The sequence below is a fragment of the Salvelinus namaycush genome, chromosome 3 (assembly GCF_016432855.1).
Source record: "Salvelinus namaycush isolate Seneca chromosome 3, SaNama_1.0, whole genome shotgun sequence".
Lineage (NCBI taxonomy): Eukaryota > Metazoa > Chordata > Actinopteri > Salmoniformes > Salmonidae > Salvelinus > Salvelinus namaycush.
Genome location: NC_052309.1, coordinates 51108882 through 51179508, shown reverse-complemented (window position 1 = coordinate 51179508; position 70627 = coordinate 51108882). Strand labels below are relative to the sequence as shown.

Genomic DNA, 70627 nt, shown 5'->3' with positions numbered 1-70627 from the left:
GAAAACTTGACATTGACAAGTGACTTGCTGGTGGACAATTTAATGTGTTCAAATAAATGTTTTACACGTTTCTTTGCTTACAGTTCTATATGTACTGTTTAAGACTTTTTATTTTATTTGTGACAATTATGTTCCTCTCACTCAAAATTATTCTTGCAAGCTCTCAAGTTCAATTTGCACTCTCGACTGGCCTGTCCAATGCTCGCTCGACCACATTACTTCTGTCTCTACTCAGGGTTTGCTCATGCAATAGAGCCCCACATTGGAGGTGTCATAATACCCACAAAACATAGAGGTCAAGCAGGGAAATGGTTCCAATCATTTTCCCACCATATATTTTTCACATAGGGGATTTTAGAAACACTTAAAATAAGGGCTGTGTTTCATGTACTGTAGGCTTACCCAGGTGTGATGTTTTGATAACCATGCAAATCTATCTCACACAATGTGAATTTTATAAATATATTTGCCTCTATTTACTCTCAAATTCGAAAATGCTAATTAGCAGCAAAGTAAACATCATGCGAGACTACAAATCCCTGCAGGCTCCTGCACATCATCTCTAGCTAACACATTTGCTAACAGGTATTGTGTCAATTTAAAACTTGCACAAGACAGTTCCCAGAATTGTTTATTTAAAGAAATGTTGCCAATTTATTCATTACTAGATTTAGCTAACATTAGATAGTTAATCCAGAGGGATTCTTAACTTTGCCTCGATTCTGGCATTTGTAGTTCTTTATGATAGCTACATTGTCACAGACCGGCCGTTGCCTGGAATGTATTGAATGAAACTCAGGATCACGTTGTATCATGCGAAAAGTAAAGGGAGATTTAATGTATATTCTTACATCCCTCAGGCTGAAAATAACAAATAAATCATAGTACAGATGGCAATACAGAAGGGCTCTCCCAGGCACAGAACCGAGTAGACTTGAAGCCCCACCCCATAGCGCCAAAATAAATACACTTCCCCCCTGTCACAGATGCAAATCTGTGATCAGAGATAGAGGGAACAAAAAGAGAACAAAATGATAATACAACAAAATGGCATCACATACTCTCATTCACACAACTACTTAAGATTAAGAATAACAGATCAGGGTGTAATGAGGAAAATATCATAACTGTAAATTGATGAAATATGGATTCTGATACTGACCAGTATATCAAAAGATAAATACAAACACATACACACTTCCACTCTCTCATACTTCGCCCTCCCATCTAGACAGAGATACAGTAGTAGGAACCCTGTGAAGGCCCCCCTTCGAACATATTAGCAGCTAATTAGCATTTCATTTTGGGGGGGGTAAATACAGGCGAATATATTGATAAAAGTTCCCTTGTCCTAGAGAGTTTTACATGGTTATCAAAATGTCATGCCAGGGTAAGCGTACTCGAAACACAGCCCTTCTTTTAAGTGTTTCTAAAATCCCCCCTGGGATAAATGAATGGTGGAAAAACGATTGGAACCATTTCCCTGCTTGACCACTAGATTAATGGGTACTAAACTCAGCAAAAAAATAAACATCCCTTTTTAGGACTCTATCTTTGAAAGATAATTCGTAAAAATCAAAATAACTTCACAGATCTTCATTATAAAGGGTTTAAACACTGTTTCCCATGCTTGTTCAATGAACCATAAACAATTAATGAACATGCAACTGTGGAACGGTCGTTAACCTTTCACGAACCTCAACCCCGTATCCGGGATCACCCCCCACCCCCCCCACACTGATTAGCATCGCTAGCATAGCGTCACAATTAAATAGTAGCATCTAAATATCATTAAATCACAAGTCCAAGACACCAAATGAAAGATACAGATCTTGTGAATAAAGCCACCATTTCAGATTTTTTAAATGTTTTATAGGGAAGACAAAATATGTAAATCTATTAGCTAACCACGTTAGCAAAAGACACCACTTTTCTAACTCCATCAGTTTCTTACTCCATCAGGTGCTATCACCAATTCGGCCAAATAAAGATATTGATAGCCACTAACCAAGAAAAAACCTCATCAGATGACAGTCTGATAACATATTTATTGTATAGGATAGGTTTTGTTAGAAAAATGTGCATATTTCAGGTAGAAATCATAGTTTACAATTGCACCCACCATCACAACTCGACTAGAATAAATACAGAGAGCAACGTGTATTACCTAATTACTAATCATAAAACATTTCTTAAAAATACACAGCTCACAGCAATGGAAAGACACAGATCTTGTGAATTCAGACAATATTTCAGATGTTCTAAGTGTTTTACAGCGAAAACACAATAAATCGTTATATTAGCATACCACATGTGCAAACGTTACCCGAGCATTGATTCAAGCCAAAGAGAGCGATAACGTAATCATCGCCAAAATATATTAATTTTTTCACTAACCTTCTCAGAATTCTTCCGATGACACTCCTGTAACATCATATTACAACATACATATAGAGTTTGTTCGAAAATGTGCATATTTAGCCACAAAAAACCGTGGTTATACAATGACAATACTAGCAAAACTAGCCTGAAAATGTCGGGCGCCATTTTGGACAGTGATCTGGCGTAATGAATAACTAATCGTAAACTTTACTAAAAAATATAGGGTGGACAGCAATCGAAAGACAAATTAGTTCTTAATGCAATCGCTGAATTACATTTCTAAAATTATCCTTACTGTGCAATACAGGGTTCGCCAAGCGAAGCTATACCCAAAAAAATGGCGGAATATGCGTTTAAATTTTTTTGACAGAACAACGATTTATCATCTTAAATATTTCTTACTATGAGGTGATCTTCCATCAGAATCTTGGGCAATGTATCCTTTCTTGGGTCTAATCTTCTTTTGGTCGAAAGATGTCCTCTTGTCCGTCGAAATGCCCACTAACGTTCGACCGGTACTGGAAACGTGCCCGGCGCTTCAAAGTGCATCACAAAGAAATGCCTCAAAATCGCACTAAACGGATATAAATTGCTATAAAACGGTTTAAATTAACTACCTTATGATGTTTTTAACACCTATAACGAGTAAAAACATGACCGGCGATATATAAGTGGCTAAACCAAAGCTTGGAAAGAGAGCCAGTCCGACGTCCTTCGTGCGTCAGGCGCAGCAGGAAAAGAAAGCCACTTCCGCCTTGTGCTCTTTTATACAGGCCCTGATTGCGCAATCGACTCCATTCAAATTGTCACCTCTTACTGACATCTAGAGGAAGGCGTGGGCAGTGTTTGTATCCTCATAGGATTCACAGGGACTTTAAAACTGACCTGGGACCAGTGGCCAAGATTTCTGAAATCTCACTCCATATCAGGAAAAGTGCTGTAGAATGAGTTCTGTTCCACTCAGAGACATAATTCAAACGGCTATAGAAACTAGAGAGTGTTTTCTATCCAATAATAACAATAATATGCATATTGTACGAGCAAGAATTGAGTACTAGGCAGTTTAATCTGTAGAGCAAATTATGCTAATGCGAAACAGCACCCCCTATAGTAGCAAGAAGTTTTAAGACACTAACAGCTTACAGATGGTAGGCACCGTTACAAAATTTTAGGACACTAAAGAGGCCTTTCTACTGACTCTGAAAAACACCAAAAGAAAGATGCCCAGGGAGGCTGGACTGAGGGCTTCTAGGCCTGTTGTAAGGCAGATCCTCACCAGACATCACCGGCAACAACATCACCTATGGGGACAAACCCACCATTGCTGGACCAGACAGGACTGGCAAAAAGTGCTCTTCACTGACGAGTCGTGGTTTTGTCTCACCAGGGGTGATGGTCGGATTCGCAGTTATCGTCGAAGGAATGACCGTTACACCGAGGCCTGTACTCTGGAGCGGGATTGATTTGGAGGTGGAGGGTCCATCATGGTCTGGGGCGGTGTGCCACAGCATCCTCGGACTGAGCTTGTTGTCATTGCAGGCAATCCCAACACTGTGCGTTACAGGGAAGACATCCTCCTCCCTCATGTGATACCCTTACTGCAGGCTCATCCTGACATGACCCTCCAGCATGACAATGCCACCAGCCATACTGCTCGTTCTGTGTGTGATTTCCTGCAAGTTTCTTACGTTCTTTAGTGGCCGGGGTGCCTGGAACTTCATCGTCTGCCATGGTGGATGAGTCTGGATCTTTCTCTTCTGCCATGGTGGATGTGTCTGGATCTTCCTGTTCTGACATGGTGGATGAGCTACATTTTTTCTAACGGAATTTGGCAGCTGAAGTTCCTTGTTCTGTCACTGGGTTTCCAGTATGGCCGGCTGAAAGACAAAAATAAGTTACTTTTACTAGCTAGCTAGGTTGATTACTAAAATGTTAACATCGATATTTAAATACCATACCATACCATTGGACTCTTTTTGGTGTTTGCTAAAGCTGACTGTCTGCTTTTCGTTTTACAGAGAAACGTTCCTGGCTAACAACTAATTACCTAGCTAACTTTAGCAAGTAGATTCCACTCAACTCAAGGTATAGTTTACCTATTCAAATTTCCCAAATTATTTGGTTATTAAGCTGCTGGGTTTCCCAAGTCGTTCGGCGCTTTCTTACTCAAGCCGGCTAGCTTGCTAAACAGCAACTCTGCAATGCATCACAAACAGAAGGCTCGTAATAGCCAATCACAACACTGGACTGGGCAATGACATGAATGTATTCGTTGGTCCATCACTCCGGTGAAAGTGACTAATCTAAGGTTTTTATACAAGCACCCGCCTTTAAGCCCCCCATCAGCCTGAAATCCAAACCATAAGGTTCCAAGACTTCAGAGAGAACAAATTGAGAAATTGAGAGCGAAAACTTGACATTGACAAGTGACTTGCTGGTGGACAATTTAATGTGTTCAAATAAATGTTTTACACGTTTCTTTGCTTACAGTTCTATATGTACTGTTTAAGACTTTTTATTTTATTTGTGACAATTATGTTCCTCTCACTCAAAATTATTCTTGCAAGCTCTCAAGTTCAATTTGCACTCTCGACTGGCCTGTCCAATGCTCGCTCGACCACATTACTTCTGTCTCTACTCAGGGTTTGCTCATGCAATAGAGCCCCACATTGGAGGTGTCATAATACCCACAAAACATAGAGGTCAAGCAGGGAAATGGTTCCAATCATTTTCCCACCATATATTTTTCACATAGGGGATTTTAGAAACACTTAAAATAAGGGCTGTGTTTCATGTACTGTAGGCTTACCCAGGTGTGATGTTTTGATAACCATGCAAATCTATCTCACACAATGTGAATTTTATAAATATATTTGCCTCTATTTACTCTCAAATTCGAAAATGCTAATTAGCAGCAAAGTAAACATCATGCGAGACTACAAATCCCTGCAGGCTCCTGCACATCATCTCTAGCTAACACATTTGCTAACAGGTATTGTGTCAATTTAAAACTTGCACAAGACAGTTCCCAGAATTGTTTATTTAAAGAAATGTTGCCAATTTATTCATTACTAGATTTAGCTAACATTAGATAGTTAATCCAGAGGGATTCTTAACTTTGCCTCGATTCTGGCATTTGTAGTTCTTTATGATAGCTACATTGTCACAGACCGGCCGTTGCCTGGAATGTATTGAATGAAACTCAGGATCACGTTGTATCATGCGAAAAGTAAAGGGAGATTTAATGTATATTCTTACATCCCTCAGGCTGAAAATAACAAATAAATCATAGTACAGATGGCAATACAGAAGGGCTCTCCCAGGCACAGAACCGAGTAGACTTGAAGCCCCACCCCATAGCGCCAAAATAAATACACTTCCCCCCTGTCACAGATGCAAATCTGTGATCAGAGATAGAGGGAACAAAAAGAGAACAAAATGATAATACAACAAAATGGCATCACATACTCTCATTCACACAACTACTTAAGATTAAGAATAACAGATCAGGGTGTAATGAGGAAAATATCATAACTGTAAATTGATGAAATATGGATTCTGATACTGACCAGTATATCAAAAGATAAATACAAACACATACACACTTCCACTCTCTCATACTTCGCCCTCCCATCTAGACAGAGATACAGTAGTAGGAACCCTGTGAAGGCCCCCCTTCGAACATATTAGCAGCTAATTAGCATTTCATTTTGGGGGGGGTAAATACAGGCGAATATATTGATAAAAGTTCCCTTGTCCTAGAGAGTTTTACATGGTTATCAAAATGTCATGCCAGGGTAAGCGTACTCGAAACACAGCCCTTCTTTTAAGTGTTTCTAAAATCCCCCCTGGGATAAATGAATGGTGGAAAAATGATTGGAACCATTTCCCTGCTTGACCACTAGATTAATGGGTACTAAACTCAGCAAAAAAATAAACATCCCTTTTTAGGACTCTATCTTTGAAAGATAATTCGTAAAAATCAAAATAACTTCACAGATCTTCATTATAAAGGGTTTAAACACTGTTTCCCATGCTTGTTCAATGAACCATAAACAATTAATGAACATGCAACTGTGGAACGGTCGTTAACCTTTCACGAACCTCAACCCCGTATCCGGGATCACCCCCCACCCCCCCCACACTGATTAGCATCGCTAGCATAGCGTCACAATTAAATAGTAGCATCTAAATATCATTAAATCACAAGTCCAAGACACCAAATGAAAGATACAGATCTTGTGAATAAAGCCACCATTTCAGATTTTTTAAATGTTTTATAGGGAAGACAAAATATGTAAATCTATTAGCTAACCACGTTAGCAAAAGACACCACTTTTCTAACTCCATCAGTTTCTTACTCCATCAGGTGCTATCACCAATTCGGCCAAATAAAGATATTGATAGCCACTAACCAAGAAAAAACCTCATCAGATGACAGTCTGATAACATATTTATTGTATAGGATAGGTTTTGTTAGAAAAATGTGCATATTTCAGGTAGAAATCATAGTTTACAATTGCACCCACCATCACAACTCGACTAGAATAAATACAGAGAGCAACGTGTATTACCTAATTACTAATCATAAAACATTTCTTAAAAATACACAGCTCACAGCAATGGAAAGACACAGATCTTGTGAATTCAGACAATATTTCAGATGTTCTAAGTGTTTTACAGCGAAAACACAATAAATCGTTATATTAGCATACCACATGTGCAAACGTTACCCGAGCATTGATTCAAGCCAAAGAGAGCGATAACGTAATCATCGCCAAAATATATTAATTTTTTCACTAACCTTCTCAGAATTCTTCCGATGACACTCCTGTAACATCATATTACAACATACATATAGAGTTTGTTCGAAAATGTGCATATTTAGCCACAAAAAAACGTGGTTATACAATGACAATACTAGCAAAACTAGCCTGAAAATGTCGGGCGCCATTTTGGACAGTGATCTGGCGTAATGAATAACTAATCGTAAACTTTACTAAAAAATATAGGGTGGACAGCAATCGAAAGACAAATTAGTTCTTAATGCAATCGCTGAATTACATTTCTAAAATTATCCTTACTGTGCAATACAGGGTTCGCCAAGCGAAGCTATACCCAAAAAAATGGCGGAATATGCGTTTAAATTTTTTTGACAGAACAACGATTTATCATCTTAAATATTTCTTACTATGAGGTGATCTTCCATCAGAATCTTGGGCAATGTATCCTTTCTTGGGTCTAATCTTCTTTTGGTCGAAAGATGTCCTCTTGTCCGTCGAAATGCCCACTAACGTTCGACCGGTACTGGAAACGTGCCCGGCGCTTCAAAGTGCATCACAAAGAAATGCCTCAAAATCGCACTAAACGGATATAAATTGCTATAAAACGGTTTAAATTAACTACCTTATGATGTTTTTAACACCTATAACGAGTAAAAACATGACCGGCGATATATAAGTGGCTAAACCAAAGCTTGGAAAGAGAGCCAGTCCGACGTCCTTCGTGCGTCAGGCGCAGCAGGAAAAGAAAGCCACTTCCGCCTTGTGCTCTTTTATACAGGCCCTGATTGCGCAATCGACTCCATTCAAATTGTCACCTCTTACTGACATCTAGAGGAAGGCGTGGGCAGTGTTTGTATCCTCATAGGATTCACAGGGACTTTAAAACTGACCTGGGACCAGTGGCCAAGATTTCTGAAATCTCACTCCATATCAGGAAAAGTGCTGTAGAATGAGTTCTGTTCCACTCAGAGACATAATTCAAACGGCTATAGAAACTAGAGAGTGTTTTCTATCCAATAATAACAATAATATGCATATTGTACGAGCAAGAATTGAGTACTAGGCAGTTTAATCTGTAGAGCAAATTATGCTAATGCGAAACAGCACCCCCTATAGTAGCAAGAAGTTTTAAGACACTAACAGCTTACAGATGGTAGGCACCGTTACAAAATTTTAGGACACTAAAGAGGCCTTTCTACTGACTCTGAAAAACACCAAAAGAAAGATGCCCAGGGAGGCTGGACTGAGGGCTTCTAGGCCTGTTGTAAGGCAGATCCTCACCAGACATCACCGGCAACAACATCACCTATGGGGACAAACCCACCATTGCTGGACCAGACAGGACTGGCAAAAAGTGCTCTTCACTGACGAGTCGTGGTTTTGTCTCACCAGGGGTGATGGTCGGATTCGCAGTTATCGTCGAAGGAATGACCGTTACACCGAGGCCTGTACTCTGGAGCGGGATTGATTTGGAGGTGGAGGGTCCATCATGGTCTGGGGCGGTGTGCCACAGCATCCTCGGACTGAGCTTGTTGTCATTGCAGGCAATCCCAACACTGTGCGTTACAGGGAAGACATCCTCCTCCCTCATGTGATACCCTTACTGCAGGCTCATCCTGACATGACCCTCCAGCATGACAATGCCACCAGCCATACTGCTCGTTCTGTGTGTGATTTCCTGCAAGTTTCTTACGTTCTTTAGTGGCCGGGGTGCCTGGAACTTCATCGTCTGCCATGGTGGATGAGTCTGGATCTTTCTCTTCTGCCATGGTGGATGTGTCTGGATCTTCCTGTTCTGACATGGTGGATGAGCTACATTTTTTCTAACGGAATTTGGCAGCTGAAGTTCCTTGTTCTGTCACTGGGTTTCCAGTATGGCCGGCTGAAAGACAAAAATAAGTTACTTTTACTAGCTAGCTAGGTTGATTACTAAAATGTTAACATCGATATTTAAATACCATAACCCACAGACTTGACTATAGTAATGGTAAAATAGACAGACCAAAGCACAATCTGCACATCTAAAATCCTACTATGTGGATGGGACATTTCTGCTGGAATGGAGGAATTATCTGGAATGCTCAACTAGATGATCAGGACAGTCTAGGGTACTATTTGCCCAAAGAGGAAGTATTGTGATGAGCTATAAGGCTGTACTTATGATTCTAATTCTCAAGAGGAAAGTTAAAACCCTCAGCTGTGAGGTCACTGAAAAGGAGTGACATGCAAGGATGGAACATAATGATTTTGGGCACTTGCCAGCAGACCTCAAATTCTACCAGCCCAGGTAACATTCAGGTCCTAAATCTGTGGCATGCGATGTTTGCAAATGCTAAATTTCACTGCTGTGTCAGGCTAGTTTGGCAAATTTTCTACTAGCCATTTCACTGCTGTGTCAGGCTAGTTTGGCATATTTTTTACTAGTAATTTCAAATCAAATCAAAAATCTAATTTTATTGGTCACATACACATGGTTAAAAATCAAATCAAATTTTATTTGTCACATACACATGGTTAGCAGATGTTATGCGAGTGTAGCGAAATGCTTGTGCTTCTAGTTCCGACCATGCAGTAATATCTAACAAGTAATCTAACAATTTCACAACTACCTTATACACACAAGTGCAAAGGAATGAATAAGAATATGTACATAAAAATATACATGGATGAGCGATGGCCGAACGGCATAGGCAAGATGCAGTAGATGGTATAGAGTACAGTATATACATTTGAGATGAGTAGTGTAGGGTATGTAGACATTATATAAAGTGGCATAGTTTAAAGTGACTAGTGATACATTTATTACATCCGATTTTTAATCATTAAAGTGGCTAGAGATTGAGTCAGTATGTTGGCAGCAGCCACTCAATGTTAGTGATGGCTGTTTAACAGTCTGATGGCCTTGAGATAAAAGCTGTTTTTCAGTCTCTCGGTCCAGGCTTTGATGCACCTGTACTGACCTCGCCTTCTGTATGATAGCGGGGTGAACGGGCAGTGGCTCGGGTGGTTGTTGTCCTTGATGATCTTTTTGGCCTTCCTGTGACATCTGGTGGTGTAGGTGTCCTGGAGAGCAAGTAGTTTGCCCCCGATTATGCGTTGTGCAGACCTCACTACCCTCTGGAGAGCCTTACGGTTGTGGGCGGAGCAGTTGCCGTACCAGGCGGTGATACAGCCCAACAGGATGCTCTCGATTGTGCATCTGTAAAAGTTTGTGAGTGTTTTTGGTGACAAGCCGAATTTCTTCAGCCTCCTGAGGTTGAAGAGGCGCTGCTGCGCCTTCTTCACCACGCTGTCTGTGTGGGTGGACCATTTCAGTTTGTCCGTGATGTGTATGCCGAGGAACTTAAAACATTCCACCTTCTCCACTACTGTCCCGTCGATGTGGATAGGGGGGTGCACCCTCTGCTGTTTCCTGAAGTCCACGATCATCTCCTTTGATGTTGAGTGTGATGTTATTTTCCTGTCGCCACACTCCAAGGGCGTGGCCACCTCCACCTCCTCCCTGTAGGCCATCTCGTCGTTGTTGGTAATCAAGCCTACCACTGTAGTGTCATCTGCAAACTTGATGATTGAGTTGGAGGCGTGCATGGCCACGCAGTTATGGGTGAACAGGGAGTACAGGAGAGGGCTGAGAACACACCCTTGTGGGGCCCCAGTGTTGAGGATCAGTGGGGTGGAGATGTTGTTTCCTACCCTCACCCCCTGGGGGCGGCCCGTCAGGAAGTCTAGGACCCAGTTGCACAGGGCGGGATCGAGACTTAATGATGAGTTTGGAGGGTACTATAGTGTTAAATGCTGAGCTGTAGTCGATGAACAGCATTCTTACATAGGTATTCGTCTTGTCCAGGTGGGGTTAGGGCAGTGTGCAGTGTGATTGCGATTGCGTCGTCTGTGGACCTTTTGGGACGGTAAGCAAATTGGAGTGGGTCTAGGGTGTCAGGTAGGGTGGAGGTGATATGATCCTTGACTAGTCTCTCAAAGCACTTCATGATGACGGAGGTGAGTGCTACGGGGCGATAGCCATTTAGCTCAGTTACCTTAGCTTTCTTGGGAACTGGAACAAGGGTGGCCCTCTTGAAGCATGTGGGAATAGCAGACTGGGATAAGGATTGATTGAATAGGTCCGTAAACACACCAGCCAGCTGGTCTGCGCATGCTCTGAGGACGCGGCTAGGGATGTCGTCTGGGCCGGCAGCCTTGCGAGGGTTAACACGTTTAAATGCTTTACTCACGTAGGCTTCGGTGAAGGAGAGTCCGCAGGTTTTGGTAGCGGGCCGTGTTGTTGGCACTGTATTGACCTCAAAGCGACCAAAGAGGTTAGCAGATGTTAGTGCGAGTGTAGCGAAATGCTTGTGCTTCTAGTTTCGACCATGCAGTAATATCTAACAAGTAATCTAACAATTTTACAACAACTACCTTTTACACACAAGTGTAAAGGAATGAATAAGAATATGTACATGTAAATATATGGATGAGCGATGGCCAAACGGCATAGGCAAGATGCAGTAGATGGTATGCTGTGTCAGGCTAGTTTGGCACCTTGTCTACTAGCCCATTTTGAAAAGTACTTGCCTCAGGCTAGCTTAATTTCCATCCCTACTGACATTTCTAACTGACTTCACAGGTAATTTGATTAGCCATGTACAACAGATGCACTCATGGAACAAAACAATTTCTGTTTTGTATGGGGAAAACATTGAGCCAATAAGTCCTTTGTGGGCTAGCTAGCCAACTTTAGCTAATGTAGTTAACTAGCCAACCAATGTGGCTAACTAGCTAGCCCACCAGGCAATATTTAGATAGCTAGCTAGTTAACAGTAGCTCACCGTTCGTGTAGTCAGACTTTTCTAAGTGGTGACATGTTAGCTAACCAACTATCCTTGTCATGGTGCCGGCCTTATGTTAGCTAGCAAGTCTGACTGCACAAACGGTGAGTTAATGTTAATTAGCTAACGTTAGCTAAATATCCCTTCGCTGATGGGCTAATGCTAGCTAGCATGTCACCACATGAAAAAGTATGACTACACAAACCATGAGCTAACGTTAACTAGCTGGCTAGCTCACTAAAGATGTCAATAAAAAAAGTTCACAACAGTCATTATGCTAGTCTATGCTGGTGTTCTTTTTACTTGTAAGGAAGGTAACGTGTGTTGTAAACATAGCTACAGTCGGTGGTTATCTAACAAATTATTTTTTGAAGATATGCTTGAAATGGGCATGGTTGATTTGACTCAGCAACCAAAAACACATTGAACCTACTTTGTAGTATACCCCTCTGGCCAGTGGCCACAACCTAGGTCAGGGTTCCCAAACTGACGACCTGCGGGTGTTTGTTTTTGTCCCCCCAAGTTTTCTGAGCAAAAAAAAGTATAATTGTCGGACATAAGACTATAAAAACACCAGGAAATCAGCTCCAAGTTATTTTTATTTAAGACATCTGTTCCCAAGTATTCCCATACAGAATATTATGAATAAGCATGGAGTGGGGCCTTCTGAAAATCTGGTGAAGGAAAATATGATGGACAAGAAAAAAAGGTGAAACATTGAATATGTTTTGAGTGAATATGGAATGGAGGATCGCACAGAACTTTTGGAAAATCTTGAGGAGGAAATGGAACATGACGAGAGTGAGGATGAATTAAATGTGGTGGCAGGTGCAGTGATGACTGCTGAGAAGAAGTTGAGTGTAGAGGGAAGAAGTGAGGTGAGGAAGTTGGGCGTTAAGTGCAAAAACAGGGATACGATCTCCAGTAGTTCAGTGATGGAACTTGTTGAGAGTGAGGGTGAAGTACCTGCAGCGAGGCCAAGGATGATAAGGATGATTTTGCTCCCGTGGGAGTGAGATTTGTAGAGAGAATGATTCCTTGCCTTTTGGTTCATCCATATGTGGTGTAAGGTTAGGTGGAGGAGAGGTTGGGGACTGTTGAGTTGGTGAAGGTAACTCAGAGTGGACTTGTGATGATTTATTGTGTTTCCTCCTCCCAGAGGGAGCAGGCGCTACGGATTGCGAGATTAGGTACAATAATTGTGATATGCTTTTCTCTCCGGTGCAGGGTGATAACGGGGGTGGCATTAAGTGTTGAGGAGGAGCAGTTGAAATTGAAGATTCAGTGTTTGTAACACCCGCTGTTTGGTGAGACGTAGATCCGGTGGGGAAATGGAAAAGACATTATCTGTCATGCTGAGTAGTCACCAGATAAGGTTAAGGTAGTCAGTTATCCTGTGAGAGCTTATGTTACGAAAATATTGCAGCAGTGTGTAGAAGGGAGATGCCTAGATGTGAGAAGTGTGCAGGAGGGCATTTGACAAAGGAATGTGTGGTATCGGTGGAGAAAGTTGTGTGTGTTCGTTTTGGGGGTGACCATGGGGCTGGAGATTGCAGGTGTCCGGTGAGAGAGAGGCAGATTGAGGTTGCCAGTGTTAGAGTAGTACAGGATTCCTGTGAGTAGGCAGAGATCAAGAGAGACTGATGGGAAGTATACATTATGTGTTTCAGTTAAGTGGGATTTTTAGCATTCATAGACATGGTTGTGAATTGTGCTGCAGAAATGGATGGATCGAAAGTCACAGAAAATAGAGGTTGTGGTGGCAGCGGCCGATAATTATTTTTTATTTAACCTTTATTTAACTAGGCAAGTCAGTTTAGAACAAATTCTTATTTACAATGATGGCCTACCAAAAGGCAAAAGGCCTCCTGCGGGGATGGGGGCTGGGATTAAAAATCAAAATACATAAAATATAGGACAAACAGGAATTACTTGGAATTGCAAGGATTTACTGCAGAACAGCTGTAAGGGGTGTTGAGTGGTAGTGATATGCCCTCTCAGACCGTTGGTCTGGAGTAGGACTAGATAGAGTTAAATATTGGAATGGGTGGTGTGGTTTTTAAGAGAGAGGGCAATTTTCCTTTTTTTATTAGTTATTATTGTATCAAAGAATATAATGTAGGTAGGCTTTGAATGGCCTCACGCACCTAAAAGTTGGATGCGATCCGCCAATCAAATCTCAAAGACGAAGATATCAAGTATTTTTTTCTTCCTAGGCCACAACACATCTGACCCACATAGTTTGTGCCTGCCCTCTACTGGACAAAAAAAGTAATAACACCGGTAGTTGCGTTTGATGAGCGGATGCTGCGACGTCAAGGTTTTGGTCAGCGCGGCAAGTCTAGTAAGAACTTTCGCTGCTAAAAAAATAAGGTAATTTTTTCGACATGCTTTATTGTCTCAAGAGGCCTTCGTACACTCTTCTCATTGCAAGTGTTGGTCTTTCTTTAAATAGTGAAAAGTAATTCGCTGTTGGTCTCTAAGCTAACGTTATCTTTCGAAGTTTGCTTGCTAGCTAGCTACCAGTAACGTTAGCTTGTCAGACATTATCTGGTCATTGCTGTTGATAAATCACACATGTCCAAATCGATACGGTGCGTTTGCAATGTTTCCAAATGAATAGCTAGCTTCTAGGTTGCAATATACAGTGTACAAAACATTAAGAACACCTCCCTAGTATTGAGTTTGCCCTCACAGAAAAGCCTCAATTTGTTGGGGCGTGGACTCTACAAGGTGTCGAAAGCGTTCCACAGGGATACTGGCCTATGTTGACTCCAATGCTTCCCACGGTTGTGTCAAGTTGGCTGCATGTCTTTTGGGTGGTGGACCATTCTTAATACACACTGAAAACTGTTGAGCGTGAGAAACCCAGCAGCGTTGCATTTCTTGACACAAGCCGGAGTGCATGGCAGCTACTACCATAAGCCATTCAAAGGTACTTAGATATTTTGTCTTGCCCGTTCAACGTTGAATGAAACACATGCGCAATCCATGTCTCAATTGTATCAAGGTTTAACTTTTTGGCCAACCCGACCAAATTCACATAGAAATGTGAGTTCTAGATATGTTGTTTTTTATTGAAGGTAAGTCTAAGAAACGGTAGGTGTGTTCTGTTAGCTATTTCCGTTCTTCCCGTTAAGTTTCGTTTCAGTTTTGTACACCAACCTTTAACAGCAGAAAATACAATATTTTAGGTTATGGAAAATATATTTCACAGCTGTTTGGATTGTACAATGATAATCTACACTATACAAAACAAGTTGTATTTGTCACATGCGCTGAATACAACCTTAGAGTGAAATGCTTACTTACAAGACATTAACCAACAATGCAGTTAACACTTATTTTTCTTAAGTGAAAAATAGTGCCTTTGGAAAGTATTCAGACCCCTTGACTTTTTCCACATTATTAGTTTACAGCCTTATTTTAAAATTGATTAAATTGTTTTTTTCATCAATCTACACACAATACCCTGTAATGACAAATCAAAAACAGGTTTTTACAAATGTATTAAAATTATTCAGGCCCTTTACTCAGTAATTTGTTGAAGCACCTTTGGCAGTGATTACAGCCTTGGGTGTTCTTGGGTAGGAGACTACAAGCTTGGCACACTTGTATTTGGGGAGTTTCTTGCATTCTTCTCTGCAGATCCTCTCAAGCTCTGTCAGGTTGGATGGGGAACGTGGCTGCACAGCTATTTTCAGGTCTCCAAAGAGATGCTCGATCGGGTTCAAGTCAGGGCTCTGGCTGGGTCACTCAAGGACATTCAGAGACTTGTCCTGAAGCCACTCCTGTGTTGTCTTGGCTGTGTGCTTAGGGTCTTGTCCTGTTGGAAGGTGAACCTTCGCCCCAGTCTGAGGTCCTGAGCAGGTTTTCATCAAGGATCTCTCTGTACTTTGCTCCGTTCATCTTTGCCTCGATCCTGACTAGTCTCCCAGTCACTGCTGTGAAAAACATCCCCACAGCATGATGCTGCCACCACCATGTGTCCCCATAGGGATGGTGCTAGGTTTCCTCCAGACATGACGGTTGGCATTCAGGCCAAAGATGATCACGTTTCTCATGGTCTGAGCGTCTTTAGGTGCCTTTTGGCAAACTCCAAACTCCAACTCCAATGTCCCTTTTACTGAGGAGTGTCTTCCGTTGGGCCACTACTATAAAGGCTTGATTGGTGGAGCGCTGTAGAGATGGTTGTCCTTCTGGAAGGTTCTCTCATCTCCACAGAGGTACTCTGGAGCTCTGTCAGAGTGACCATCGGGTTCTTGGTCACCTCCCTGACCAAGGCCCTTCTCCCCCGATTGCTCAGTTAGGCTGGGCGGCCAGCTCTAGAAAGTGTCTTGGGGGTTCCAAACTTCAACCATTTAAGAATGGAGACCTTCAATGCTGCAGACATTTTTTTGGTATCCTTCCCCAGATCTGTGCCTCGACACAATCCTGTCTCGGAGCGCTACGGACAAGTCCTTCAACCTCATGGCATTGTTTTTGCTCTGACATGCACTGTAAACTGTGGGACCTTATACAGACAGGTGTGTGCCTTTCCAAATCATGTCCAATCTTTTGACTTTACCATAATTGGACTCCAATGAAGGATGATCAATGGAAACACCATGCACCTGAGCTCAATTTTGTCTCATAGCAAAGGGTCTGAATACTTCTGTAAATAAGGTATTTCTGTTTTTTTTAATACATTTTCAACAATGTCTGAACCTGTTTTTACTGTCATTATGGGGTATTGTGTGTAGATTGCTGAGTATTTTTTAATTGCATCACTTTTTTATAAGTTATTTTTTCATCCAAGCACTGTACATGCTTGTTTTGTCACATTGAAATTAGACACTAGAATTTTAGGAAATGGCGGAGCGATTTCTGCATAGCGCATCTTTCACCTGTCTCCTCTCCTTCATCTACACTGATTTGAAGTGGACATCAATAAGGGGTCATAGCTTTCTCCTGGTCAGTCTGTCATGGAAAGAGCAGGTGTTCTTAATGTTTTGTACACTGTGTAGAGCTAAACGCATTACATCACAGGATAGGTTAGATAGCGAACGTTAAACAAAGATCTGACCCAAACTGTCAGTGGGGTCACACGAGACTAGGGGGTGTTTTCACGAGCCAGTTACATGCATGTTTGCCCATTCAGTAATTACATTACTTTTGCTATTAGAAGTTGGCATCTGCTGAGAATGCTAATTTAAGCTTTTGTTCCCCAGCTGAACCCAATAAAGGTGCAAAGATGTCAAGAATTGAGAAGATGAGCATCCTCGGTGTGAGGAGCTTTGGAGTGGAAGACAAAGACAAACAAGTCATATCATTCTTTAATCCCTTGACTGTGTTAGTGGGACCCAATGGTGCTGGTAAAACGGTAGGTTGCATGATATTTATACCACTTGTATGCTGCCCTGCAAAAAAAAAATTGCATCACATTCATTGACATTACCATAGAAAGGGATCATGAGGCGATAAATGCAAACCGTTATCACACTTCTTGATGGGACAGTGGGTGCGAGATGCATAGTATTGCATGATTTTGACCTAGCCTGCTTCCATTGGTCGGTGTACATTGCAGACAGTTAGCTATGCTGGTACATTCAAGGACTTATTTTAATCCACTTTTTTCCCTCTGGCCGCAGACTATCATTGAGTGTCTGAAGTATGTAACAGCTGGTGAATTTCCCCCAGGAAGCAAAGGGAATACATTTGTTCATGATCCTAAGGTGAGGACCTCTGTCTGTCTTGGTTGGCTTTGCAAGTGAGTTTGTTCATACATCAATGCAAAGCAGAGAAATATGAATGTTTGTCAACATTATTCATAACAAAGGCCTGGAGTTTTTTTCTCGTCAGCGAAAACCCAGGACTCGTTTTCATAGCATCCTCCTTGACATACACAGTTCCTAGGCCCTGGTTGTCATGCATAAGAGGTACCTAATATTGTCTTTGGTGTGTTAGGATGCTCATGAGACTGACGTGCGAGCTCAGATCCGACTGCAGTTCACCGATCTAAATGGAGAGAAGGTGGCAGTTCAAAGGTCCATGCAGGCAACACAGAAGGGCAAGAAGACTGAGTTCAGAAGTCTGGAGGGGGTCATCACCAGGATCAAGTGAGTTTAAGTGTCACTCTACCTTAACCACAGAATATGTTCAAGAGAAGTGGCAGGCACTATATTGTACACAGGACCGGCCCACCCATTAGGCAGGTGCCTAGGGTGGAAAGTTGACGAGGGGGACGTTTTCCGAGCTAAGCTGATCGACACACCTCCAACAACACAACGCGTCACATAATTCTCTCCGAAAACATATACACATTATATGGATTAGGGATATACATTTCGGTCAATTTTGCCGCCGACAAATTGACCCTCATTAACCCGTCAAACAAACGGTTTTTAAAAATCCTTGCCGTGAAATGACGTGACCAACAGAACATACTATCAGAGATCTGTATATAATGACGAGATGCTTATATTTCCGCCCTAGCAATGCAAGTCGTCCCAAGGCGGTAAGGCAGGCGACAAGCTTAGGCCCAAAATAAACCCATAGAAACGCATTGGGCTTATTTCGGACTCTTGTTTCGCCGCCGCCTCTGATACTATGCATGCATACAAGGACCGGACATTTTTTGTTAAGAGCTTAATGGAAATGCAACAATAGCAAACAATAGCAAGCCTTTCGTCTTACAGTCAAAAGGCTATAGCATATTATTGAACATGCAACTACTGTAATGAAGCAGCTACTAAAATGCAATTAGTGGAAAACACAGTTCTAAACAGCGTACCTAATGTGAGCAGTTCCATATGTGACAGAGATGAACATCTCTGTTAGAAACTTAGTGGGGTAATCCAATAGCAACAACTATGACGGATTTCTAATATGACTAGGATTGTGCTTTTGGCTTCTGGACAACGGAATAAAGTTGATTTGAAAACCAATAGAACAGGAGAGAATTGCTGGTTAATGGCATGAGGAAGTCTTTCTAAAATAATTTCCTCGTTTCTATGGATGGATTTGGCAAGGCTACTTTGAGACAAGGTAAGACACTCCTCATTATTTGAAGTAAAGTAAAACGTTCAGGTTTCAAACAATTCTACTGCCTCAAGCTCCCATTGCAAAGTGGTGGGGCACGTGCTGATTGTCAGCGGTAAACAGGCTATTGCCTATGCACCCAAATGGGTGGCATGCTTTAATTACGAGTTAAGATATAGAAATAGCTCCTTTTTAATCATAGCCAGCAAAGTTAACACGCGATTGCATTTAGAATTGTTATTTGTTGCGCAATAACTGGGCTTACAAAAGCAGGTTTCATTCCAGTACATGCTTTTTGAGGAGCTACTGTCGCACTGTCTGACAGGTGATAGGATATTCCGCTCCTCAAACTAGGCTCTGTGCGCGTGTGATAAATAAGATGCATGACAACAAATACACACGCCTCAAATAAATGCAGCACAATTATGCCAATTAACCTATAGACCGATAAGCATGACCGGTCAAATTTATTTCCGGTATTAACATCCATATTATGGGTTATTTAGGTGAGCTTCTTTGCCGCCCCATGATAAGCTGTGCCCGCTGAAGTCAGGGTCTCAAAATTATTTTATATTGTCCATGCCCAGAGCGCCTCTCCAGTGTGCTGTTGGAGAGTCCTCTAACATAAATCTTTATAAAAACAAACAAAAAACAACATTTTAGGCATTTAGTAGATGCTCTTATCCAGAGTGACTTAGAGGAGCAATTAGGGTTAAGTGCCTTTCTCAAGGGCACATCAACACATATTTCACCTAGTCGGCTCAGGTATTCGAATCGGCAACCCGTAGGTTATTGGCCCAACACTCTTAACCGCTAGGGTACCTGCCGCACCTAAACTATGCTTGTTCTCTATTTTTACATTTACATTTTTGTCATTTAGCAGACACTCTTATCCAGAGTGACTTACACTAGTGAGTTCATACATTTTCTTACTTTTTTCGTACTGGTCCCCCATAGGAATCGAGCCCACAACCCTGGCATTGCAAGAGCCATGCTTTACCAACTGAGACACACAGGACTCTATGTCTAAAATCATGTAGCCTACAGGCTACTACTCTTTACTATGTGGTTTTTCTGTAGCCTACAGACTGGAGACCGTATTTATGACAATGTTATGAGACAGACATTTATTTTTGTATTTTCTTTACATCACGCATATTAGGGATGTAATGATTCACCGCTACACATCAGTCCCGGTTCAGATGTGTAAGATAGGAGTGCATTGGTCCGCGGGACCCCAAACCGATCCAAATGATGCAATCCAAATGCAACATGCATTGGTCAGAAAATCTATTAAAATGTTACGAATCGCCCATTCACCAATTTTTATTGGGGCTGAAATTAATTTATTTCTTCCTTCCGAAAATACAGCTGTTCTCTCCATCAGTGTTGAACTTATCACATAATTATGTTGACAGTCATTGATCTACAAGTCATTTTTCATGCTGAAAATCCCAGGCAATATTAGTAGCCTAGTCAAACAGCTGCGAACAGCGCGCTTCGATTTGTGACCATCGAGAGCGTCACCTTCGGCATTCAAATGTTTGTAAAATGGCTTGCGCAAAGTTATGCTTTATTAGTTGAGCGTGACAACCAATATATAGTTGAAGTCGGAAGTTTAGATTGACTTAGGTTGGAGTCATTAAAACTCGTTTTTCAACCCTCAACAAATTTATTGTTAACAAACTATAGTTTTGGCAAGTCAGTTGTGTCATGCATAAAGTAGATGTCCTAAGTAATTTTTCCAACAATTGTTTACAGACAGATTATTTCACTTATAATTCACTGTATCACAATTCCAGTGGGTCAGAAGTTTACATACACTAAGTTGATTGTGCCTTTTAAACAGCTTGGATAATTCCAGGAAATGATGTCATGGCTTTAGAAGCTTCTGATAGGCTTATTGATATCATTTGAGTCATTTGGAGGTGTACATGTGGATGTATTTCAAGGCCTACCTTCAAACTCAGTGCGTCTTTGCTTGACATCATGGGAAAATCAAAAGAAATCAGCCAAGACCTCAGAATAAAAGATTGTAGACCTCTACAAGTCTGGTTCATCCTTTGGAGCAATTTCCAAACTCCTGAAGGTACCACGTTCATCTGTACAAACAATAGTATGCAAGTATAAACACCATTGGACCAGGCAGCTGTCATACTGCTCAGGAAGGAGACGCGTTCTGTCTCCTACACCATCCCAACTGTGAAGCACAGGGGTGGCACCATCATGTTGTGGGGGTGCTTTGCTGCAGGAGGGACTGGTGCACTTCACAAAATAGATAGCATCATGAGGAAAGAAAATGATGTGGATATATTGAAGCAACATCTCAAGACATCAGTCGGGAAGTTAAAGCTTGGTCGCAAATGGGTCTTCCAAATGGACAATGAGCATACCCAAGCATACTTCCAAATGGCTAAAGGACAAGAAAGTCAAGTTATTGGAGTGGCCATCACAAAGCCCTGACCTCAATCCTGTAGAAAATTTGTGGGCAGAACTGAAAAAGTGTGTGCGAGCAAGGAGGCCTACAAACCTGACTCAGTTACACCAACTCTGTCAGGAGGAATGGGCCAAAATTCACCCAATTTATTGTGGGAAGCTTGTGGAAGGCTACCCAAAACATTTAAACCAATTAAACAATTAAGGCAATGCTACCAAATACTAATTGAGTATATGTTAACTTCTGACCCACTGGGAATGTGATGAAAGAAATAAAAGCTGAAGTAAATGATTCTCTCTACTATTATTCTGACATTTCACATTCTTAAAATAAAGTGGTGATCCTAACAGACCTAAGACAGGGTATTTTTACTGGGATTAAATGTAAGGAATTGTGAAACTGCGTTTAAATGTATTTGGCTAAGGTGTATGTAAACTTCCGACTTCAACTGTATGTCTGCTGCATGAAGCAAAGTAGAATATTTAATGTAGCCAAAGATTATAAGGTCCTGACCAACACTTTGGTTCCTACCCTGTCACAATAACGCCTCTGTAGTGATCCTATTAGTATTCTAATTCTATGAACACCTCTTGGCTTTATAATTCGTTGTCATGTCAAACAAAACTGTATTCAAAGTGCCCACGATTACATTCTAGCTATATAGTTAGAATAATCATTATTTCCATGATTCCAACAATTTCCCCCAGGTGTTTTGATCAATATCACAAGTCAAATCACAATGGTAATATATAGTTGTTTTTTTTGCTCATATCATGCAGCCCTACGTGTTGATGTCAGGGCTCTGTCCAGTCAAGTTCTTCCACACCGATCTCGAAAACCATTTCTGTATGAACCTTGCTTTGTGCACGGGGGCATCGTCATGCTGAAACAGGAATGGGCATTTCCCAAACTGTTGCCACAGAGTAGGAAGCACAGAATCATCTAGAATGTCATTGTATGCTGTAGTATTAAGATTTCCGTTCACTGGAACTAAGGGGCCTAGCTCGAACCATGAAAAACAGCCTCAGACCATTATTCCTCCTCCACCCAACTTTACAGTTGGCACTATGCATTCGGGCAAGTAGTGTTCCCCTGGCATCCGCCAAATCCAGATTTGTCCGTCGGACTGCCAGATGGTGAATTGTTCATCACTCCAGAGAGCGTGTTTCCACTGCTCCAATGGTGGCGAGCTTTACACCAATCCAGCCGACACTTAGCATTGTGCATGGGGATTTGCATGCTTGTTTGCAGCTGCTCGGCCATGGAAACCCATTAAAAAAATATCTAAAGATACTGAAGCAGCAAACTTTGTGGAAATTAATATTTGTCATTCTCAACTTTTTTTACAGGCCACGACTGTACATGATTTCATAGTTTTGATGTCTTCACTATTATTCTACAATATAAAGATAAACCCTTGAATGAGTAGGTGTGTCCAAACTTTTGACTGGTGCTGTATAGTGATGCACCGATATGACATTTTTGGTCGATGCCGATATCCAATATTTTCCTTGCAAAATAAAACCAATACCGATATTTACAATGTTAGTTGCCTTTTTAAGCATTCTAGAACAGTTAAATAGTTAACACACACATGGACGCAGCGGTCTAAGGCACTGCGTCTGTGTAAGAGGTGTCACTACAGTCCCTAGTTTGAATCCAGGCTGTATCACATCCGGCTGTGATTGGTAGTCCCATAGTGCGGCGCACAATTGGCCCAGCATCGTCCGGGCCGTCATTGTAAATATGAATTTGATCTTAACTGACTTGCCTAGTTAAATAAAGGTTACACAAACACCACACTGACCAAAAAAGTTATTTTGTTGGCATTGACATGTCCCCATTACCAGAAACATAATCAAAACCTATTTATTTCACTTACTTGCTGTTACGTTGTTCATTTGTTCAGTCGTTTCATTCTCAACCAGGATTTCTATGGAATGCCGTTTGGGTCGTTGTGTGTCAAAAAAGATACACAAAACTTGTTTCAGTAGCTATAGTTAGCTAGCTAACTATATCGCTAGTTGTCATCTAAAATAACCCTAATTTATAAGACAGTTATTTGATTAATGGTAGTCGGACCATCTTGCAAACTGCAAATTCCACTATTGTGCCTAATCCTTATTGTGGCTAGCTTCACAACTCAACCTGGTGCGGTCAAGCCTCACTAGCCAGATGAAGCTAGTTGGCTGCTTATAACGTTAGCTCAATTTCAATAGGCGAACAACAAGTGGCAAACTAGCTAATACTTAATCACAAGGATTCCTAAATCATTGCTAAGAATAATAAAAATGACTGCAGGTTCTACTGGTCATTGTTTTCAGGCTGTTTTGTATTGGTGCTAGCTAGGTACCAAGCTAAAGCAAGCTACCCCAGAAGTTGCGGTCGAACAAATTATGCTTTACTACCAACGTTGTATTGTAAACGCATCGTTCGTGGCCGGTGTTTGCTTGTTTGCAGACTTTTCTGTACAGCTTTGACAGTGCTACTGTATCTTTTTTGACACGCAAAGACCCAAATGGCGTTCCATAGCATGTATGTCGATATGCACGTCAGCTTTGAAATCGGTTTTGCACATCGGGGCGTTATACTAGACTAGATTCCGATATGTTCACTGATATATCGTGCATCCCTAGTACCGTATATACACTACCGTTCAAAAGTTTGGGGTCACTTAGAAATGTCCTTTTTTTTGAAAGAGAAGCACACTGGTGTACTTGTCTTTTGCTCAGTTGTGCACTGGGGCCTCCCACTCCTCTTTCTATTCTGGTTAGAGCCAGTTTGCGCTGTTCTGTGAAGGGAGTAGTACACAGTGTTGTACGAGATCTTCAGTTTCTTGGCAATTTCTCGCATGGAATAGCCTTCATTTCTCAGAACAAGAATAGACTGACGAAGTTCTTTGTTTCTGGACATTTTGAGCCTGTAATCAATCCCACAAATGCCGATGCACCAGATACTCAACTAGTCTAAAGAAGGCCAGTTTTATTGCTTCTTTAATCAGCACAACAGTTTTCAGCTAAGCTAACATAATTGCAAAAGTGTTTTCTAATGATCAATTAGCCTTTTAAAATGATCAACTTGAATTAGCTAAAACAATGTGCCATTGGAACACAGGAGTGATGGTTGCTGATAATGGGCCTCTGTACGCGTATCTAGATATCCCGTTAAAATCAGCCGTTTCCAGCTACAATCGTCATTTAGAACATTAACAATCTCTACACTGTATTTCTGATCAATATGATGTTATTTTAATGGACAAAAAAATTTGCTTTTCTTTTAAAAACAAGGACATTTCTAAGTGACCCCAAACTTTTGAACGTGTGTGTGTGTGTGTGTGTGTGTGTTTTTGACTGCACTGGATATTTTTTAAACTTTGATGCTTTCCCAGGCATGGAGAGAAGGTGAGCCTGAGCTCCAAATGTGCAGAGCTGGACAGAGAGATGATCTCAGCGCTGGGTGTGTCCAAAGCTGTCCTCGACCATGTCATCTTTTGTCACCAAGAGGAGTCCAACTGGCCCCTGGGAGAAGGGAAGCCCCTCAAGAACAAATTTGATGCTATCTTCTCAGCTACAAGGTACTCTTAGAGTAGTGTTGTTCAGAGTCACACTTCTGCCCATTTTATTGGAACTTAGCTGTCTTTTCTGTGGTTAGTATTGCTTTACTCACAACAGCATGTTGTGTTAGCTACTGCTACTCTCTGTTCATCATATATGCATAGCCACTTTAACCATATGTACATACTATCTCAATCAGCCTGACTAACCGGTGTCTGTATGTAGCCTCGCTACATTTTATAGCCTCGCTAATGTATATAGCCTGTCTTTTTACTGTTTTATTTCTTTACTTACCTATTGTTCACCTAATACCTTTTTTGCACTATTGGTTAGAGCCTGTAAGTAAGCATTTCACTGTAAGGTCTACCTACACCTGTTGTTATTCGGTGCACGTGACAAACTTTGATTTTATTTCACATGGGAATTTAATTTGAAATTCTTATTCAATTCTTGAATTGGAATTAGACAGTTGAATTGTTTTGTAAAAATATGAATATTTGTAAATGAATTGAATTCGAATTCAATATTATAAAAAATTTACTCCACAGTTTGTTTCCACTTGTACGTCTATATTTCCAGTATAGCAAAGCTGTTTGAAGCGTGACATGATCAGCCTGAAAGCCTAAGGGAATTATATTGGAACTGGTGGAATTGTTGGGGATCATATTGAATTGGGAATGTCATTTATGGAATTGAGAGGAATTTGAATTAAATGGAATTTATAGCGAGAGGTAATTTAATTAGATTAGAATTTGTGGAATTGACCCCAACCCTGATGGATATAAAGGATTTAGCTGTGAACCAACAATTTCCCCTCCCTCCCCTTGTCAGGTACATCAAGGTGCTGGAGACGCTGAGGCAGCTGAGGCTCAAGCAGTCTAACGAGGTGAGAGAGTGCCAGGTGGAGCTGAAGTTCCTGAAGCTGAACAAGGAGAAAGCCCTCGAGATCAGGGAGCTGCTTGCCAGCAAGGAGACCCAGATGGCCTCCTCCAAAGATGCCGTACAGAAGATAGAGGGCCAGATCGAACCCCTGGAGGTGTGACCTCATTCCATAGAGAATTCGTTCTAGACAACATGATTGGTTTACATCTGCTTATGTTAGTGTTTTATAGAGTGTTATTTAGAAGCCAATTTAGATGCTAAACAAATTGTTTTTGTCCTGTCTAAAAAATAGCCTACTTAGAGTAACTCAATTTAAATGTAGGCATGCAATGGAAAAAGTCTAGATTTATACCGCTTATTATGCATTTCTACCTGGTTTATTTCAGAACCGACTGGTTGACATTGATGAGAATCTGGGAAAAGTGATGAAGCTCGACAACGACATCAAGGCTTTAGACAGCCGGAAGAAGCAGATGGAGGAAGACAACCAGGAACTGGAGGAGAAAATGGAGCAGGTGTGACAGACGCATTTCACCAGAACATAGTGTAGAGCACTATTCCATTGTCATCAATGGAGAACACCTTTATAAGTGTGTTTGTGAGCCCAACACCTGCTAACAAAGAACCAATAGTCCATTCTGAGAAGAGCTTAATTAGCATATAGGAAATGCACTATAATCTCAGCGCTATTAGATAACGAATTGGACTCTGCAGCTTTACATTTACAGATGACAAGTCAGTACAGTACAGATCTTTATTCAGACAATATCTTGTAATATTTTGGAACTATCTCCCTTTCATGCATCCATCTTTCCTTCATCCTTAATGGTTGTGTCCCTGTCATGTCCAAGACCTGTTCCAATCCATCTGTGTGGCCTGTGTAACTAAAGCCCTGTTGTGTGGCTGCGTGGCCGAACTCAGGTGTTCCAGGGCTCAGATGAGCAGCTGCAGGAGATGTACCAAAATCACCAGAGGACAGTGAAGGAGAAGGAGAGGAGGTTCACAGAGTGCCAGAGGGAGATGGAACGAGCCGGGAGAGAGTGCCAGAGACTCAACCGCCTCCAGTCCGACCTTCTAGTTGAACAAGGTGTGACATTGGAGTGACTACACTATATAACCATGAAGAGTTCTATGTTGGGTGCATATAAGTCATGTTATATTTCAGTTTTCAGTGTTTATTTGCTTTATCGATGCGCTAGACCAGGGGTCTCCAACCTTTTCTAGTATGTGAGCTATTTAAAAAAAGAAAAAAATACTTATTGTGAGCTTTCAAATCGGCACATTCTTCTTTTCTTTACCCTGCAACTCTTTCCCGGGTCCTTGGTGTGTAAGACATGTATTTGTTTCTGTTGTATTCTCAATATTACAATTATTCATAGAGAAACAACACAAATGGAAGGTGGAAGAGTCCATTTCAATGCTTAAAGAGAAATTCCACCCTAAATGCATCATACCAGCTGTATTTTGAAAGTTATTCATCTTGAGAACTTGATTTCTGACATGCAAAACATTTTTAATATGACATGATTTTTGGGGGAAGTCTACCACCCACAAGATGGAAAGGAAGACCCAGAGTTACCTATGCTGCAGAGGATACGTTTGTTAGAGTTAACTTCACCTCAGATTGCAGCCCAAATAAATGCTTCACAGAGTTCAAGAAACAGATACATCTCAACATCAACTGTTCAGAGGAGACTGCGTGAATCGAATGCATGGTTGAATTGCTGCAAAGAAACCACTACTAAAGGACACCAATAAGAAGAGACTTGCTTGGGCCAAGAAACAGGAGCAATGGACATTAGATCAGTGGAAATCTATCCTTTGATCTGGGGTCCAAATTGGAGATTTTTGGTTCCAACCGCCGTGTCTTTGTGAGATGCAGAGTAGGTGAACGGATCTCCGCTTGTGTAGTTCCCACTGAACCATGGAGGATGAAGTGTTATGGTGTGTGGATGGTGACACTAGCAATGATTTATTTAGAATTCAAAGCGCACTTAATCAGCATGGCTACCGCAGCATTCTGCATCCCATCTGGTTTGTGCTTAGTGGGACTATCATTTGTTATTCAACAGGACAATGACCCAAAACACACCTCCAGGCTTTGTAAGGGCGATTTGACCGAGGAGAGTGATGGAGTGCTGCATCAGATGACCTGGCCTCTACGATCACCCGACCTCAACCCAATTGAGATGGTTTAGGATGAGTTGGACCGCAGAGTGAAGGAAAAGCAGCCAACAAGTTCTCAGCATATGTGGGAACTGTTGAAAAGCATTCCTCATGAAAAACGCCAAGTGTGTAAAGCTGTTAAGGCAAAGGGTGGCTGCTTTGAAGCGCAAATATATTTGGATTTGTTTAACACATTTGGTTACTACATGATTTCATATGTGTTATTTCATAGTTTTAGTGTGTGTGTGAGAGAGGCGCGAGCACCAAACAGGCAGACAGATGGGCAATATTGCTGGAAATTAATTGGCAGATATTGATACATACATTTTCATACTGGTCCCCCTTGGGAATCGAACCCACAACCCTGGTGTTGCAAGCGCCATGCTCTACCAAGTGAGCCACACGGGACTGCAGTTGCCAGAAGCTTTGTTTATCACAGTTTGCATGCAACACGTGAAAAAATGCATGTACTTTCAGAACGGATTGGCAAGCAACTCATAGGTGGGCTGCGATCTACCTGTTGGAGACCCCTGCACTAAACCAGGTTTTCCCAAACTCTGACCTGGGGCCTCTCCTGGGTGCATGTTTTTGCCCTCGCGCTACACAGCTTTTTCGAATAACCGACTCATCAAGCTTTGGTTATTTGAATCAGCTGTGCAGTGCTAGTGCAAAAACCAAAATGTGCAGCCAGGGGGGCCCCCCAAGACCCGAGTTTGGGAAACCCTGCACGAGACGGATGTGTATTGGTTGGTCTACACACGCAACCAATAAACCTAACAGATCATGTTGAATATCATTAGTGGTGCTACTCTGATATGTTGTGTTTCTCTCCTCCGTTAAGGTCGTCTCCAGCTGGAGGCTGATCGCCATGCCCAGAACATGAAGGCTCGTGACTCCCAGGTGAGAGTCCTGGCAGCCTATCTGGAGATGGAAGGCTACGACCGGTCCCCCTTCAATGACAGACAGCTGCAGAGCTTCAACCGCCAGGTCAAAGAGAGACTCGACCAGGAGACTGAGGCCGCCAACCAGGTCATGGTAAGAGAAAGTCCCGTCCCCACAAAGTTTGGAAAGATGCAGCTTTGTTCCATTGATCATGTTTAACGGTCAGGAAACGGGACCCTAAACTGACTCCTGGCCCTATTCATGTTGTGTAACTTTGTTCTTCCAAGCCATTCATCTGTATTCCAAACTGTGTTCCAGAGGGATATACAAGAGAAGGAGGCCATGAAGCAGCAGAGCATCGATGAGATACGAGACAAAAAGACTGGTCTGGAGAGGACCATGGAGCTGAAGAAAGACCTGCAGGTTAAGAAGCAGCAGGAGCTGAGGAACGTCAAGTCTGACCTGCATAGACTGGAGGGCTCCTCCTCCCGGCTGCAGGAACTGGAGACCGAGCTCACCAAAGCGGTAGGCGCACAACACATTGTCTGCGATTTTATCTGTGAATGTGTTGTTTATCCTCTAGATAAAGTTCCGGAGTGTTCACTAGATGTGGTTTACGCCTGGGTTTAAATGAGTGTCCCCGTAGATTTTTTTCTTAGACAACCGAAGGAACATCCAGAGCTGCAAACTACATGTTATAGTAGTAAATAGTAGTAGTTGGGGAAACTGAAGTGCATGATATTCCTGTGTGTATATCTGTGGCGTCTCTCTGCAGGAGCGTGAGCTGGAGAGCGCGGTGCAGAGCTCCAATGTGGATGGGCTGAAGGCCGAGGTGCTGGAGCTCCAGAAGGACAAAACTGAGCTGGACAGCACACAGCGCCGGCTGGACCGTGAAATGGAGACCCTTAACACACACACCACCACACGCACACAGATGGACATGCTCAAGAAGGATAAGGTAGTGTCAGCTCAGAACAAGAATTAAAGATACCGGCATATGCTAAATGACATTGACAATCTTTTAAGCTGTATAATCTACACAATTGAGATGTGAGAAATGTGGTGAGCCCTGTGCAGATCAGCATTGTTGATTTTAACTATATATATATATATATATATTCAGTATAAACACAACTACCTGAGTATACAAGATGTACGCTTCGTTGTTTAGTTTGTGGCCCAAACCTGACCCATGACAAGGAACAAGAGGTCACTCTCAACCTGGCCAATGGTAACATGAGCCTGTGGGACTCTAATTCCCTCAGACAGATAAAGAAGATCAGGTGAGGAAGATCAAGTCGAGGCACAATGAGGATCTGGTGTCCCTGCTGGGTCACTTCCCTAAGAAGAGGGAGCTGGAGGACTGGATCCACGCCAAGTCCAAAGAGATCAACTCCACCAGGGAGAAACTGGCCAAGCTCAAGTGAGTGCTTCTGTCAAACACGGCCAAATGAATACAGTATCTGCTCTGTGTTCGTGTTGTTACAGTAAGAAGTTGCTGAGGTCTATGTGATTCTGTGCTGGCAGTAAGGAGCTGGCGTCGGGGGAGCAGAATAAGAGCCACATCACAGCAGAGATCAGGAGGAAGGAGCAGCAGCTGGCCAGCTATGAGGAGAAGATGTTCAACGTGTGTGGCAGTCAGGACTTCCAGCAGGACCTGGGCAAGCTGCAGGACGAGCTGGAGAAGACCTCCAAGCAGAGAGGTAACTAACAGGCCCACGAGTTGGATATGAGGTTTAATTTATACCGGGGGTATTGTAGCTTTTTGTGATTAAATGTATCCCCGTACTGTGAGGTGTTTGTTGCCGGCCATGGATATATATACACAGTACCAGTCAAAAGTTTGTGTACACCTACTCATTCAAAGATTTTTCTTTGTTTTCTATTTTCTACATTGTAGAATAATAGTGAAGACATCAAAACTATGAAATAAAACATGGGATCATGTAGTAACCAAGAAAGTTAAACAAATCAAAATATATTTTATTTTAGTAGCCACCTTTTGCCTTGATGACAGCTTTGCACTCTCAACCAGCTTCATGAGGAATGCTTTTCCAACAGTCTTGAAGGAGTTCCCACATATGCTGTGCACTTATTGGCTGCTTTTCCTTTACTCTGCGATCCAACTCATCACAATTGGGTTGAGGTCGGGGGATTGTGGAGGCCTGGTCATCTGATGCAGCACTCCATCACTCTCCTTGGTCAAATAGTGCTTACACAGCCTGGAGGTGTATTTTGGGTCACTGTCCTGTTGAATAACAATTGATAGTTCCACTAAGCGCAAACCAGATGGGATGGCGTATCGCTGCAGAATGCTGTGATAGCCATGCTGGTTAAGTGTGCCTTGAATTCTAAATAAATCACTGACAGCGTCACAAGCAAAGCACCCCCACGCCACCACACCACCTCCTCCATGCTTCACGGTGGGAACCACACGAGGAGATAATCTGTTCACCTACTCTGCGTCTCAAAAACACAGCGTTTGGAACCAAAAATCTCCAATTTGTACTCATCAGACGAAAAGACAGATTTGAATCGGTCTGATGTCCATTGCTCATGTTTCTTGGCCAAAGCAAGTCTCTTCTTATTATTGGTGTCCTTTAGTAGTGGTTTCTTTGCAGCAATTTGACCATGAAGAACTGATTCACGCAGTCTCCTCTGAACAGTTGATATTGAGATGTCTGTTACTTGAACTCTGTGACGCATTTATTTGGGCTGCAATGTGAGGTGCAGTGAACTCTAACTTATCCTGTGGTGGTCCTCATGAGTCAGTTTCATCATAGTGCTTGATGGTTTTTGAGACTACACTTGAAGAGACTCTCAGAGTTCCTCAAATTTTCCACATTGACTGACCTTCATGTCTTAAAGTAATGGACTGTCATTTCTCTTTGCTTTTTGAGCTGTTCTTGCCATAATAGGGACTTGATCTTTTACCAAAGAAGGCTATCTTCTGTATACCACCCCTACCTTGTCACAACACAACTGATTGGCTCAAATGAAGGAAAGAAATTCCACAATTTAACTTTTAACAAGGCACACCTGTTAATTGAAATGCATTACAGGTGCACCTCATGAAGCTGGTTGAGAGAATGCCAAGAGTGCAAAGCTGTAATCAAGGCAAAGAGTGGCTACTTTGAAGAATCTCAAATGTTAAATCAAAATATATTTTATAATTTTTTGGGGTTACTACATGGTTCCATTTGTTATTTCCTAGTTTTGAGGTCTTCACTATTATTCTACAATGTAGAAAATAGTTTATTTTTAAATAAGAAAAACCCTGGAATGAGTAGGTGTGTTCAAACTTTTGCCTGGTACTGTATATTTTCTGATCTGTTTTAAATAATGTCAGATATTATGAACCATGTCTGTGTGTGTGTGTGCGCTCAGCCATGCTGGCGGGAGCTACAGCCGTGTACACTCAGTTCATCAGTCAGCTGACAGAGGAGGGCGAGCCCTGTTGCCCCGTGTGCCAGCGCATCTTCCCCTCGGAGGCTGAGCTCCAGGACGTCATCAACGACATGCAGTCCAAGCTGCGCCTGGTCCCTGACAAGCTGAAGAACACCGAGCAGGACCTGAAGAGGAAGGAGAGGAGGAAGGACGACATGATGGCTCTCAAACCTGTCAGGTTAGAATGAATCGGGGAGTACTAGCTGCTTGTGCATTTTCATTGTAGACGATAGGCTTTTGGATTAGGTTGCAATTCTTCCACTAGATGGTAGTGGAAGGAGAGGCACACATCTTGATCAGGCAGCCGCTGCACATAACCTGTGAGAGAGGATCATGTTCTGGTACTTCATAATAGATGGATGTGAAGGTAAAAAACATATGTCATTTTGTATGGCTTGCTGCTGTTTGACTGGGGCAGAAAAAATATCACTCAAAACTGTTGTAAATGTCCCATTATCTTAACCCTTTCTCCACCTAAGCCATATGCTACTCTCGTCTCAGTTGATCCACATGAGTAGCTGACCCAGGCCCTGTTCTGTGCTGTGGTAACCACCAGGCAGTCTATTGCTGAGCTGCAGGAGAAGGAGCTTCCTGAGCTGAGGAACAGGCTGCAGAACGTGAACCGGGACATTGAGAGGCTGAAGGGGGATGTGGAGGAGCAGGAGACCCTGCTGTCCACTCTGATGTCAGAGGAGGACACAGCCAAGGCCTGCCTGCAGGACATCTCCCTCATGGACAGATACCAGGTCAGACCACATAACGATTAACAAAACACGGCCTGTGTGGTCTTCATTCTTAATGTGAAAGTCACCATATAGAGATGTCAATGTTTTTCTCTGTTTCTTTTAGGGATGGGCTAGGTTATTCGAACATCCAAACGGTCGTAGTATTCGATTTCTTGCGAGTATTCTTTCAAAAAATATATATATATATGCAGTGCATTCGGAAAGTATTCAGAAGCCTTTACTTTTTCCACATTTTGTTACGTTACATCCTTATTCTATAATGGATTAAATACAAAAATGTTTTGTCAAAGCGAAAACAGTTTTTTTTTTTTTATATATATAAAAAAAAAAATAGAGATACCTTGTTTTTGTTTTTCCAGACCCTTTGCTATGAGACTCGAAATTGAACTCGGGCGCATCCTGTTTCTATTGATCATTCTTGAGATGTTTCTACAACTTGATTGGAGTCCACTGGTGGTAAATTCAATTGATTTGTAAAGGCACACACCTGCCTATATAAGGTCACACAGTTGTCAGAGCAAAAAACCAAGCCATGAGGTTGAAGGAATTGTACGTAGAGCTCCGAGACAGGATTGTGTTGAGGCACTGATCTGGGGAAGGGTACCAAAACATTTCTGCAGCATTGAAGGTCCCCAAGAACACAGTGGCCTACATCTTTCTTAAATGGAAAACGTTTGGAACCACCAAGACTCTTCCTAGAGCTGGCCGCCCGGCCAAACTGAGCAATCAGGGGAGAAGGGCCTTGGTCAGGGAGGTGACCAAGAACCTGATGGTCACTCTGACAGAGCTCCAGAGTTCCTCTGTGGAGATGGGAAAACCTTCCAGAAGGACAACCATCTCTGCCGCACTCCACTGATCAGGCCTTTATGGTAGAATGGCCAGACAGAAGCCACTCCTCAGTAAAAGACACATGACAGGCCGCTTGGAGTTTGCGAAAAGGCACCTAAAGGACTCTCAGACCATGAGAAACAAGATTCTCTCGTCAGATGAAACCAAGATTGAACTCTTTGGCCTGAAAGCCAAGTGTCATGTCTGGAGGAAACCTGGCACCATCCCTACAGTGAAGCACGGTGGCAGCATCATGCTGTGTGGATGGATCAAGGGAAAGATGAACGGAGCAAAGTACAGAGAGCTATTGATGAAAACCTGGTCAGGACCTCAGACTGGGGTGAAGGTTCACCTTCCAACAGGACAACGACCCTAAGCACACAGCCAAGACAACACAGGAGTGGCTTCAGGACAATTGTCTGAATGTCCTTGAGTGGCCCAGCCAGAGTCCGGACTTGAACCCGATTGAACATCTCTGGGAGACCTAAAAATAGCTGTGCAGCGAGGCTCCCCATCCATCCTGACTGAGCTTGAGGATCTGCAGAGAAGAATGGGAAAAACTCCCCAAATACAGGTCTGCCAAGATTGTAGCGTCATACCAAAGAAGACTCGAGGCTGTAATTGCTGTCAAAGGTGCTTCAACAAAGTACTGAGTAAAGGTTCTGAATGCTTATGTAAATGGCATATGGTAGTAGGTGTCATGTGTACCAGTTTGAGTGTGTCAAGAACTGCAACGCTGCTGGGTTTCTCCACACAATTGTCCCGTGTGTATCAATAATGGTCCACCACCCAAAGGACATCCAGTCATCTTGACACAACTGTGGGCCGCCAACCCTGTGGAAGGCTTTCGACACATAGTCCATGCCCCGAAGAATTTAGGCTGTTCAGAGGTTCATAGGGGGTGCAATCAATATTAGGATATATTATTTTTTGTACACTTAGTGTATACATTGCCTAATTTCAGTTTGACAACAAAGCAAATTATATAAGAATTTTTGTTTAAAAAAAATGTTGCTTATAAAATCCACTAATTGGTTTTTACTAGTTGGTTAAATTACTTGGAATTCCATTTATGATTTTTTTTTATTTATTCGTGAGCCCAATGCGCTGTTTCTTTACAGAGAAATCAAATAATTCACGATATTAATCAACTCAAGAACTATGTGGGACTCTGGGCTGAAAGGAGTTGTAGTTTTTATTAAGCAAATATTCAACCTAGTTCAGAGCAGAAATGTGGTAATTGACTGCAATGACCGGAATCTGTTACGCCTGTTTTTTCCGGCTCAGGCGGAGATAGTTCATGAAATTATGCCTTATCATCTTTGATGAACTAGTAAAAGGATTTCGTTAGACAGCTCTGCAGCTAGCCTAGTGAAATAGAATGACTAAAGACAGAACAGTGTGGGAAGTAGAGGGACGTTATCTGGCTGCTACTGCTTGAGCATAGATGAGATGATGACTTAATAAGTAATATACAAAATTTAAGAGAAAAAAAATTCATAGTAATTTCCTATTTTTCTATTGATGTCTACCCATGTGGGCCTGACAGAGACAAAGGAATATTTTCAATGTTTTGGCAACTGAATGTAGGGCTGGGTGGTATGGCCAAAATATGATATCACAGTATTTCAAGGGGTCTCTCTATTCTGATTGGTTGACATTTAATTGAATGGTATAAAACAAAATTCTGCCTTCATCAATTTCTGCATTTCCTGCACTCATTTGAGATCATTTCCACACTGCCTCGTAGGGCTGAACGATATGGGGAAAGAATCTAGGCCTTATTTTTAATCGAATGTTACAATTGCCATTTAGATCTAAACACTTGGGTGAACTGTTGGAATTATGGAAAAATAATGTTAGAAGATAACAGTGGTCCGGCCTCTCAAGTGGCGCAGGGGACTAAGGCACTGTATCGCAGTGCTAGAGGCGTCACTACTGACCCGGATTTGATCCCAGGCGGTGTCGCAGCCTGCCACGCCCGGGAGACCCATTAGGATGCGCACAATTGGACCAGCGTCGTCCGGGTTAGGGTAGGGTTTGCCCGGCCAGGATGTCCTTGTCCCATCGCACTCTAGCAACTCCTTGTGGCGGGCCAGGCGCATGCGCGCTGACTTCGGTCGGCAGGTGTACGGTGTTTCCTCCGACATATTGGTGCGGCCGGCTTCCGGGTTAAGCGAGCAGTGTGTCAAGAAGCAGTGCGGCTTGGCAGGGTTGTGTTTTGGAGGACGCATACCTTCGCCTCTCCCGAATCCGTACAGGAGTTGCAGTGATGGAACAAGACTAACTACCAATTGGATACCACGAAATTGGGGAGAAAAGGGCAACAACACAAAAAATGTATATCACAGTGGGCACTTTGAATACAGTGTTTGACATTACAACGAATGAAAATGCCAGGGAGGATTTGTTGTGACAGGGTAGGAACCAAAGTGTTGGTCAGAGTTTCCTAGGGGATCCTATAATCTTTGGCTATGTAAAAAAAAAAAAAAAATCTTAGCTACTTCATGTAGCTAACATATTCAGGCTTCGACTGGCTTCCAGGGCTCCCGGGTGGCGCAGCGGTCTAAGGCACTGGATCTCAGTGCAAGAGGCATCACCACAGTCCCTGGTTCGAATCCAGGCTGAATCACATCCGGCCATGATTGGGAGTCCCATAGGGCGGCACACAATTGACCAAGTGTCGTCGTGGTTTGGCCGGGGGAGGCCATCATTGTAAATAAGAATTTGTTCTTAACTGGCTTGCCTAGTTATATTTTTTATTTTTATAATTCCTTTTTGATATTGATATTATTGCACAAACATGCTGATTTAGGCCTACACAATCATTGTATCAGGCTGCATAGCTAGCTATGTTTAGTCTGACTCAGTACATTTATTAGCTTGCTAGCTAGTTAGCCAGCTTGCTAGCTACACTTGTGGATTTATATTAAGAAGCAAAGTGGAAACTGCATTGTAGTCATCAACATTGTTGCATGTGGTGCATTGACCACGCAGACTGAAAGCAAGCGTCTCGTGGTCGAGCAACAACAAATGCGCTCCTTGAGTGCCAGGGGGCGGGGCTTGGTTTGTGTGGAGATCGGCGTGGAGAGAGATGACTCAAGTAGCGGAGTAAGCTATAAAAATAGACGTTACACAGCGTATCACATTAAACAAACCAAACATTCGAATATCGTTATAGAAGGTAAAGCAAAAACCCAAACCTGTCCGTGCATCAATACCGTTATATAGTAAAATACAGTATACTACCCAGTCCTTATTGGATGTTCACTATTTCTGGCTTTGGAATTTCCATTTAAAAAGCTCTAAGATAATTGTCATTATTTCATAATACATTTCATGTAAAACAAAAAATGTAACTTCAATCGAAAACCATGTATTGTTTTTATAACTGAAACCGAACCGCCCTAGAAAAGCACTAATTGCTCAGCACTACTGCATATTGCACCTTCAACAATGAAAAGGCTTTGTATAAAATAAAAAAATCGGTGACATTGCTATATAGCCTACAAGGATAGACCCATTTACATTTGACATTTTAATAAAATAACAGTTTTATGACCATTTTTATGAGTGCGTCCCATTTAAAAAATGAAAGACGTACTGCTAACTTAGCTGGCTACTGTAGCTAGCTAGCTTCTTTACATCAATCTGATGTGGTCAAGACAAGGCACTACCAGATGGTATGATACATAACCTATGGCAGCAACAACTTGTTCTAACTAGCGCGAGTCGGTTTGGCTACTTCATCTTCCTCTGTCTCCGTCCATGCAACACACACCTGCTCCTCTCCCGCCGCTCCCCCACCCTTCTGCTGAAACAAGCAGCGCACCGGCTCTCTCCCGAGTCGCGCAGGCAAGTCCCCATTTTAAGTTTCCAAAAAAAGTTATAATACATCTTTGAAACGCATGTATTTCGACTATCTGGATATCTGGGGGGGACAATTCAAATAGTGAAATAATTTCAAATTGCCATCCCTAGTTTCTTTCTATGCATCTCTCTTTACCCTCCTTCATTCCATCCTTGACTGTTGTGGTAACCTCCTCTGTCTGTGTGTGTCCTTGGTCTCCAGCTGGACCTGAAGGATGTGGAGAGGAAGATAGCCCAGCAAGCTGCCAAGCTGCAGGGAGTGGACCTGAGCCGCACCATTCAGCAGGTCAACCAGGAGAAACAGGAGACCCAGCACCGACTGGACACAAGTACGACCTGCCTGGGGCTAGCTAATGTTACACTGGGGCCTCCTCAGCAAGACCTGTTGAGCAACTGTAAAATGCCAGACTGGAAGTTGGATTTCCTTATAGTTTATCTACTTTAGCTGTTAGTGAAGGGAATTGTTGTTCCTTCATGTACATATTACATCTATGATGGCATTCCATAGCCTATAGATCAATTCAGTATAGGTGAAGCGGACATCAGTCGGTCATAGTCACGTGATGAAGTAGCCCCTCGTGCAATCTTCAAAACCAGTGTCTGCCCTCGGCTCAAGAGGGAATTTCTTCTTGGTCTAAGACTTCAGCAATGGTGGAACAAGTACAAAATTGTCATACTTGAGTAAACGTAAAGATACCTTAATAGAAAATGACTCAAGTGAAAGTCTCCCAGTAAAATACTACTTAAGTTATAAAAGTATTTGGTTTTAAATATATATCAAAAGTAAATATAATTGCTAAAATATACTTAAGTTTCAAAAGTAAAAGTATAAATCATTTCAAATTTCTTATATTAAGCAAACCAGACTCCACCATTTTCTTAATTTTTTTAATTTACCGATAGCCAAGTGCACACTCCAACACTCGGACATAATTTTCAAATTAAGCATGTGTGTTTAGTGAGTCCACCAGATTAGAGGCAGTAGGGATGACCAGGGATGTTCTCTTGAAGTGTGTGAAATGAACCATTTTCCTGTCCTGCTAAGCATAAAAAATGTAAGGAGTGCTTTTGGGTGTCAGGGAAATGTATGGATTAAAAAGTGCATGATTTTCTTTAGGAATGTAGTGAAGTAAAAGTATAAGTTGTAAAAAAAATATATAAATAGTAAAGTACAGATACCCCCAAAAAACTACTTAAGCAGTACTTTCAAGTATTTTTACTTAAGTATTTTACACCACTGAACTTTGGTTGTTCCCGCAGGAGACCAGGGTTCATATCCCGCGTGTTACATTGGCGCCCAATGTGGGGTGGTCTGTCGTGGGGAAGAAGTTCAAATGGGGGTGAATGTAGCTGTCGTGACTCGCCTGTTAACTTCAAAGCCTCTTGGTCTAAGACGTTGGTTGCTCACGTGGGAGACCCGGGTTCATATCCTGTGTGTTACATATTATGATATACCTATCTATTCCACCCTTATACTGTATTACTATGAATTCCAATGTTATTTGATTCATTGCAGCGTCCAGCAAGATGGAGCTGAAGCGTAAACTGATCCAGGACCAGCAGGAGCAGATCCAGAGCCTGAAGAGCAGCATGAACGAGACCCGGGCGGAGAAACTGCAGATCTCCAGTAACATGCAGAAGCAGCAGCAGCTGGAGGAGCAGTGTGTGGAGTTCACCACTGAGATTCAGGCTCTGCACAGAGAGATCAAGGTAAAACTCCACTCAGTTTCCTCAGACAGGTCACTGCTCTATCTGGAATCCTACTAAAACCTCAGTGTTGGTAGAACTGTCTAGCAGCAGGTGGTTTGACGGTTATAACATCTTTTCTCCTGTATTGGCTGTGATGTTTTGTAGTCTTGGTAATAAGAGAAGGTCATGGTGTATAGCTTTATCAGTGTATCAGGGTTGTCTCCTCCCTGTGTTGTGCTCAGGAAGCTAAGGAGCAGGTGTCCCCTCTGGCCACCACCCTGGAGAAGCTGCAGCAGGAGAGGCTGGATTTGATGGAGCGCAGGAAGCAGAGGCAGGAGGAGGGACAAGAGAAGGTACCACCACCTCTTTCTCTTTTGTATTATTTAACAGTCCAACATTTCTTGCTAATACTTTCAAAGTGCTAATGGAGGACTGCATATTAAGTCTGAAAACAGTGTTCCTCCAGTCACTAGAGGACTTCATGTCTATCGCCTACTAACCTCGTCCCCAGGCTATTGCGCATATAAGCCTGGTACATCAACGATTCAAAGTTGGTCATAGTGAGTGTGACCATAGTGAACAAAGTATGTAATTTAATTTGAGTGAAATCGCACAGCTGCGAGGCATGCCGCTGTACTTGTGGTGTGCTCGCGTATGTGGAGGGTTAGGGGGGAGGTGTTGTGGGAGACGATTGGTTGGTAGATTAAACCAATGCCTATGTGGCAGGAATTTTTCCCGGTATTTCTCTATTGGCTAACAAAGGCCAAGTTTGACGTGTTGGTCCACCAGACTCTTCGCACATTTGTGCGGAAGTGTCTGGGAACAGGTTTAATTGCATACCATGTCTCAATCATGCCAAGATTATTATTTATTTCAAAATAGCACTTCTAACCACCTGTTAATTCCCTTCATCCCAGATAAATAGCATCAAAGACAAAGTTAAAAGCATGGCCGCCTATGAAAGAGAGATTACCAGATACACAGAAGAGGGCAAGGATGATTACAAAGAGGTAAACATTGGTTCTGTTCTGTTCCTCATCCTGTCATAAGCATTGTCTCAAACTCTTTTGACACATTTGTCATGTGTTGTTTCTATTGAAGCAAAAAGAGGGGGAGCTCCAAGAGACCAACACTCAGGTCCATGAGGCAGAGAAGCAACGGGAGAAGATTAACAAAGACAGTGGAAACATCAGGCAGGACATAGACACTCAGAAGGTGAGCTCAGGTGGCATATCTATTTTCCCTAATTATGTCTCTCTCCTTTTGCTCCCCCATTCAGTAAGTTACCAGTGTGCTTTTATGAAGGAACAAAGAAAAGTGGTAATGTTGGGTGAAATCTGTGAACATGAGATCTGGGTGACTGTGTGATATCATTGAAGGTCCAAGAGCGTTGGCTGCAGGACAACCTGACGTTGAGGAAGCGCATCGAGGAGCTGAAGGACGTGACCAAGAAACGAGAGGCTGTGGCGAAGGATATGGGGAACATGCAGGTCCTGCAGCTACGCAAGTAAGAACGCCTCCTTGACCATGCTCACCTGGGAGTGGTCCCAAAACGCAACATGTTTAAACCCACCTATGCTTCTGATGCTAATCAGTGCCTCCCAGGTTCCATAAGATAATATGGAATTGATTGTATTATACCTGCCTGAATTTTGAACTAATAATCAGATGCTGGAATTTGGAATATGTCTTAAAAGATTCCATGTTGGTGGTGTCGGTTCATATGACCTTCTCCTTCTGGGTGGAGATGCAACCCTTGTAGGACTCCTGTTACAAAGTGACCCATCTGAAATACCTCCAGAATATACCCTAGGCCAACACAAGGCTGTAAGTGTGCCTTCTTCCCTGGTTACTAGTGAGCATAGGGAGTCAGAGAGGTGGTGGTGTCAGCTCATACAACCTTTTAACAGAGTATCTCTTTGGGGACACCAGTCCCTTTTAGAGGTTGACCGATGAATCGGAATGGCCGGTTAATTAAGGCCGATTGCAAGTTTTCATAACAATCGGTGATCAGCATTTTTGGACACCAATTATGGCCGTTTACATTGCACTCCACGAGGAGACTGCGTGTCAGGCTTGACTACCTGTTACGCGAGTGCAGCAAGGAGCCACGGTAAGTTGCCAGCTAGCATTCAACTTATCTTATAAAAAAGAACTATCAATCTTAACATAATCACTAGTTAACTACACATGGTTGATGATATTACTAGTTTATCTAGCTTGTCCTGCGTTGCATATAATCGATGCGGTTCCTGTTAATTTATCATCGAATCACAGCCTACTTCGCCGAACGAGTGATGATTTAACAAGCGCATTCACGACAAAAAGCACTGTCGTTGCACCAATGTGTACCTAACCATAAACATTAATGCCTTTCGTAAAATCAATACAAAAGTGTATATTTTTAAACCTGCATATTTAGTTAATGTTGCCTACTAACATGAATTTCTTTTAACTAGGGAAATTGTGTCACTTCTCTTGCGTTCTGTGCAAGCAGAGTCAGGGTATATGCAGCAGTTTGGGCTGGGTGGCTCGTTTCGAACTGTGTGAAGACCATTTATTCCTAACAAAGACGGTAATTTATTTGCCAGAATTGTACATAATTATGACATAACATTGAATGTTGTGCAATGTAACAGCACTATTTAAACTTAGGAATGCCACCCGTTAGGTAAAATATGGAACGGTTCCGTATTTCACTGAAAGAATAAACGTTTTTTTTTCAAAATGATTGTTTCCAGATTTGACCATATTAATGACCTAAGGCTCGTATTTCTGTGTGTTATTATATTATAATTAACTCTATGATTTGGTATTTGATAGAGCGGTCTGACTGAGCGGTGGTAGGCAGCAGCATGCTCGTAAGCATTCATTCAAACAGCACTTTCATGCATTTGCCAGCAGCTCTTCACTGTGCTTCAAGCATTGCGCTGTTTATGACTTCAAGCCATTCAACTCCCGAGATTAGGCTGGCAATACTATAGTGCCTATAAGAACATCCAATAGTCAAAGGTATATGAAATACAAATGGTATAGAGAGAAATAGTCCTATAATTCCTAGAATAACTACAGCCTAAAAATTCTTAGCTGGGAATATTGAAGACTCATGTTAAAAGGAACCACCAGCTTTCTCATGTTCTGAGCATGGAACTTAAACGTTTGCTTTTTTACATGGCAAATATTGCACTTTTACTTTCTTGTCCAACACTTTGTTTTTGCATTATTTAATCCAAATTGAACATTTCATTATTTATTTGACACTAATTTGATTTTATTGATGTATTACATTAAGTTAAAATTTGTCGTTATCACAAATATATAAAAAATTGGCCTATTAATCTGTATCGGCTTTTTTGGTCCTCCAATAATCGGTATCGTATCGGCGTTGAAAAATCATCATCGGTCGACCTCCAGTCCCTTTTATCACTGTAACATGAAATGTGTGAGTAGTATCTCTCTGAGTCCTCTGTCCCTCTCCCCTGGTTCTCAGTGAGCGCAGGGAGTCTGAGCAGCGCGTGGACGACCTGAAGAAGAACCGCAGCGTAGCACTGGGTCGACAGAAGGGCTTCGAGGAGGAGATCATCCGCTTCCGCAAGGAGCTCCGCGAGGACCAGTACGGCAAGGCTGACGAACGCTTCCGGGACAGGATGATCGTCATGAGGACCACAGAGCTGGCCAACAAGGACCTTGACATCTACTACAAGGCCCTGGACCAGTGAGTTGTTGACGGGGATGAGTGGGGAGAAGGGTGGTTCGGTGGTGGTGATAGGTCCATTTCCATTAAGACTCATGGTTGTAGACGCAGTCATGTGTGTTTGACTTACAGGGTGTGTAACCATACCAGTTCCTCAACAAGACAAAGGATTAGCCATTTAGTCTGATCATATACAGTACCAGTTAAAAGTTTGGACACACCTACTACATTGTAGAATAATAGTGAAGACCTCAAAACTATGAAATAACATATATGGAATCACGTTGTAACCAAAAAAGTGTTAAACAAATCAAAATATAGTTTAGATTCTTCAAAGTAGCCACCCTTTGTCTTGATAACAGCTTTGCACACTCTTGGCATTCTCTCAACCAACTTCACCTGGAATGCTTTTCCAACAATCTTGAAGTTTCCACATATACTGAGCACTTGTTGGCTGCTTTTCCTTCACTCTGCGGTCCAACTCATCCCAAACCTTCGCAATTGGGTTGAGGTAGGGTACTTGTGGATGCCAGGTCATCTGATTCAGCACTCCATCACTCTCCTTAGTCAAATAGCCCTTACACAGCCTGGAGATGTGTTGGGTTATTGTCCTGTTGAAAAACAAATTATAGTCCCACTAAGCGCAAACCAGATGGGATGGCGTATCGCTGCAGAATGCTGTGGTAGCCATGCAGGTTAAGTGTGTCTTGAATTCTAAATAAATCACAGACCGTGTCACAATCAAGCACACCCACACATCACACCACCTCCTCCATGCTTCACAGTGGGAACTACACATGCGGAGATCCGTTCACCTACTCTGCATCTCACAAAGGACAGATTTCCATCGGTCTAATGTCCATTGCTTGTGTTTCTTGGCCCAAGGAAGTCTCTTCTTATTATTGGTGTCCTTTAGTAGTGGTTTCTTTGCAACAATTCAACCATTCACTCAGTTTCCTCTGAACAGTTGATGTTGAGATGTCTGTTACTTGAACGTTGACTATTTATTTGGGCTGCAATCTGATGTGCAGTTAACTCTAACATATTGGCTGCAGCAGAGGTAACTCAGGGTCTTTCTTTCCTGTGGCGGTGTATGTTTTGTTTGATAAAGTTCATATTTATATAAAAAAATCTGAGTTTACATTGGCGCGTTACATTCACTAGTTCCAAAAACATCCAGTGATTTTGCATAGCCACATCGTTTCAACAGAAATACTCATCATAAATGTAGATGATAATACAAGTTATACTCATGGAATTATAGATATACCTCTCCTTAATGCAACCGCTGTGTCAGATTTCAAAAAAACTTTACGGAAAAAGCAAACCATGCAATAATCTGAGACGGAGAACAATAGTCAAATTAGCCGCCATGTTGGAGTCAACAGAAACCAGAAATTACATGATAAATATTACCTTTGATGATCTTCATCAGAATGCACTCCTAGGAATCCCAGGTCCACAATAAATGCTTGATTTGTTCGATAATGTCCGTTATTTATGTCCAATTAGCTACTTTGGTTAGCGCATTTGGTAAACAATTCCAAAGTCACGAAGCTCGTTCACTAAAACCTGACAATGTCCAAAAGTTCCGTAACAGTCAGTAGAAACATGTCAAACGATGTATTGAATCAATCTTTAGAATGTTGTTAACATACATCTTGAATAACGTTCCAATCGGAGAATTACATTGACTTCAGATGAGCGATGGAACGGAGCTCCCTCTCATGTGAACGCGTGTGGTCAAAGAATGGTCACCTCATGGCAGTGGTGACAAATTCTCCTCTCATTCGGCTCCCCTTCAGAGTAGATTCATCAAAGTTCTACAGACTGTTGACATCTAGTGGAAGCCGTAGGAAGTGAATACTCATTCATATCTCGCTGTGATTTCAATGGGATCTTGGTTGAAACTCGAACAGCCTCAGAATTTCCACTTCCTGTTTGGATTTTTTCTCAGGTTTTTGCCTGCCATATGAGTTCTGTTATACTCACAGACATAATTCAAACAGTTTTAGAAACTCCAGAGTATTTTCTATCCAATACTAATAATATGCATATATTAGTAACTGGGACTGAGGAGCAGGCCGTTTACTCTGGGCACCTTTCATCCAAGCTACTCAATACTGCCCCTGCAGCCATAAGAAGTTAAGAAGGAAAGAAATTCCACAAATTAACAAGGCACACCTGTTAATTGAAATGCATTCCAGGTGACTACCTCATGAAGCTGGTTTAGAGAATGCCAAGAGTGTGCAAAACTGTAGAAAAGGCAAAGGGTGGCTACTTTGAAGAATCACAAATATAATTTCATTTGTTTAACACTTCTTTTTTGGTTACTACATGATTCGATATGTGTACAATGTAGAAAATAGTTGTAAAATATATATATATATATATATAGAAAAATCCTGGAATGAGTAGGTGTGTCCAACACTTGGTGACCACTCTTAAAATCCGATAAAGGAAAAGAAAGGGGAACTGCTGTGCGTAATGCTCCTGTTATCAATAGTTTAGGTGTCGATGCCAGGATGTGTGACACTAATCAGGACTCACTAGTCATGCTTATGTGGGCGAATTATCCTACCACAAAATGTACAGAATATTTTTTGATGTGAAGTGAGTCATTACATGAAACTGTTTCTCTGCCCTTCGCTTCAAGATAATACTTGAGTTTACAAGTTTTCACTCTTGGATTGTGCAACTGCAACAATACATAGCAACGGGTAATTAGCCTAGAGGAAAGTCTTTGTCCTCAGGCCTGGAGGGAAGCCAAAGTAATTCCGCTACCCAATGGTGGTAAAGCAGCCTTTACTGGTTCTAACAGCAGACCTATAAGCTTGCTGCCAGCTCTTAGCAAGCTGTTTGAAAAACTTGTTTCACCAAATACAATGATATTTCTCTGTAAACAAATTAACAACATATTTTCAGCATGCTTATAGAGGGCACTCAACATGTACTGCACTGACACAAGTGACTGATGATTGGTTGAAAGAAATTGATAATAAGATTGTGGGAGCTGTACTGTTAGATTTCAGTGCGGCCTTTGATGTTATTGACCATAACCTGTTGTTGAAAAAACTATGTGCTATGGCTGTTCAACCTCTGCCATATTGTGGATTGAGCTATCTATCTAATAGAACTCAAAGGGTTTTCTTTAATGGAAGCGTCTCTACATGTTTGACATTAAAGTGTGGTGTACTGCAGGGCAGCGCTCTAGGCCCTATACTCTTTTCTATTTTTACAAATGACCTGCCACTGGCATTAAACAAAGCATGTGTGTCCATGTATGCTGATGATTCAACCAAATACGCATCAGCTGCCACAGCTAATGAAGTCACTGAAACCCTTAAAGAGTTCCTGTCTGTTTTGGAATGGGTGGCCAGTAATAAACTGGTCCTGAACATCTTTAAAACTAAGAGCATTGTATTTGGTATAAATCATTCCTTAAGTGCTAGACCTCAGATGAATCTGGTAATGAATGGTGTGGCTGTTGAACAAGTTGAGACTAAATTAATTGGCGTTACCTTATATTGACAGTTTACAATGTCAAATCATATAGATTCAATGGTTGCAAAGATGGGGAGAGGTCTAGCCGTAATAAAGAGATTCTCTGCTTTTTTTGACACCACGCTCCAAAAAGCAAGTTCTGCAGGCTCTAGTTTTGTATAATCTTGATTATTGTCCAGTGCTGCAAGGAAAGACCTCGTTAAGCTGCAGCTGGCCCAGAACAGAGCGGCACGTTTTGCTCTTAATTGTAATCAAAGGGCTGATATAAATACTATGCATGCCGGTCTCTCTTGGCTTGAGGAGAGACCAACTGCATCACTTATTTTTATAAGAAACGTGAATGTGTTGAGAATCCAATTGTTTGCATAGTCAACTTACACACAGCTCTGACACACACTTATCCCACCAGACTTGTCACCAGGGGTCTTTTCATAGTCCCCAAATCCAGAACAAATTCAAGGAAACGTACAGTATTATTTAGAGCCCTTATTGCATGGAACTTCCATCTCATTGCTCAAATAAACAGCTAACCTGGTTTCAGAAAAGATGAAGCAACGCCTCTCCCCTGTTTGACCTAGATAGTTCGTATATGCATTGATATGTAGGCTGTGTGCCTTTAAAAAAAATGTATGTAGTTTTGTACTTGAGCTGTTCTTGTCTAATGATGTTCTGTATTATGTCATTCTGTGTTATGTTTTGTGTGGACCCCAGGAAGAGTAGCTGCTGCTTTTGCAACAGCTAATTGGGATCTTAATAAAATACCAAATACATATCTGCACAATGACAGTAATACGGTGCATTTGGAAAGTATTCAGACCCCTTGACTTTATCCACATTTTGTTACGTTACAGCCATCTTCTAAAATGGATTAAATTGTTTTTTCCTCCCTAATCAATCTACACACAATACCTCAGACTGACATAGCAAAAAATCGTTTTTTAGGAATTGTTGCACATTTATATAAAAAGAAAAAAGGATGTCACATTTACACAAGTGTTCAGACCCTTTACTCAGTACTTTGTTGAAGCACCATTTGGAAGCGATTACAGCCTCAAGTTTTTTGGGGGTATGACGCTACAAGCTTGGCAAATCTGTATTTGGGGAGTTTCTCCCATTCTTCTCTGCGGATCCGCTCAAGCTCTGTCAGGTTGGATGGGGAGAGTCACTGCACAGCTATTTTCAGGTCTCTGGAGATGTTCGATCGGGTTCAAGTCCAAGCTCTGGCTGGGCCACTCAAGAACATTCAGAGACTCGAAGCCACTACTGTGTTGTCTTGGCTGTGTGCTTATTGGTGGTGAATCTTCGCCCCAGTCTGAGGTGCTGAGTGCTCTGGAGCAGGTTTTCATCAAGGATCTCTCTGTACTTTGCTTCGTTCATCTTTCCCTCGATCCTGACTAGTCTCCCAGTCCCTGCCGCTGAAAAACATCCCCACAGCATGATGCTGCCACCACGATGCTTCACCATATGGATGGTGCCAGGTTTCCTCTAGACATGACTCTGCATTCAGGCCAAAGAGTTCAATCTTGGTTTTATCAGACCAGAGAATCTTGTATTTCATTGTCTGAGAGTCTTTTAGGTGCCTTTTGGCGAACTCCAAGCAGGCTGTCATGTGCTTTTTACTGAGTGGCTTCTTCCTGGCCACTCTACCATAAAGGCCTGATTTGGTAGAGTGCTGCAGAGATGGTTATCCTTTTGGAAGGTTTTCCCATCTCTGCAGAGGAACTTTGGAGCTCTGTCACAGTGACCATCGGGTTCTTGGTTACCTTGTTCAATCATTTCAAGGATGGTCAGTGGAAACAGGATGCACCTGAGCTCAATTTCGAGTCTCATAACAAAGGGTCTGAATACTTCTGTAAATAAGGTATTTCTGTTCTTTTTTTTGTAAATGTGCAAAAATTTAGAAAAAACTGTTTTTGCTTTGTCATTATGGGGTATTGTGTGTGTGGATGGGGGGGGGATGTATTTAATACATTTTCGAATAAAGGTTGTAACGTAACAAAATTTGGAAAAGGGGATGGCAACTGAAAACTTTCCCGAATACACAGTACAAGTACCTTGCATATATTAACATTCTATTGCCGTATCGATGGTAGACAGAATGAGTCTTGAGAGGAAGTGACAGCTCAACTCTCTCACTGAGATATCATCTTTGTTGGCTTAGTGCCATCAACAGGCAGGCCAGCAGCGCAGCGGTGGTAGGGATGATCAGCTCTCTGGTTCTTATCATGTATCCCATACAGAGCATACAGTAGAGCCCATGCAATCAGTGTGAGTCAACCCTGTGAGTTTGCATTTAGTTGGAAGTGAATGAATGCCATTGTCTTTTGTCCATGATACCATTTAAAAATATATACACACTACCGTTCAAAGGTTTGGGGTCACTTAGACATTTCATTGTTTTTGAAAGAAATCCAATTTTTGTCCATAAAAATAACATCAAATTGATTAGAAATACAGTGTAGACATTGTTAATGTTGTAAATGACTATTGTAGCTTGAAACGGCTGATTGTTAATTTTATGGAATATCTACAGAGGCCCATTATCAGCAACTATCACTCCTGTGTTCCAATGGCACGTTGTGTTAGCTAATCCAAGTTTATCATTTTAAAATGCTACTTGATCATTAGAAAACCCTTTTGCAATTATGTTAGCACAGCTGAAAACTGTTGTCCTGATTTAAAGAAGCAATAAAACTGGCCTTTAGACTAGTTTAGTATCTGGAGCATCAGCAATTAAGGATTTTCCATGCGAGAAATTTCCAAGAAACTGAAGATCTCGTACAACGTTGTGTACTACTCCCTTCACAGAACAGCGCAAACTGGCTCTAACCAGAATAGAAAGAGGAGTGGGAGACCCCGGTGCACAACTGAGCAAGAGTACAAGTCTAGTTTGAGAAACCGATGCCTCAACTGGCAGCTTCATTAAATAGTACCCGCAAAACACCAGTCTCAACGTCAACAGTGAAGAGGCGACTCCGGGAAGCTGGCCTAGGCAGAGTTCCTCTGTCCAGTGTCTGTGTTCTTTTGCCCATCTTTTCTTTTTATTGGCCAGTCTGAGAGATGGCTTTTTATTTGTAACTCTGCCTAGAAGGCCAGTATCCCAGAGGCGCCTCTTCACTGTTGACGTTGAGACTGGAGAAGTCATTGACTAACCTTAGTGAGCCATTTTCTTGTTTGGCCAATTGAACATGAAAAGTAATAGATTGATATGAAGGAGCTCTTGTCCCATTATGTTACCTAAACCAAGCCCAATGATCTTCTCATGGTGATGGTAATCACAGCTTTCTAAGAAACTCATAACTTACAGATATGGTCACATCCTGTAGATTTAATTTAGTAAGCAGAATAATAGTGTCTTTCTGGCCATACCAAATGTCGAAGGGAATTCAAGAGAAACAATAAAGCCTGGTAATCTTTTTTTTATTTGCACCCACCTAGAACTGGGTGATACGGACAATAATCCATATCTTTATAAATTGACTGAATTGTCACAAACTATAAATAGAACGATACGTTTAAAATTAATATTCACAACGGTTACTATTTTATAATGGCTTTAAATCTACTACTACCACTTTGACATTTGTAGCTTTAAATGTCCTGTTGGCAGTCACCCATATTGGCAGACTTATTTCAAACTTCAAATTGTTCTAGTATAGGCTACTCATCGTAAATAACTGTCAGTGAAATGTCCTCTAAGTGGTCGGTGTCTATGATTTACGGTTAATTTGCCCAGCTCTACACCCACCCAGTCTTAAAATCTTTATCCCTCTCTTAATCTTTATTTGAAGTTTTTCTATCACTTACTGGTAGGCCTATGTCTAATCCTGTTGAAAGGCATCAATGCCAATGGCATCTTATCCAGAGTTTTGCCCATTTTCAGTTGTACCCACTGTCTTCTTCTACAGAACCATAATGAAGTTTCACAGTATGAAGATGGAGGAGATCAACAAAATCATCCGGGACCTCTGGCGCAGCACATACCGAGGACAAGGTCTCTGAGCGAGTGTGATTTTAGTTTAAGTGCTCAACTAAAATCATGTGCCTGCGTGGAATATATATTTCATAATGTTATAACTTCAATAAAAGTATCAAATTTATCTCCAACCCCCATCCATCTTGTTTCACTTTAGCAGGATGTAGCAGTATGCTGTTTAACAGGACTGCCCAATAGCAATTGTAACTAACCTGATTGAGTTTGTTAACCAACTAGTTTTTATAATCAGGTGTGCTAGATTAGTAGTGAAAACCTAAAGAGCGGTAGCTCTCCGGGAACGGTTGGGCAGCCCTGCTGCATAATGACCACGCTTTGCGGCTGTGTTGTCACCCCATACTGTATCAATTAGTCATGTGATTTATCGATTTAAGTCTAAATGTTCTTCCTCCCTTGCTCTTCTCCAGACATTGAGTATGTGGAGATCCGCTCTGATGTGGATGAGAATTCTTCAGGGGCGGGAGTGAAGAGGAGGACCTATAACTACCGTGTGGTGATGGTGAAGGGAGATACGGCGCTGGACATGAGGGGTCGCTGCAGTGCCGGCCAGAAGGTGCAGTGCTGGATGCTTTACCTGCTTCCTGTAGCTCATCAGATAAGAGAGGGCATTATCCCCTTATGGATATAGGAGTGGCAGTGTGTTGGTAAATTTGATGACGTGTCGGTGTGCATGTATGTTTAGGTCCTGGCCTCCCTCATCATCCGTCTGGCTCTGGCTGAGACCTTCTGTCTGAACTGTGGCATCCTGGCCCTGGACGAGCCCACAACCAACCTAGACAGGGAGAACATCGAGTCCCTCGCACACGCCCTCGTGGAGTGAGTCCATTTGTCCAATAGCCTGCTACATCTGAATGGCAACATTTCCCTTGCTTGGAGCAAAGTTATGCACTCCAAGGAAAGGTCAACTACAGTGATCTCAAAGTATTGGGACAGTGACACGTTTTTTGATTTGGCTCTGTACTCCAGCACTTTGGATTTAAATTATATAATGACTGCGGTTACAGTACGGACCGTCAGCTTTCATTTGAGGATATTTTCATTCATATCGGGTGAACGGTTTAGAAATTACAGCAACTTTTTGTACATAGTCCCCCTCCCCCCCCCCATTTTAGGGAATGAAGGTATTAGGACAAGTTCACTTCCATATTCCTAGCACACAATGTGACTCTACAAACTTGTTGGATGCATTTGCTGTTTATGTTTCAGATTATTTTGTACCCAATAGAAATTAATGGTAAAATAAAACATTGTCGTTTTGGGGTCACTTTTTTTTTTTTTTTTTTTTTTTTTTAAACTTTATTTAACTAGGCAAGTCAGTTAACTGGGTTAACTGCCTTGTTCAGGGGCAGAATGACCGATTTTCACCTTGTCAGCTCGGGGATTCGATCTTGCAACCTTTCGGTTACTAGTCCAACGCTCTAACCACTAGGCTACCTGCCGCCCCAGGTAGCCTTATTGTGAATAAGAATAGAATATGTTTCTAAACACTTCTACTTTTAATGTGGATGCTACCATGATTATGGATAGTCCAGAATGAGTCATGAATAATGATGAGTGAGAAAGTTAGATTCACAAATATCATATGCCTAGGACATGCTGACCTCTCATCATTACAATAAGGGGGAGGTTAGCATTTTTGGGGGGGGGTATGATATTTATGCCTCCAACTTTCTCACTCCTCATTATTCACTGTTCATTCAGGATTGTCTGTAATCATGGTAGCATCCACATGAATGTAGAAGCATTTAGAAACATATTCTCTTATTTACAATTAAAGTGACTCCAAAATGACACATTATTTACCATTAATTTCTATTGGGCACAAAATAGTCTCAAACACAACCAAAACAAGCAGAAAATGCATCCAAGCTTGATGTAGTCATTGCGCGCTATGAATATGGGACTTAACTTTTGACTACTTTAATACACATGTAAGTGAATGTGGCCCAATACTTTTGGTCCCCTAAAATGGCAGGACTATGTACAAAAAGTGCTGTCATTTCTAAATGGTTTACCTGATAAGGATGAAAATACCCTCAAATTAAATCTGACAGTCTGCACTTTAACTTACGTCATTATATAATTTCAAAACAAAATATTTGTCACTGTCCCAATACTTTTAGAGCTCACTATCTTCATGTAGAAACATTATGGGATTCTTTCAAAATGCCAGATTTCAGCTGTATAGTTCAGCATAGGACACGCACATGAATTCTAGTTGTCATCTAATTTTGCTGCGCCAAGTCCTTTGCAATCTGGAAACGTATCACCCCAGCAATTTTTTTTATCATCTCATCTACCGCTCTCCCAAACCTAACCCAGGGTTTCTAACTGAACTGTCTGATCCAAACCTAACCCAGGGTTTCTAACTGAACTGTCTGATCCAAACCTAACCCGGGGTTTCTAACTGAACTGTCTGTCCCAAACCTAACCCAGAGTTTCTGACTGAGCTCTCTGATCCAAACCTAACCCAGAGTTTCTGACTAAATTGTCTGATCCAAACCTAACCCGGGGTTTCTAACTGAACTGTCTGTCCCAAACCTAACCCAGAGTTTCTGACTGAACTGTCTTATCCGAACCTAACCCAGAGTTTCTGACTGAACTCATCACCACTGTGCTCCTCCTTGGTGCTGTTGGGGGACTTCAACATACATGTTGACTCTGGCAATGACAGTTTTGCCACTGAATTCCTTGTTATGCTTGACTCCCTTGGCTTTACCCAGCTTATTGACTTTGCACACATAATCGTGGTCACACGCTAGACCTGGTATAGCCCATCGGTTTACCATAGACAACCTGACTGGTTCAGACATTGGGCTTTCTGACCACAAAAGTAATATCTATTGATGTATCGAATATCTATTCCCTCCCCCTCTCTGCAGTTAGCGTACTGTCTTTTCATCATCTCAAATCCAGTCTAGTCTTTGGGGCTCTACCAGCCCTTATATCCAGCCCGCTGGAAGATGCAGTGTGTCTGTATAATGACTCTTGCTACACCTCTCAATGACTTGGCCCTCCTAAAGACCAGAGTAGTTTCATTCTAGCGCTCGGCCCCCTCGTACACTGAACTGCGCTCCATGAAAATGGCTGGGCTGCACCTTGAGCGGCAATCCAGGGTGTCTCTGCTAACTATCCATGCCCAAAATGTATGACCACAGCGGAGTACAAAAAACCCCAGATTCCAGCTGCATACTTCAATATAGGACACGCACATGAGTTCTAAATTTTTTTTAGAAACCATCCAATGTTCAGCTCATTTACCTGAACACAGGCGATCATAAAAATGTTCATCCACCCCAGTATAAATACATTTGAAGGCAAGTACATGTTAGTTCAGCAGATTCCTTTTTAGGGTGGTTACGGCTGAGAGGATGAAGGATTTCTTTAGGCTGTTTTTGCTTGCCAGTGGCACCTTTTAGTCTTCTACCTGACGGCAGAATTTGGAAGGATTCGTGCAGTGGGTGTTGTCATTGAAGAAAAGTACATTAATAATATAGGAATACTATTGTACAAATATTTTGACACGACTTTTCTCTGCTCAGAATCATCAAGAGCCGCTCGCGCCAGCGCAACTTCCAGCTGCTCATCATCACCCACGACGAGGACTTTGTGGAGCTCCTGGGGCGCTCCAACTACGTGGAACACTTCTACCGTATCAGGAAGAACATGGACCAGTGCTCTGAGATCACCAAGTGCAGCGTCTCCTCCCTCACCTCCTACCTGCACTGAGTGTCACAGACACCATCCAAAGACTTGATTGATACTAGTCTGTCAAGGCCATGATTGTTATAATAGGCACATGGCACTACAAATGTTATTTTAAAAAAATTATAAAATGCCTTAGTTGACTCGAGAGGAAAAAAACTGCACTACAGTACTGTATTCCAGTTGGCGTTGGGATCTGTGCCTAAAGAAGACCCTAGTAGTTTCTGTTCACTTCCTTTGATTTAGGAGGGGTTTCTGTTGTTTGACAGGATGAAGTTAATTGGTAGATAAGACCTTGAGGCCCCGTCGTTGATTACCACTTTTATCCGGTATTCGGCGAAACGCCTCTGGTCTTGGTGACGCTTGCTAATCAACCACATCTCAATCAAGATATTCATAATGTGTCTCAAACTGTATATTTGAGTCTGCATCAGCTGACACTGCAATAAAATGTGTGGGGGGGAAATATCCTGGGTCCTGTGTATAAATAATCTGTTCACTGAGTAGTCCTCACATTTGGCTTTAAATTGTTACCTGCTGGCACTTCAACTTCTCTGAACTACAAGGACTTCTTTAGTACTACTTAGCTTTGGCAAATCAACCCAACCAAAGATGAAGACGGCGATCCTTCTCCTCTCTGTTGCGATGGTGCTATTTGACTCTGGAACTCTGCCTGCCAACGCTGCAGCGCACCGGCAGCATAGAAGTCACGATTACAATTTAGAGACAATTATTAGCATGGCGGGACAATACACACACACTCTGTCAGAGGTAAGAACTGATCAAAAAGCTACAACTGAAACTTTGGGTTAGCTTGTTGACAATGGCAAAGAGTGCTTATATTCTATAGGATTCCTCTGCCTTACTGTTTTGTCATTTTAAAAGTGTGCAACAAACATCTCACAATTGTCTTACTTTTACTCTAGGAACTTCTGGGAACATTACTCCTAGATGTTACACATTTGACTGAGACCACCACAAAATGCAAGGTGATGTGATTAAATGTTCTGCCCCCTTAGACATGTTGGTGTTAATAAGATCATATGTATAATTGAATAATATTTACAGTTGATGTAAAAAATAAATAAAAAATTTTTTTTTTAAAGATATGTTTATATGAATGGCGGTGGAATATGTGGAAACTTTAGTTAACGAAACAAATTGTTATTTTACAGGAGTTCTTCTGCGAAGCTGAGACAATCTTGGCCTCCGTGAAAAATGACACGTTTGGTGAGGAGGGAAAGATTGTCCGACGTCTGAGGGTTTACAATAAACGTGTAAGTTACTAAAGTGTTCTATTAATAAAGCAGCTCATTGGCCTGCAGTGGTTTCTCCCTCTTAAGAAGACGTGACCAAATGAAGGCACATGCGCTGAGTGAGAGTGTCTTTGGTGTTGACGTCTGATGATGCTCTCTTATTACAGCAAAACTGCGCCGTTGTGAAGAGCCAATACAACCAGGCGGAGGGCAACCAGGTGGAGCTGAGGAGACTTCTCCACGACCTAAAAGAATGTGGCCAAAAAATCAACTCCAAACCATGAGATCTACACCAACTCAACACAATGCTAATCTGCTTATTTATTATTTGTTGACAGTTTTATTTAAGTTAAAGTGGCGTTAAATGACTTTACCAAGGGCAGTATTTTAATTCTATAATGTTAATCTTTCTCTTCTTTTTTTTACCCGAGTTGCATATTGATGATCTAATGCACACCTGTTAACAATGCATAATTTTATATGACAATATTTGTACCGAAATAAAGGTTTTTCATGATTAAAGTTTAAAGTCTTGTTTTTAACTTACACATTTTCCAGGATTTCCATGAATTGTCAATGGACAGGTTAGACTGGTCATTCATTTCCACTGAAATGGCAGAGCTGGTGTGAAACAGTAGCTGAAATCTATATGGGAGACCATTACCTGCTAAACTTACTAACATCTTACTCAACTGTATTCTCATGGCCCTTGAAATCGCTATTTGTGTTTGCTAGCCATGATTTGATGTGAGATGCTCTACATCTATCTAGTGGGACATACTGTAAATGCTGCGACTGAAGAGCTTTTGAAGTGAATGCGCTTTGCCACTCCCTTCCCTGGACAATGATCACTGTGAATTAATGCAAAGTGAGCTCTGAAGGGAGGCCATACAGTAGAGGCAGCAGGGGCTTCACTACTGGCATGCAACCATTCATGTGTTATCTCATTACTACACTGAACAAAAATATGTTATATGTTTCATGAGCTGAAATAAAAGATCCCAGAAATGTTCCATACGCTCAAAAGTTTCTCGCAAATGTGAACAAATTTGTTTACTTCCCTGTTAGTGAGCATTTCTCCTTTGCCAAGATAGTCCATCCACCTGACAGGTGTGGCATATCAAGAAGCTGATTAAACCTCATCATTACTCAGGTGCACCTTGTGCTGTGGACAATAAAATGCCACTCAAATGTGCTGTTTTGTCACACAACAAAATGCAACAGATGTCTCAAGTTTTGAGGGAGCATGCAATTGGCAGAAATGTCCACCAGAGTTGTTGCCAGGGAATTGAATGTTAATTTCTCTACCGTAAGCTGCCTCCAACGTTGTTTTAGAGAATTTGACAGTGCATCCAACCGGCCTCACAACCGCGGACCACGTGTGCGAGCGGTTTGCTGATGTCAACGTTGTGAACAGTGTGCCCCATGGTGGCGGTGGGGTTATGGTATGGGAAGGCAGGCATAAGCTACAGACAATGAACACAATTGCACTTTATCAATGGCACTTTGAATGCACAGAGATACCGTGACAGATCCTGAGGCCCATTGTCGTGCCATTCATCCGCCGCCATCACCTCATGTTTCAGCATGATCTGTACACAATTCCTGGAAGCTAAAAATGTCCCAGTTCGTCCATGGCCTGCATACTCACCAGACATGTCACCCGTTGAGCATGTGTGGGATGCTCTGGATTGTCATGTACAACAGTGTGTTCCAGTTTCCGCCTATATCCAGCAACTTTGCACGGCCATTGAAGAGGAGTGGGACAACATTCCACAGACCACAATCAACAGCCTGGTCAACTATGCAAAGGATATGTGTCGTGCTGCATGAGGCAAATGGTGGTCACACTAGATACTAACTGGTTTTCTGCTCCGCAACTACATTTTTTAAAAGGTATTTGTGACCAACAGATGCATATCTGTATTCCCAGTCATGTAAAATCCATAGATTAGGGCCTAACTAATTTAAATTGACTGATTTCCTCATATGAGCTGTAACTCAGTGAAATCTTTGAAATTGTTATATGTTGCGTTTTATATTTTTGTTCAGTATAAATTAAACCAACAGCTCCCTCCCTCTGTTGCCACCACCACTTTTTACAGTCCAACACTGCGGCCTGCTGGTGGTGCTTCTTCTCACTGACCTATGAACTCATTGAGGCAGAGAGAATATGACTATTCATGGAGATACTGAATTATTCAGCGTTGCTTAATTTTTCATTATTTATTAAAGGTAAACATGGGTGAGCTAGATTTAGTTTGATATATTCTGGAGTGTTGCGCTTCCTTGCCTGCCATTATTTGTATATCTCAAGGAATCCTCTTTGGCTTAGCTGCGGAGGTCATACTTTATTTGGATAGTCTGGATAGTCCATCTGTAAATGCTCTACAGATGGTCACACTATCAACAAACTGTCTGTTGACAAGCAACTGCTTGCTAGGGTTAGGTTTAGAATAAGGGTAAGCATTACGGTTATGGTTAGTAGATAGTTGAAATGATACTGATAGTTTGTAGAGCAGTGTTCCCCAACTGCCGGCCCATGGGCCGAATTAACCCGCAGGTGATTTTATTTGGCCCCAAAAAATTTCCGAGCAAGAAAACAAAGATTATTTTAAAATATATTTATTGTTGGACATAAAAGACTGTAAAAACACTAGAAAATCCACTCCAAGATATTTTAATTTTGGAAATCTGTCAAAGTATTCCCACACATAATAGAGAGAGATGTGATCTAATACAAATGTAAGCAAGGTTTAAAATTATGTTTTAGTCCAATGTTATCTGATTGGGCTTTTTGCGGTCAATTTGCAGTCTAGAAATTATTTGCAATTATGTTCCGGCCCCCTGACCATCCGCTCAAGAAAAAATTGGCCTGCAGCTGAATGTAGTTGATCCATGCTTTAGAACATCTACACATGGACTATCCAAATAAGGTGTTAACCGAATATGAAGGAACGTTTCCCTCTCCCTATCTATCTTTCTATAGTACAGTTAGGATCACAATCCCACAGGGAATCCCTAATAAAACAGTAATGAGCTGGTGCCCAGAGGCTATGGAATCTGCCCTTCAGTTCAATTTGATCACACAGGCTTCCCAGATCGAATCTGATCTGTGCAGGTAGAACCACATATAAAAGCCCCTCATAATTGAGCTCAGGAATACTAGCTATTTGTACGCCTCACCCTGATTCATTGGCAGGGTTTTTCATCTTGTGATTTGGGGAGTTTAGCCCCAGGGCAGCCTTCAGGCCTGGGGAGCAGGGGACCAATGACTGCATCTGCTGTAGGATAACCCGGGGCCCCTCTATGGACTCGCACTGTTTTCATGTCTCTTCAAAAGTCAGTCCATGGAGAGTGACAGCATGAACTCCTGACAATAATGTGCCTGCAGCCCACTCTAGTGCTTTGGTTTGGATGCTTTCGAAGGGCGCCTGTTGTCACAAGACCTTAATGTCAAACTCTACAGGTCACAAAGTGAACCCATCTGATGTGATCGACTTGGAAAAGTAGAGACGTAACAAGATGGCCGTGCTATTTTGAAAGCTTCTTACCTTTCTCCCTCTCTCGGTTCACTTTTTGGATAAGATTTCTACAGACTGTGAAGAGATGTGTTCATCTTGCTTCTGCTTTCGTGAGCTCTTTCAAGTGCTTTTCTGAGGAAATCACGCCAGTGTGAGTTATTTCTGAGTGGGTTAATCTCATTTCTCAGGGCACTTTTATAATGGAGCGCTGTTAAATTATGCATGCGGTGTATAATACTGTTATTGGGGGCGGTGAATTAAGCAGGTGGCATCCCAGGCTGTATGTCCTACCAGAAGCCCCCTCTCCTCTGACTGTTTAAATTGGGTGGCACAGTGAAAGAGGATATTCGAGCATTGTTTCATACGCTTGACTGTAAAACAAAAATACAAAATAGAGAAAGAAAATATACTTATGCTCTTGGCTTTGCACATATTTATCGTTTCATGTGAGCTATAAAAACAGATTTAAATGTGTATCTTCAGTACTGTGTTTTCCCTAGTAACAAATTGTATCCAAACGGTGATGGTAACTACAGATAGCGAACTGCACACATGCAGCAGCATACATTTGCATACAGTCAAATTGTACAATTTAGGTGTTCGGTCCAAGGGTAACCATAGATTTTAGTCTGGACTGTTGTGAGTCTCTGTTGTGCTGGTGCTGAAATGAAGAGCAGAGTATCCTTGTGGGAGGTCAGGGGACAAATTGCCTGATATAACCACTGCACCATGCATAATGTAGAGGCCGTTCAAGAGCCTATGGAGAGAGACGATTCTAGGCAGCTAGCTGTATTGTTTAGTATTAAGAGAGAGGAAGAGGTTCCATGTAGCCCAGTTAATATTTCAGTGTGCTTAAAAAAAGACATATCATATGATGCAAAATGCATCATACTGTGACACTTTCTGTATTTTGAAAGTTCTATATCTTGAAAACTTGATTGCTGACATGCAAAACAGTTTGGGACTGTAGCAACAGTGGACTAATGAAATAAACACCCAAATATAGATTGAACGGAATTTTTTATTTTATTTTTCCCAGTAGAACAAAGTTTGAAATACTTATGTAACAAGATTCCTCACATGTAGAGAGTCTAAAAGTGACAAAAACAATCCCCACCTGGGTGTCGTATGTACTCTATGCAACTGGTTAGTACTGTACAATATGTAGGAATGTACACGGATATGATGGTAGCCAAGGTTGGAAAGATTGTTTTTGATAATGTTGGTAACTTATACAGTGGCCATGGCAAGCATCCACGGTCATACATACACACCTTTGTCACCTTTGTTGAAACATCTCAATTAAATGCATTCACCAGAGAGAAAGGTTCATGAAAAACCTAGGCTGAGAGAAAAGGCAAGTCAAAGAAAAGTGGGGGGTAGAGAGAGGGAGGACATGGTAGGAACAGAGGACGCACGAAGTTCACATTTGAAGGGCAGCCTCATGTTTCCTAGTAACAGAATCCCTCTGGATGACTCGATGACATGCTTGGGAAGAGCTGTGGGCTGAGGCCTGGAATGACTTGGTATGTGATAATAATAGGAGAAGACTAATAAAATGCACAGAGGTAGCTGTCTGCCTCCACATTAGTCACATTCTCATTTGTTGCTTCTGGCACTTTATGAATAATTGAGATGGCGGTGTCTTGGTTCTGCCATCGCCCCTACCTACCCCACTCGCTCTCCTCACAGGGACTGCCGAAGAGTTAACCAACCAGGATAGGCTAAGAGGGAGAGGAGGGGTGTGCAGTGCAAAACACCGTCCGGGAGTCAGTCTGCCACAATTACAGTGCTCTCATCCCCATTCTGGCGAGCACTGTCTCTCTCCAGTCCATGAAAACATTCCAAGCAAACTTAACTGTCTCTCTCTCCCCGTCTCTCTTTCTCTCAAACACTCACTCACACCCACAAATGCAGACATAACAAGCCCACCACCCACCACATCAAAATGTAATATTTGATGATTAAATCGATGTGGTCCAAATATATATTTATAGGTCAACTTATGAAGTTCTAAAGTTATCTAAGTTAATTATGCAATACCTTACATTTTTCATAAAAAATATTGTTCCTTGACTGTGTAAAAATACTCTTAAGATTTCAGAGTCTTATTTATTTAAGTTATATTTCGCAGCAAATTTGCAATTGAACTGAAGTGAAAATGCACATAGGAATGTTTAATAAATAAATATACAGGGGTAATGCAGCTCAATTATTGCATGAGAAATTGCAATACCTTCCAACTGGGAATTAATAATAGAACGGGCCTCACTCGCCACATGCTCCCTGTCTTTGCTAACCTTCAGCTCAACTTACCTCATAGCAAGAGGTTTATGATATCAATAGGGGTATTACAGCGATCAATAATTTACACACGCTTCCTGGCCAAAAAAGATTTAACCTTCCTCTCCAAGTCATTTCTTTAACATTAATATGGTAAAACTTCAGACAGTGGAAGATCAAATATATTCTGAAATTCTCTAAAGTTTGTAAAAATAAAACAGAAACACATGAAAACAATTAGAACAAAAACAATTAGATTGAACAATATAAGCATTTCACTTTTTGGTGAAGCTTATTTATCCTGATTTAAAACAGTCTACAGCCACATATCACATGTTCCCAAGACACAGAACAAGGGAGAAAATGTCCATTATGTTATCGTCATGAGCAAGTAGACGATCTATTATGTTGCTTTGCCCCTCTTTCAATTGATTCTTTATTAAAATAAATTACGCATATTGCCTAAGCAATTAATCAAATCTTAAGATCAAAGAGAATATTACAAATCCACTGATTTTATTTTCAAATGCAAAATATTGATCCTCTGGCTAAAATATCCAGAGAGCCTATTACACTTGGGAGAATAGCGCGTGACCTGTAACTTCAGGTTATAGTGAATAACATACAGTATATTTAACAATACGTTATTTTTGTTTTTACTTCAAATTAATATATACATCGAATTTACACGAATTGAATCAAATAATGATTTTATTTCAAGTCTTAGACCTGCTGTTCCACTTTCACAGAAAAAGTATCCAATACTAAATGACTCATACAACTGCACTTATTCATCAGGAAGAGAATAAAGACAAATATAATGAAGTGAGTTGGTATTATTACAAGTTCAAACAATAATAGTAGTTTCACATACTATTTCAAACTCCTATTGTATTGTTATTTGTATAATAATATATTTAACTTGAGTACAACAACTCAGAATATAAAGGGGCAAGGGGAACTACACACAGATAAAAACGGTGGAAAATGATCTTGATTTTCGTACTGGTTTAAAAGATAAATTGAAATCTTCAAATCCTTACCTGGCATTGTGAGAGTCCCCTCTATCCCTCGAGTCACGAGCTCCCATACACTCTCAGCCCTCCGCACAGCTCCAAGCTTCGTTTTATACCAATATATAATTAATATTGCATCATCATTACTTAATAATTTCAAACCCCACGATATAACCCAGTGACACAAGGGCATTAATTATTAACCAATCTAATTAGGACCAAGGTCCTGGTAACAGTGCGTCAATGAAAGGAAAACATAAATTATATGTGCATATAATTGTTGCATTGTGTTTGACTTTGGTTTATCATTCAGCAATGAAATGTGTACTTTTTTCAATCATATTTATGTGCTATATGATTCGTTTTTAATCGCAGCAGAGAATTGGGAAGTCATACATGAAACAAGTCATGTTCTCTGTGAAACTCATGGTTTTACAATGATTTTATCACCTGTATCTTGAGGCAGGATTTATTCAGACCAGGAACAACCCCTGAGTTAATACTCCCTTACTCCAACCCGAGAAACAAAATAGATAGTTAAATACAATACTATCATAACCTCACACAAATGGCAAAATTACTTTAAGCTCAACCTAAATGTTTTTAAATTGGTAATAGCCTGTTGTATTAGTGGTAATAGCCTGTTGTAATAGTGGTAATAGCCTGTTGTAATAGTGGTAATAGCCTGTTGTAATAGTGGTAATAGCCTGTTGTAATAGTGGTAATAGCCTGTTGTAATAGTGGTAATAGCCTGTTGTAATAGTGGTAATAGCCTGTTGTAATAGTGGTAATAGCCTGTTGTAATAGTGGTAATAGCCTGCATATGTCTAATTCTCTACAATTGACTAAAACACAAAATAATCATGCAAAATTTTATCGAAATAATAAATAGCTGATTCAATGGAATTTGAGAAAATATTCAATGGTTTTTTAATGAAATTTGAACTTCACACATTTTGTCAAGTGAAATCCAAGAGTGAAGAAAAATACTCATAGTATTTCAGTGATACTCCAAACTGTTTTACATTTTTTCACATCAAAATAGTCCATGACAAAATATAACAGCCTTCAAATGCCGGTTTGACATGCCTTATTTAAAATTAGCCTATTAAAGAAAATCAACTCGTGTTGTGTCATAAATATTGTGAATAGTATTTGCCTCGTTTACACACAACGGTGAATAAAGTTCAGCTAGTTCACAAAGAGGGCACATTTATTAGCATTTGTTGAGTGGTTGTGTTACCCCTATGCAGTGAACACGCATTCATTCCATCTTAAATATGAATCCTAAACGTGAAAATGGTTAGTGTAATTGATTAAATTGTCCAAACAACTAACAGGTTTTATGAGCATTCAACAGGACATATCAAACGAGAGAGAAGTCATTTTCTCCCTCTATTTGTTAGGCCCTATAGTTTAGTTCTGTGATTGAAGAGTTGTCATAGGCAGTCATAAAATCAACAACGAAAATGTCCTCCAAGAGACCTTTAGCACGATACGTTTAATTCCAAACTAAACAACAGGACAAAAAAAGTGAACGAAATAATTTAAATAATTTAAATTTAAATACATCCTATAGAGTCTCAGTAGTAAATTCCAGTCGGGCATGAGATGTTGATAGATCCCTGTTATCTCTTCAAAATGGCGTATTTGAGGCATTATGTGACCTAATGCACAGCAGAATATTTCATCCTTTTCTGTTTTTGCCGTTGGTTGCAAAACCACACACGAACCACGTTCTTTTTAAGGTCCAGTTTTTCAGCAATTGCAGCAATTTTTTCCGAAGAGGGACGGGGCTGGATAGCAAAATATGCCTCCAAAGATCGTTTCTCAGGTGCGGCTATCGACGTGCGTTTTCGTTTGCGTTCGTTGCCATTGAAAAGGTCTGGCTTGCTGTTTTTCTCCCGGTAAGCAGCCTCAGCCTCCTCGAGCCAGGCTTGGAGGACAGGTTTTAGCGCAATCATATTATTGTGAGAGAGGGTGAGGGACTCGAACCTGCAGATAGTACTCTGGCTGAGAGAGCCCACCCCAGGTATCTTTAGGTTGGCGAGAGCCGAGCCAACGTCCGCCTGGGTCACCCCGAGCTTTATCCTCCTTTGTTTGAACCGCTCAGCGAAGGCTTCCAGCTCCCTAGGATCCGACTCCACGTCGTTGACACACGACATTCCGTTGTGCACAGACAAGGAGTGCGGATGACCCATGGCCATAGCTTGGTGAAGGTGACCCATGGTCTGGAGGTGGTGCTGGTGGGCTTGAGTGGCCATCATAGAGGAATCCGGAGCCCCCATCCCGCTCACAGAGAGACTGGACGAGATGTGATCCAGGAGATCCCCCTCCAAGCTCTGGTTGAGGTGGTGGTGGTGGTGGTGGTGGTGAGGGGTCAGGGTGGAGGAGTGGGTGATGGGCACCGTAGAGGAGTTGGAGGTGCAGGGGACACTACTCATGGTATGGTAAGTCACGTCAGGCTTGAAAGGGTGACTCTTGCCGTGAGAGACAATGTCAGCAGCCGCCAGAGCTTCCGCGCGTGCCAGTGGACTCTCATCAAAGCAACCGAATATATTGCCCTGAAGCTGCAAGCAAGAGTGCGCATATTGAAGTCAGTGGGGAATTCTGTCAACTCAGGATTAAAAAACATTTCAAGAACAGGGAGAACCCTCTTCAAAGCACAGGTCATAAAAATTAATATGAAAGTAGCAGCTTTGCTTAAATAGACATGTGGATGAGAGAGAGGGAGGGGTTGTGAGGGAGAGAGAAAGAACAAGGACGGGAGTGGATAATAAAGTCCTTTCTGATCCACTTATTAAAACGTTTTAAATGTCTATTTTTTTATTATACATTTGTGCCTCAAATAAATGACTAACATACCTGCGGGGCAGGCAGACACACCCTGCGCATGCCTTCCGAACTCGCGTGCAGGCCAGAGTATTTGGGCTCCTGCAGCACCGGGTGCATAGAGAAATGCTGCTTGCTGTTCATGGTCATCATCTTCGTTGCGCACCTTGCAGGTAAGTGGCCCTGACATAGAGGCAGGCTCGGTTCTCTGGCTCGCTGCTGTTAGTGAGCTATTTCAATTGGCAGAACCTCCCGGTCTGTCTCTCTCTCCCCCACCCCCACCCCCACCTGCCCCTTTACTCAACTTACAAGTTACAAATCATGGGAATGGCCTAGGTCCTGTGCGCAAGCGTGATGCACGCTTGAAAGTGAACGCAATTAAATGGCCCATGAAACAAAACGTTTGGGCCTATTAGGCCTATCCCACTGGGCGCAGACGTCAATTCAATAATCTTAATACCTTACTTCATCTAGGCCTCTGTATGTCTACATTAACTTGTGGTTCCAGGCTTAATGTAATAAACACAGAGAATATGGGCAGTCTATTTTTCTTAATTTTGTCATGTTTCTTCTCTCTTTGCATCAAGGATAAAACAGGAGAGTGGTTAGCTTCAGCACCAGTCTTGGCGTCTCGTGATCCCCACATTTATAAGAGGGAACATATAATAACCTGGGCGTTCACATATTCCACACGCGTACATAGTAAATACATTTTTGTTGTTGTTGCATATCCCCCTCCCCTTGAGAGTGAGGTCACGGACAGGGCTCAACAATTGTTGACCGCGACCATGGAGCAATTAGAGTTAGAGTTAAGTTCCTTGCTCATGGGCACATCGACATATGTTTCATCTAGTGGGTTCGGGGATTCGAACCAGTGACCTTTCAGTTACTAGCCCAACGCTCTTCAACGCTAGGCTACCTGCCCCAACCACTCTTCAACAATCAGACGGTGAGGCAAATTAATACCACACAAATTGTGTAACATAAATGCCATTTTGAAATGTGTAGATGAAATAGCCAACACAAATAGACTAACAATTCCCTTACCCAATCAATTTATGCTGAGAATCTGAAACTGTGCAAAATGCAATTTATGTACTAAACCTTTTTCAAAACATTAAAAGAAATAGAAATACATCAAAACATTGTCAAACTTTTCTTCATTGATCAAACTTTCTAATTATAGATGAAGAACAATTGTACTTCACACTACATACTTTTTCAAAAACGAAAGAGCAATCTATTTCACTTGGAAATATGATTTGGTTTAAGTATAAATCCCATGGCTATCTCTCAAGCAACAGCTGGGAAATTGAAGTCAAGGACATTATTTGGATATGAGTTAACAGAATATAAAGTTTGATTTTCACCGGCCAGTTACTTTAACAATGATTTTGAAACTACAGCCCTCTCCTATTTGCTCATACAGGTAACTGCCAAAAGTAAAAGAAACACCAACATAAAGTGTGATAATAGGGCGTTGGGCCACCACGACCCACCAGAACAGGTTCAGTGCGCCTTGGCATAGCTTTTACAAGTGTCTGGAACTCTATTAGAGGGATGTAACATCATTCTTCCATGAGAAATACCATCATTTGGTGTTTGTTGGTGGAAAAGAATCTCCCATAAGTCTTCAATTAGGTTGAGATCTGGTGAGACACACACACACTTTGAACTCCTTATGCTCCTTGGCTGAGTTTCCAAAGGCGGCCCAATTCTAATATTTTTTCCCACTAATTGATCTTTTGACCAGTCACGTTAGATCTTTTTACCTCAGCGCTTTTTCAGAGCTGATCTGATTGGTCAAAAGACCAACGAGTGAAAAAAATATCAGAATTAGGCTGTTAATTGTTCATGTTAATTGCTTAAAGCGATACTTCGGGATTTAGGCAAAGAGGCTCTTTATGTATTTCCCTGCAGTCAGATGAACTCGTGGATTCCATTTTTATGTCTCAGTGTGGGGTTTGAAGGAAGTTGCTAACTAGTGCTAGTGCAATGATAACTAGCGTTAGCACAATGACTGGAAGTCTATGGTTATCTGCATGCTAGCAGATACCCATGGACTTCCAGTCATTGTGCTAAAGCTACTTAGCTTTGGCTTGCGAAACTACACCTAACTTCCTTCATACTCGACATAGAGACATACAATTGATATCCACAAGTTCATCTGACTCTGGGATGTAGATAAGGACATTGCCAAAATCCAGAAGTATCCCTTTAATTAACTCAGGAACCACACTTGTGTGGAAGCACCTGCTTTCAGTATACTTTGTATACCTAATCTACTGGTGTTGCCTTTATTTTGGCAGCTACTTGTATTTCCCAGATAGCCAAAAGGCTAAAGCCAAAAGTATTGTAGTTTAATCAGGACTGACCCAAATAGTGACAACTTTTATGCTGATCATCCAAAAGGACACACACTTGCTATTTACAGATATGTCTGGTCTTAATCCTTCCCTTCATTGTATTGGGATAGTGTCAGTTCATGATTATCTACATTGGCTAAATCTGATTACTGGATCTTGTAGATACATAAGGCACCTACACACAACAGCAATGTTGGCTGGGCAGTACCTTGCTCTGCTCTCTATCCCCCATCCAGGTGAACACCTGTTCTCAGTGCATTATATCTCATGTGGCAGGCTGACTGTCTCTCCCAGCAGTAGAAAGAAGAGCCAGGCAGGCCAGTGACACAGTGCTTCCATCTGATCCGAGCCACCTTTCCTCCGGTTCCCCAGACAGTGAATAATTCAGCGGCACAGTGGCAGGCATCCATTACCACATTGGCATGTTCTTATTCATTATAGAGATTAAAACAGGCAAGGTCTTTTCTCACAAGGACCTGTTGCGAGAGAGAGAGCACCTTGGCAGGGTACATAGTCTTTTTGTATACAGTAGGCCTACTTTAAGGGAAGTCAGACTCCTCGAACTCCCCTTTATACTTGTATCATTGTCAAGCTGAGGTGCTGAGGTTCAGAGATGAGTTCTGAATACACAGGACATTGTGTTATAAATCCATTGTGTCAATAGAGCGCTATCCTAAAACTTGCTTGATGTTGTTGAGACGGGGATGTGGATAGGGAAGATATTTCATTGGGGTTCAACAGTGAATTCTGGCGTCCCAGAACCACCCCCCTTCTATACCTACCCAGTCTCCTTCCCGCTCACTTTGGGGCCCAGCTGGGGTATTTTCTCTTCAGCCAGAGCCACTGGCTATCCCTTTCAGCAGCCTCTGACGTTGACGTGATGGTTTGGCGTAAGGCTTGGCCGTGGAAACCAAGGTCCTTCAGCAACCTGGTGGTAGATGTTGCCACAAATCTACAACACACAACCTCCACTGGGCAAAGCCTCACTTTCCAGTCTAGTCTGCCTGTTCTGCATCTGCTGCAAGCTTAGCATACTGCAGCCTCTTCCTCTCATATACCTCGTCCACATTATCCTCCCAAGGCACTGTTAACTCCACTAAGTAGACAGCGTGCAGAGAGTTGGACCATAGTACCAGGTCTGGTCTTAGGTTGGTAGCAGTTACAGTGGCAGGAAAAAGTATGTGAACCCTTTGGAATTACCTGGATTTCTGCATAAATGTGTCATAAAATTTGATCGATCTGATCTTCATCAAAGTCACTACAATAGACAAACACAATGTGCTTAAACTGATAACACACAAACAATTATACATTTTCATGTCTTTATTTAACACACCGTGTAAACAATCACAGTGCTGGGTGGAAAAAGTATGCGAACCCTTGGATTTAATAACTGGTTGACCCTCCTTTGGCAGCAATAACCTCAACCAAACGTTTTCTGTAGTTGCGGATCAGACCTGCACAACGGTCAGGAGGAATTTTGGACCATTCCTCTTTACAACACTGTTTCAATATTTTTGGGATGTCTGGTGTGAACCGCTCTCTTGAGATCATGTCACAGCATCTCAATCAGGTTGAGGTCAGGACTCTGACTGGGCCACTCCAGAAGGCATATTTTCCTCTGTTGAAACCATTCTGTTGTTGATTTACTTCTGTGTTTTGGGTCGTTGTCCTGTTGCATCACCCAACTTCTGTTGAGCTTCAATAGGTGGACAGATAGCCTAACATTCTCCTGCAAAATGTCTTGATGAACTTGAGAATTCATTTTTCTGTCGATGATACTAAGCTGTCCAGGCCCTTCGGCAGCAAAGCAGCCCCAAACCATGATGCTCCCTCCTTCACACTTTACAGTTGGGATGAGGTTTTGATGTTGGTGTGCAGTGCCTTTTTTTCTCCACACATAGTGTTGTGTGTTCCTTCCAAACAACTTAACTTTAGTTTCATCTGTCCATAGAATATTTTACCAGTAGTGCTGTGGAACATCCGGGTGCTCTTTTGCGAACTTCAGACGTTCAGCAATATATTTTTTGGACAGCAGTGGCTTCTTCCGTGGTGTCCTCCCATGAACGCAATTCTTGTTTAGTGTTTTACATATCGTAGACTTGTCAACAGAGATGTTAGCATGTTCCAGAGATTTCTGTAAGTCTTTAGCTGACACTCCAGGATTCTTCTTAACCTCATTGAGCCTTCTGTACTGTGCTCTTGCACTCATCTTTGCAGGACAGCCACTCCTAGGGAGAATAGCAACAGTGCTGAACTTTCTCCATTTATAGACAATTTGTCTTAATGTGGACTGATGAACATCAAGGCCTTTAGAGATACCTTTGTAACCCTTTCCAGCTTTATACAAGTCTGCAATTCTTCATATTAGGTCTTCTGAGGTCTCTTTTGTTCGAGGCACGGTTCACAACAGGACATGCTTCTTGTGAATAGCAAACTCAAATTTTGTGAGTGTTTTTTTTATACGCAGGGCAGCTCTAACCAACATCTCCAATCTCCTCTCATTGATCGGACTCCAGATTAGCTGACTACTGACTCCAATTAGCTTTTGGAGAAGTCATTCGCCTAGTGGTTCACATACTTTTTCCAACCTACACTGTGAATGTTTAAATTATGCATTCAATATAGACAAGAAAAATACAATCACTTGAGTGTTATTAGTTTAAGCACACAGTGTTTGTCTATTGTTGTGACTTGGATGAAGATAAAATCACAATTTATAACCAATTTATGCAGAAATCCAGGTAATTCCGAAGGTTTCACATACTTTTTCTTGCCACTGTATGTCTGATGGAACTGAGGCATTGGGCCACATCTGACAGATTTTCCAGTCTCGGGCCGCATTCAGCTGTCCAGCCTTCGTCCTTGGAGAGAGCTTCCTTTGTTTTTGCCCTCTATGGACAAATGCTTTTCGTTGCACAGGGTCATATGGGGAGCACA

General features: G+C 41.7%; 3 protein-coding genes across 3 annotated transcripts; 2 read left to right on the top strand and 1 right to left on the bottom strand.

Annotated features, from left to right (window-relative positions):
* The first annotated feature begins 14289 nt into the window (after positions 1–14289).
* On the top strand, positions 14290–54910 carry rad50 (RAD50 homolog, double strand break repair protein). Its single transcript, XM_038978339.1, has 26 exons — positions 14290–14365; positions 17203–17354; positions 17623–17706; positions 17939–18090; positions 24838–25023; positions 25835–26039; positions 26272–26400; positions 26807–26972; positions 28893–29086; positions 29252–29458; positions 29709–29891; positions 30199–30356; positions 30461–30636; positions 32321–32558; positions 32937–33126; positions 38027–38153; positions 39341–39534; positions 39756–39866; positions 40431–40523; positions 40615–40728; positions 40893–41020; positions 43004–43228; positions 50620–50705; positions 51113–51258; positions 51388–51521; positions 54248–54910. Exons 2-26 carry the CDS (start codon positions 17226–17228, stop codon positions 54432–54434), a joined length of 3942 nt encoding a protein of 1313 aa, XP_038834267.1. The 5' UTR covers positions 14290–14365; positions 17203–17225; the 3' UTR covers positions 54435–54910.
* Positions 54911–54992: 82 nt separating this feature from the next.
* Positions 54993–56153, top strand: LOC120032313. The gene is made up of 4 exons (XM_038978352.1): positions 54993–55181; positions 55337–55399; positions 55586–55687; positions 55834–56153. Exons 1-4 carry the CDS (start codon positions 55023–55025, stop codon positions 55948–55950), a joined length of 441 nt encoding a protein of 146 aa, XP_038834280.1. The 5' UTR covers positions 54993–55022; the 3' UTR covers positions 55951–56153.
* Positions 56154–64156: 8003 nt separating this feature from the next.
* LOC120044402 (POU domain, class 4, transcription factor 3) lies at positions 64157–65474 on the bottom strand. Its single transcript, XM_038989038.1, has 2 exons — positions 65355–65474; positions 64157–65059 (listed from the first exon to the last, which is right to left on the bottom strand). The coding sequence occupies exons 1-2, from the start codon at positions 65472–65474 to the stop codon at positions 64157–64159; spliced, it is 1023 nt and encodes a 340-aa protein (XP_038844966.1).
* Positions 65475–70627: the final 5153 nt, after the last annotated feature.

Excerpts from the sequence above, each read along its gene's own strand:
- rad50 (XM_038978339.1), top strand. The coding sequence starts at position 17,226 with ATGTCAAGAATTGAGAAGATGAGCATCCTCGGTGTGAGGAGCTTTGGA. Across the intron at positions 29,459-29,708 it reads AGACCGAGCTCACCAAAGCG|GAGCGTGAGCTGGAGAGCGC; the intron begins GTAGGCGCACAA and ends GTCTCTCTGCAG. Across the intron at positions 29,892-30,198 it reads ACATGCTCAAGAAGGATAAG|ACAGATAAAGAAGATCAGGT; the intron begins GTAGTGTCAGCT and ends TAATTCCCTCAG.
- LOC120032313 (XM_038978352.1), top strand. The coding sequence starts at position 55,023 with ATGAAGACGGCGATCCTTCTCCTCTCTGTTGCGATGGTGCTATTTGAC. Across the intron at positions 55,182-55,336 it reads ACACACACACTCTGTCAGAG|GAACTTCTGGGAACATTACT; the intron begins GTAAGAACTGAT and ends CTTTTACTCTAG. Across the intron at positions 55,688-55,833 it reads TGAGGGTTTACAATAAACGT|CAAAACTGCGCCGTTGTGAA; the intron begins GTAAGTTACTAA and ends CTCTTATTACAG.
- LOC120044402 (XM_038989038.1), bottom strand. The coding sequence starts at position 65,474 with ATGATGACCATGAACAGCAAGCAGCATTTCTCTATGCACCCGGTGCTG. Across the intron at positions 65,060-65,354 it reads TGTGTCTGCCTGCCCCGCAG|CTTCAGGGCAATATATTCGG; the intron begins GTATGTTAGTCA and ends TCTTGCTTGCAG.